This window comes from Antennarius striatus, chromosome 8 (genome assembly GCF_040054535.1).
Source record: "Antennarius striatus isolate MH-2024 chromosome 8, ASM4005453v1, whole genome shotgun sequence".
Taxonomy (NCBI): domain Eukaryota; kingdom Metazoa; phylum Chordata; class Actinopteri; order Lophiiformes; family Antennariidae; genus Antennarius; species Antennarius striatus.
The window spans coordinates 768,786-837,396 of NC_090783.1; the positions used below are offsets into that span (position 1 = coordinate 768,786).

At 46.1% G+C, this 68,611-nt stretch overlaps 6 protein-coding genes and 1 pseudogene across 8 annotated transcripts in view; 2 read left to right on the plus strand and 5 right to left on the minus strand.

The window, feature by feature from the left end:
* Positions 1–6,395: 6,395 nt before the first annotated feature.
* LOC137600750 (zinc finger protein 135-like) lies at positions 6,396–15,600 on the minus strand. The gene is made up of 3 exons (XM_068322533.1): positions 13,895–15,600; positions 12,298–13,233; positions 6,396–9,385 (listed from the first exon to the last, which is right to left on the minus strand). The coding sequence occupies exons 1-3, from the start codon at positions 14,070–14,072 to the stop codon at positions 8,361–8,363; spliced, it is 2,139 nt and encodes a 712-aa protein (XP_068178634.1). The 5' UTR covers positions 14,073–15,600; the 3' UTR covers positions 6,396–8,360.
* A 117-nt stretch (positions 15,601–15,717) lies between these two features.
* LOC137600768 (dromaiocalcin-1-like) lies at positions 15,718–20,441 on the minus strand. 2 transcript variants are annotated; one of them, XM_068322569.1, is made up of 6 exons: positions 20,334–20,441; positions 19,803–19,886; positions 18,645–18,773; positions 17,845–18,002; positions 17,651–17,760; positions 15,718–17,576 (listed from the first exon to the last, which is right to left on the minus strand). In XM_068322569.1, the coding sequence occupies exons 1-6, from the start codon at positions 20,410–20,412 to the stop codon at positions 17,447–17,449; spliced, it is 690 nt and encodes a 229-aa protein (XP_068178670.1). In that variant the 5' UTR covers positions 20,413–20,441; the 3' UTR covers positions 15,718–17,446. The 2 variants fall into 2 exon arrangements, with proteins under 2 accessions (XP_068178670.1, XP_068178671.1); XM_068322570.1 differs by having other exon boundaries at positions 20,226–20,361.
* Positions 20,442–24,117: 3,676 nt separating this feature from the next.
* On the minus strand, positions 24,118–45,520 carry LOC137600746 (complement C3-like). The gene is made up of 43 exons (XM_068322525.1): positions 45,365–45,520; positions 44,059–44,260; positions 42,992–43,160; positions 42,463–42,557; positions 42,269–42,357; positions 42,088–42,170; positions 41,917–42,004; positions 41,678–41,780; positions 41,413–41,533; positions 41,016–41,131; positions 40,486–40,632; positions 38,712–38,811; positions 38,522–38,616; positions 37,414–37,605; positions 37,135–37,290; positions 36,002–36,131; positions 34,453–34,521; positions 33,940–34,137; positions 33,697–33,817; positions 33,523–33,611; positions 33,277–33,416; positions 32,930–33,142; positions 31,983–32,046; positions 31,809–31,898; positions 31,247–31,453; positions 31,048–31,123; positions 30,812–30,971; positions 30,617–30,712; positions 29,866–30,016; positions 29,432–29,517; positions 28,500–28,577; positions 28,246–28,401; positions 28,088–28,150; positions 27,887–27,968; positions 27,693–27,741; positions 27,440–27,530; positions 27,175–27,264; positions 26,006–26,108; positions 25,599–25,688; positions 25,014–25,106; positions 24,811–24,894; positions 24,518–24,662; positions 24,118–24,353 (listed from the first exon to the last, which is right to left on the minus strand). Exons 1-43 carry the CDS (start codon positions 45,439–45,441, stop codon positions 24,212–24,214), a joined length of 4,989 nt encoding a protein of 1,662 aa, XP_068178626.1. The 5' UTR covers positions 45,442–45,520; the 3' UTR covers positions 24,118–24,211.
* A 2,190-nt stretch (positions 45,521–47,710) lies between these two features.
* LOC137600856 (gastrula zinc finger protein XlCGF57.1-like) lies at positions 47,711–49,107 on the plus strand (annotated as a pseudogene).
* A 1,537-nt stretch (positions 49,108–50,644) lies between these two features.
* On the minus strand, positions 50,645–58,715 carry LOC137600756 (WAS/WASL-interacting protein family member 2-like). Of its 2 annotated transcripts, none has more exons than XM_068322550.1 (8): positions 58,138–58,715; positions 55,543–55,693; positions 55,280–55,412; positions 54,773–54,898; positions 53,942–54,589; positions 52,942–53,187; positions 52,705–52,806; positions 50,645–52,573 (listed from the first exon to the last, which is right to left on the minus strand). In XM_068322550.1, exons 2-8 carry the CDS (start codon positions 55,603–55,605, stop codon positions 52,530–52,532), a joined length of 1,362 nt encoding a protein of 453 aa, XP_068178651.1. In that variant the 5' UTR covers positions 55,606–55,693; positions 58,138–58,715; the 3' UTR covers positions 50,645–52,529. The 2 variants fall into 2 exon arrangements, with proteins under 2 accessions (XP_068178651.1, XP_068178650.1); XM_068322549.1 differs by having other exon boundaries at positions 50,647–52,573; positions 53,942–54,592.
* A 159-nt stretch (positions 58,716–58,874) lies between these two features.
* On the plus strand, positions 58,875–59,987 carry mrpl21 (mitochondrial ribosomal protein L21). Its single transcript, XM_068322574.1, has one exon. The coding sequence runs from the start codon at positions 59,014–59,016 to the stop codon at positions 59,581–59,583; it is 570 nt and encodes a 189-aa protein (XP_068178675.1). The 5' UTR covers positions 58,875–59,013; the 3' UTR covers positions 59,584–59,987.
* Positions 59,988–60,533: 546 nt separating this feature from the next.
* LOC137600776 (GTPase IMAP family member 4-like) overlaps positions 60,534–68,611 on the minus strand; it is an 8,166-nt gene continuing 88 nt past the window's right edge. Inside the window, exons 2-6 of the mRNA XM_068322581.1 lie at positions 67,428–67,510; positions 66,654–67,258; positions 66,463–66,474; positions 63,600–63,726; positions 60,534–61,956 (exon numbers count right to left, since the gene is read on the minus strand). Coding sequence (XP_068178682.1) covers positions 61,031–61,956; positions 63,600–63,726; positions 66,463–66,474; positions 66,654–67,258; positions 67,428–67,449 — 1,692 coding nt within the window. The 5' untranslated portion in view covers positions 67,450–67,510 and the 3' untranslated portion in view covers positions 60,534–61,030. The remainder of the gene's footprint in view (positions 61,957–63,599; positions 63,727–66,462; positions 66,475–66,653; positions 67,259–67,427; positions 67,511–68,611) is intronic.

Genomic DNA, 68,611 nt, shown 5'->3' on the forward strand with positions numbered 1-68,611 from the left:
GGCAGAGCAAGATGTACTTCCTGAGGAGGTTGGCCTCCTTCAACATCTGTCCTAAGCTCCTTCTCATGTTCTATCAGTCCGTAGTCTCCAGTGTGCTGTCATACACCATTGTGTGTTGGGGTGGGGGGGCCAGGAAAAGAGATATGGACCGTCTGAACAGACTCATCCACAGAGCGGGCTCAGTGGTCGGGCTGAGCCTGGACTCTGTGGAGACAGTTCTGGGGAGCAGGACCATGTCTAAAGTTAAGGCTATCATGAACAACACCAGCCCCCCCCCTACACACCACCTTCTCCCAGCAGAGAAGCACCTTCAGCGACAGACTGCTGTCACACAGCGCCTCCACAGAGAGGCTGAGGTCCTCCTTCGTGCCCCGTGCCATCAGGGGGTACAATGACTCTCCCCAGGAGCAGCGGGGGGGAGGTGGCGAGGTCAGCACGGGGTTGAATGGATTTAATTTTATACTGTTTATATTTTAATTTTATACTGTTTATATTTTAGTTATAGTTTAGTATATAAGTCCTGTTAGTGCTACATGTGTCTGTTAGTGTCGTGTATGTCTTGTGGTTTGTCCCGTTATGTCAGTGTTTGTTTTTCTCCTGGTGTTTATCCAGTATTTATTCATTATGTAATGCCTGAGCAGTGGATATGTCTGTCTATCTATCTATCTATCTATCTATCTATCTATCTATCTATCTATCTATCTATCTATCTATCTATCTATCTATCTATCTATCTATCTATCTATCTATCTATCTATCTATCTATCTATCTATCTATCTATCTAACTTCTGTTCCTGGACTCGGCGGTTCTTCTCACCTCTGGTCTTGGTTGGTTCCTTCTCTAGCGTCTGTCTCTGATCCAGAGCCGCCTCGGCCAATCAGCTGATGGGAAGACACCAGTGATCAGTGGACCAGCAGAACCTCCTGTGCTGCTCGATGGCCTGTCTGATGGTGATATGTTGAGCCAGGTTGGGGTGGAGCTTCGGTGACCCTTGGACCGGCAGAAAGAGCAACAGACCTGAAGTCCAGGTCGGGCTGGAATCCATCACCACTGATCACCTCTGTCAACACTTCCTATTGATCACCCAGATTTCATCTACTGATCATCTGGTATGAAGTAACTCTGCCCCCCCCCCCCGTTGTTTGGGGGTGGGCGGGTGACATAGCTGACCGTAATGATAACATCATCATCGATCGGTTCTGCTGATCGTCCTGACTTTAATTTTAACTTTTGTGTCAACAACAAAGTTCAACTAGAACCAAAAGTGGAGGAGGAGACGTCCGGGAACCAGACCTGCTGAAATCACCTGATGTGACCAACGCCAGTGAGGCGGAGTGGGACCAGGTCGGTCCTGGAACCGACCGGCACCTTCTTCAGGTCCACCGGGGCACACAGGGTTACGTGTTCCAGCAGCTGGTTACATCCGGCTCCAAATCTTCTTCTTCTTTCCTTTGGGCTTTTCCCTTCAGGGGTCTCCACAGCCAATCAGTGTCCTCCATCTAACCCTGTCTTCTGCATCCTCTTCTCTCACACCAACTACCTTCATGTCCTCTTTCACTACATCCATAAACCTCCTCTTTGGTCTTCCTCTAGGCCTCCTGCCTGGCAGTTCAAAACTCAGCATCCTTCTACCAATATATTCACTATCTCTCCTCTGGACATGTCCAAACCATCTCAGTCTGGCCTCTCTGACTTTATCTCCAGAACCTCTAACATGTGCTGTCCCTCTGATGTACTCATTCCTGATCCTATCCATCCTGGTCACTCCCAGAGAGAACCTCAGCATCTTCATCTCTGCTACCTCCAGCTCTGTCTCCTGTCTTTTCCTCAGGGACACTGTCTCTAGACCAAACAACATCGCTGGTCTCACCACAGTTTTGTACACCTTTCCTTTCATTTTAGCTGAAACTCTTCTATCACACATCACATCTGACACTTTCCTCCACCCGTTCCATCCTGCCTGGACACGCTTCTTCACCTCTTTTCCACACTCTCCATTGCTCTTCATATATTGTGTTAGAATTGTCAGCGTTTGTGTGTTCGTCGTTCGTTTGTCCACCAAATATCTTCACAACCGTTGCAGATAGAACACGTTACTCCGGCAGCAAAGGGGATGAAAATGAGATGATGACCTTGACCTTGTCCAAACTAGGTCTAGGTCAAATTTTAATTTTGTACACTCAGGAACCGGATAAGATAGATGACCAGTGTGAGTAAGACCCCAGATCAAAGCTACTGCTTTGATCTATGAAAGTGGGTCAGAGCACTAGCTTTGATCTTTGATCTATGCAAGTAGGTCAGGGTAAAATTTTTGATTCAGAGGTGTCGTGGGATGTTGCAGTCTGTGACTGCATTGGTTCTTGTTGTAGAAGTGGTTCAATTACAGCTACTGGTAACACCTACAGTCACACCTACAGTCACACCTACAGTCACCTACACTGACCTTCAGTCACACCTACAGTCACCTACACTGACCTTGTTGGCCATTCCGACTTGTTCAGGTCCTCACTGCTTCTGAATTGAGGGTCAGACGTATCATGAGACAACTTTCATCTAAACGTGTTCTACTCGGCCTGACGGCCCAAACGCAAACTGCAGTTCCTTTACTCACCTCATGGCGGCAGCGTCACACAACAAGTGCGTCAACTGCCACGAACCTTCAAAGAAGACGACTGAATAACGGACCAATCACAGCGCTTGCTGACGCAGGTGTTCTTGCTTGGGGAAGGGGGTCATCGCTCCAGAGAGCTCTCGTCCACAGCTGTCAGCAGGATGTTGGTTCTGATCCTTCAGCTGGAAAGTTGACCATGAAATTGCAGCTTCCAGGAAAAGTGGACGTTACCAACTGTTTACACTGAAATACACTGAGATACCTGATTTACCATGAGAGGGTTTCCTTGTTCATGCTGATGCTGTTAACAAGCAGAATTATAAGACCTACCTACCTACCTGTCAAGAAAGACTGTCTTACTCTACTCTCCTTTGTTGACCCGCCTTTTGCTTTGATCTAGTTCTTTGTTAGACGTACAAACTTACAGAACAAGCACAACTATAAAGTAGATAAAATACCATGTCATATTTATACAGCATGTGTGCGTACATGTTTGGATGTTCTCACGCGACCGTCACTCTCTGCCTCTTCCATTTTGTATTTCCTTTTCACCTCAACTGGTCCAGGCAGAAGATGGCCCACCAGCCAGGATGTACCCCTCCTTTCACGTTTAGAGAAAGCAAATGTTCCTCACTGTTGTGGTTGGGTTTATGTAGGTTATCGTCTCATTATTCCCTCCCCAATCAGGTGTGCACTCAGTCTGCTTCCAGTTTGGCGCCACCGTCTGGACAGACACTGAATCACAACGACTTGGAGAACTGGAGGAGTTGTGGATTCCATCCTCTTTGACATGAACCATCATCTGAACATAAGAAAAATGTTTAAACCCTCTTCATATTATTCCTCTTATTTCTGTCTGATAGATAGATAGATAGATAGATAGATAGATAGATAGATAGATAGATAGATAGACAGACAGTACACATACTAAAAAAAATTAAATAAAAATATAAACACTATAAAATTAAATTAAAATATAAACAGTATAAAATTAAATTAAATCCATTTAACCCCGTGCTGACCTCGCCACCTCCCCCCCGCTCCTCCTAAGAGAGTCATTGTACCCCCTGATGGCACGGGGCACGAGGAGGACTTCAGCCTCTCTGTGGAGGCGCTGTGTGACAGCAGTCTGTTGCTGAAGGTGCGTCTCTGCTGGGAGAAGGTGGTGTGTAGGGGGGGGGACTGGTGTTGTTCATGATAGCCCTGACTTTAGACATGGTCCTGCTCTCCAGAAGCGTCTCCACAGAGTCCAGGCTCAGCCCGACCACTGAGCCCGCTCTGTGGATGAGTCTGTTCAGACGGTCCATATCTCTTTTCCTGCCCCCCCACCCCCACCCCAACACACAATGGCGTATGACAGCACACTGGAGACTACGGACTGATAGAACATGAAAAGGAGCTTAGGACAGATGTTGAAGGAGACCAGCCTCCTCAGGAAGTACATCCTGCTCTGCCCCTTCTTGTACACACAGTTGGAGTTGAGTGACCAGTCCAGTCTGCTGTCTAGCTGCAGTCCCAGGTACTGATAGTTTCCTACCACCCCCACCCCACTGCCCTCCATGATCACTGGCTGTGGAGAGGGAGGTGCCCGCCGGAAATCCAGCACCATCTCCTTAGTCTTGGAGACGTTGAGCTGGAGCTGGTTCTGTTGGCACCACTCCACGAAGTCAGCCCCCAATGCCCTGTACCCCCCCTCATCACCCTCCCGGATACATGCCACTATCGCAGTGTCATCGGAGTACTTCTGTATGTGGCATGTATCCGAGTTGTGCTTGAAGTCCAATGTGTAGAGGGTTAAGAGAATGGGGGAGAGCACGGTCCCCTGTGGTGCCCCCATGCTGCTGGTCAGCATAGAAGACAAACAGTCCCCCATACGGACGTACTGGGGTCTGTCCGTTAGGTAGTCCGTGATCCAGCTCACGAGGTAGGGGTCCACAGCCATGGAGGTCAGTTTATCCTGCAGGAGCCGGGGCTGGATGGTGTTGAAGGCACTCGAAAAGTCGAAGAAGAGCACTCTGACGGCACAGCCCCCGGCGTCCAGGTAGGAGAGTGTGCGGTGGAGGAGGTACATGACAGCATCGTCAACCCCAACCTTGGCCTGATAGGTGAACTGGAGAGGGTCCATAGCACCCTGCACCTGTGGACACATGAGCTCCAGGACCAGTCGCTCTAGGGTCTTCATTACGTGGGAGGTAAGAGCGACTGGTCGGTGGTCGTTGAGCTCAGTAGGGCGTCCTTTCTTGGGTACAGGGACGATGCAGGAGGTCTTCCACAGTGACAGGACCCTCCCCAGCCGCAGACTGAGGTTGAACAATCGCTGCTGGGGGTCCCCTAGTTCTGAAGCACAGGCTCGGATGAGTCTTGGGGAGACCTTATCCGGTCCAGCCACCTTATAGGGACGGAGCCTCCTCAGCGTTGTCGTCACCAGGTCTACAGTGATGACGGTCTTGGTCATGGTGGGAGCAGGAGGTCGTGGCGAGGTTGGAAGTCCAGTGGTTGAGGTGGGGCCGTTGAGCTTTGCAGCTCTTGGAGTGGGCTCGGGAGAAGTGGCAGGGGTGGAAGGAGAGGAAGCACAGGAGGAGGGAGCATCAGTGGAGCGGTCTACAGGACCGGGAGAGGCCTGGGACGAGGAGCTGGGTGGTGGGGGAGCTGAACCGATTGAAGAAGCTGTTTTGTTCATTCGCTCGTTCACTGTTCCCTCCACAGTGCTGCGCCCTTTCCCGTTTCCGGTGATGGTTCTCATCCCATTCCAGACCTCCCTCACCTGGTTGCGCCCCAGTTGCTTTGCCAGCTTCCTCCTGTACGCCTCCTCGGCCTCCCTCAGGCAGAGTCTCACTTCCTGCTGGGCCTTCCTCATCTCCTCCTCGTTCTTGCTCCTGAACGCCCGCTTCTTCCTGTTCAGGACAGCCTTGACTTCCTTTGTTACCCATGGTTTGTTGTTGGGGTAACACCTGACTGCCCTGACAGGGGCCACGGTGTCCACACAGAAGTTCATGTAGTCTGTAAAACACTGAGCTGCCCCCTCAATGTCCTCCCCACGTGAGCCCACGATGACATCCCAGTTGGTGGTCTGGAAGCAGTCCCTCAGCGTTTCCTCTGCTTCTGGGCTGTAGGTGCACTAGGTTGTGGTCTGATTTACCTCGTGGAGGGAGGGGGTGGTGTATGCCTCCTTAGCATTAGTGTAGAACAGATCGATGGTTCTGTTCTTCCGTGTGGGACAGTCTACACACTGGACCATTGTGGGGAGAGATGAGTCCAAGGTGACGTAGAACTTGATCATTAGAACCCATGAACTTGTTCATCTTCTTGGACATCAGACGATAGTCTTCACGCGGTTTTCTATTCATTTACTTTATTTAGCTCCAATCCCGTGGGGGAGAAGAACAGATGGACGCAGCTGAGGATGAAACATAAAAACTTTGTTCAAACAGACTTCTGCAGCATCTCATGGGGGTTCCTCCTCGTTTCATCCTGTCTGACATTTCACAGTAAATATTAAGCAGCTGTTTGAGAAAGAAGACAATTAAGACCAACAGACTTTTTCTCAGCCAACAGGAAGAAGGCATACACCCATAAAACAGGGCGTGGCCCAGCACCTCTGCCTCTAACAGAGGGGTGGGCCTACATCAAAGTATAGGAAGGACATGACACAGGTAATGTCAGATGGCTCCGCCCACAGTCACTTTGTTTCCTTAATTTCTTGTACATTTTAATTTTGAATTTTTAAAGGTACGTGTTTGGACAAATACAAATACAATAAAATGATTTATTAAACATTAAGCATTTAAGAACTGATTGACAGAGATTCATAAGAACAAAGAACAAACCAAGAGAGAGGCGGATGGGAGCTGGGAAACTATCAGAATGTCTCAGTATAAATTTAAATGTCTACCTTTAAATCAAAAACAATAGAAACACAGTACTATCTTCACTAGACTTAACACAAAGACAGAATAACACCCCTGCACCCAATAAAACAGCAATCAGTAACATGCATCAAAGGAACACACAAAAGCTGTACAAATCTTCTCTAAATCAGAAAAGCCAACCCAGAGGAGAGCTGCCACACATTTACAAGCCGCCCAGAAACTGACAAAGAGCGGAGGGATCCCTGACGCTCCAATCAGGCTAACTGGCTGCAGCATAGGAGGTGTGGTCTGGAGTCCAGCGAATGACCAATCGGAGCTGAGAAACCGAGCACACCGGCCAGAGGAAGCGTAGGCAGAGAGAAAGAGGACATGAAACGGAGAACTTTATAGCCAGATACAGAGTGTGACATTTCACCTCCACTGAAGTGTTTACACATTCTCATCCTGCTGAACAGCCACTGCAGACTGACACAGTGAGATAGATGCTCAGCATGATCTGTAATCTTTATACACAGAATTTCTATGTGCAGCCAGTGGCCAGAGGGAGTCCAGTTTGGGACCAAAGGATTTCATCTCTGCTTTTTTGCCGATGATGTCCTGTTATTCTCATCAAGTCGCTACCTTCAGTGTGCACTGGGTTGGTTTGTAGCTGTGTGACGTGAGTGTGATGAAGATCAGCACCTCCAATTCCAAGGCCATTGGATTTGAAGGTGCAGGACAATGTCTGATAATGTGAGTGATTCATGCTGTATCTCCAAGAACAATGTTTGGATCATCCAGGGATCTGGTGTGAAGCCTCTGAGTCACTTGGTCAGTTCACATTCATTACTCGTTTTACCTCGGATGGACGTACACAAGATCAACCAACAAGTCGTTCGTATACCCCCCTCCCTCCGTCCTTTTGTCTAATATCTGATCCCATCGGAACAAAGCTGAGGTATTGCAGGCGCAGGTCAAACTCTTTCACAAATACAGGAATGCGTGCATCTTGGCAACCATGGAAACATTTTCAGATGAAGGGAATGGACAGGGAATTAAGGATTGATGGCTTTGGTATCCAACTAGATCGTGTCCCTGGGATTACATGACAAGGGCCAATCCCTGACCTTCAAATTGTGTGGCCCCTGTCCTCCCTCTCTTCCTGGCTCCTGGGTTGTGCCGTGACCTTCTGTCAGAAACAGTCATGGGACTATGATAGTCTTAAAATAATCCAGATTTGGCGGGTTAAAATCTACCGGAGAATCGTAGGATTTCTCCAGATGGAGAAGGAACTTTTCTGTACTGGATCTTTGTGGGGAGGTCCAACGATGGGAGAAGTCCTCTATACTCCAGACCAGGTGGCCACAACAGTAGCAGAGTGACGAGATCCATATCCAGTGAATCAAACTGAATAAAGCGTTCCTGTCTTTGTCACCACCTCTGGCACCTGGTTTGTTGTGGCAGCTTGTGCATCGACATACTTCAAACACGCTAACGTTTTGTTTGCAATTTGGGGATCGACGTTTACCCAGCTTTACTTTGGGGGAAGTCGTTGTTGCATCATGGACCAACTTGTTTGTGTGTCTTTGTGTGAAGCATGGATGAGCCACGCCCTAGGTAGGAACTCAGAGCCAGAGCAGAAGAGAGTCATTGTTCAGGAGAGGGACACACACACTGCGGAAAAAAACCCAGTTTAATTCTGGAAAGTCCACAAATTTGCATTTATTTTTAGGGAGACTGGTGATCAGTTTGGCCTCCAATCCAGATGATTGATCAGGGAATCACATCTATGAACAGTTTACACTAAAACAAACAGACATCTTCATTTAAATCCATTTCTGTTGGTAACACATGTTTGCTCAAATGAACAACCAGAGTTAAGCTTTTATTACAAACACTTTAACCAATGGGCGTCTCCCCACTGTGGGTTCTCATATGTGTCTTTAGAGTTCCACTCTGTCTATATCCTATACCGCACACTGAACAAATAAAGGGTTTGTCTCCAGTGTGGATTATTGCGTGCTGCCTGAGACTGCGACGTTGTGTGAATCCTTTCCCACACACTGAGCAAATGAAGGGTTTCTCTCCTGTGTGGACTCTCCTGTGCTCTGTTAGGTCTGAGCCACGTCTAAACTCTTTATTGCACACTAAACACTTGAAGGGTCTCTGTCCTGTATGGATACTCATGTGTTCTCTTAGATGTTGAGCTTGCCTGAATTCTTTATTGCAGACTGAACAATTAAAGGGTTTCTCTCCTGTGTGGATTCTTGTGTGCACCCAGAGATCTCGACTTTTTCTAAATCCTTTGCCACAGAACGAACAGCTGAAGGGCTTCTCACCTGTGTGGAGCTTCATGTGCCGATAATAATCTGACCTGAATCGAAAGGTTAATTCACAAAATGAACAACTGAATGTTTTCTCTCCTGTCTGAACTCCACTTTGTTCCTGCAGAAGTTTCTCATCACCAGAGCAGGAACCATCTTTAGAGAAGCTAACTGGTGGATTTCCACGACCACATTCAGGTTCTTGGTTGTTCCTCAACTGGTTGAAGTCTGGCTGAGGTTCACTGGTCTCCACAAGGTCCTCTGGTTCAGAGGAGTGTGACATCTGGTCTTCATCTGGTTCTAGGCCTTCGTAGTCATAGTAAACAGCCTCTGTTTTCATGTCTTCATCATGAAACCGTGAGGACTGAGGTATCTCTTCATCTTCTTCTTCACTCTTCACAAGGACTGAACAGAATGTTAACTCTGTGACATCCTCTTCCTCCATCCCTTGCAGCTGATCAATCTCCTGATTGGTCTGGACTTCCTCCGGTTCCTCTTTGATGTGTGGAGGTTCTGGAGGGACATCCTGGTCCATATCGGACCTTAAATCCTGCTGCTCAGGATCAACCTCTTGTTTAGTCACCAACATCTGCTGGACGTCTGAAAAACAAAGAAATTCATACATTTATATTTTGTAGTTATTGCTGTAACTTACCCATAAATGTTTGGGCAAATTTCCAATGGATGAATCTATTTTGAATTTACTTTGTGTAAAGAGTTTCAGAAAGATTGCGGCACACAACACCCAGACCAGACTAAGACCTGACATCATCTTGGTGTCAGAGGCCACAAAACAACTCGTCTTGTTGGAACTGACAGTTCCTTGGGAGGAGAGAAAGGATAAACCACAAGAAAGAGGGAGAAGTGTCAGGATCTGGTGGAGGCTTGTCAGAGGAGCGATGGAGGACCAGGCTCACACCGGTAGAGGTGGGCAGTCAGGGATTTTCCAGCCACTCCCTGAGCAAAGCATACAGTACCCTGAGCATAAAGGGCATTGAAGACAAGCCAAAGTAAAAGATGGAAGCAGCAAGAAAAGCCTCCAGATGGCTGTTGTTGAAGAGCAGTGGGCTCAGTAGAAAGTCACTTGGACACAGGCCAGGAACTGATCAACCTCGGTCCAGTCGCCTGGAGGAGAGTGTCTGTTGCGAGACCTGAAACACCCAATGATCCCAGGAAGGTCATGGTCACATTTTAACTTTGATACCTTTTAGGTACATATCTCTGAAACCTCGTTACAGATAGAATGCACGAGTTACATGATGGATCATGGGTCTTTTATTAAATGACCCTGACCTATGGAAGTAGGTCAGGGTAAAATTTTGAATTCAGGGGTATTGCGAGATGTTGTAGTATCTGATTGCCTTGGTTCTAGTTTTTCTGTTGTTATTGTGTAGCTCATTAGCGTGCGTCCTTCCATCTTTGATGAAAACTTCTTGACAGGGACGAATGATCATCACACAATGTGTGTCCTTGGGAAGCAAGCTTCAAATACTTACAATTAAATGATGCTACCTTTCTCCGCGATACAATTTTAGGAAAAAATGCACTTCCATTCAACAAATATTCACAATTTATTAATTTGTCCACTTAAATTTCTAAACTGGAAATCGCCATTATTAACCAGCAAAAATCCCAACATTTGTACTGCAATTGACGTGATTGTTTCCATGGGTGAGGCAGTTATTACGTTGTTATCAATGATATCATTAAAATTAAGTTTTAGTTTTTACATTGTACTATTGGCAAAACTCGATCCTTGCATATGGCTTCTACCGTATATTGTTATTAATTTGGGATGCATAGACGTCATAGTCAACTTTATTGTCAAATAAACCATATATACATGGCATACAGCACAGTGTTGGGATGCACACATTTTTTTGAAGCGCATCCCAGGGATGCACTACTTTCTTGAGGTAAAATGAACTCTGGCATTTATGTATTTATTGTGAGCAGATGATATACGGAATTTTTCCCGGCGTTGATAAAGTATCTACCTATCCATCCATGTTGAAAACAGTGGAGTCTGGGCTCCCTGGAAGATCCTAGGCCTCCATCTACCAGCACGGAAGTCTTCCAAGTATCCTCTGGCTTCTGCTCATATATGAGGTCACCATGACCGTGGTGGAAGGCTTGGAGCAAAGGGTAAGCAGCTACCGACGCAGATGTTTGTGGTTACCACCCAGCCTCAGCAGCATTGGCCTGTGCAGGATGCCTCCAGATGGCTCTGGTTGAAGGGGAGGGGGGGCAGTGGGTGCAGTAGCAAGCCACCTGGACCCAGGCCAAGAACTGATCAGCCTCGTCACCTGAGGAAGGCGTCTGTGGCAAGACCCAAAACACCCTAAGATCCGAGGAAGCAACGCTGATGGTGTGTCAAAGGTTGTGCATCAGTGGATGTCTTGTTAACTTTCCTTTATTCATTGTGTTGATTCACCTTCAAGTAACTAAACAGAAACTACATGATGGTCAGTCCTTGTTTTTTACTGTTGTCTTGTTAACTATTAGTCCCCTAAACCGTAAACCTATTTACATCACAAAGAAAACTAAAACGTGATGGACACTAGTTTATGTTTCATAAGCTGAAACGTTTGAACACTTCTGGGGCGCGACACGGCTGTGACACGAATCTGTCATCCTGTTTCTGTTTTGTTAGCTTGATTTGTGAAACGTTGGTTGTTTGTGGACCGTATGGACGCGTGGGAGACTGGTGTGTTGTTATATGGACTGGATGGACGTGTCTTTATTGTGTTCTACAGAAAGCTGGTTACGTCTTTGGTACCAGACAGACATCAGCTGATCTAGAGGCACCTAAATGAGGGATCTGCACCTAAATGATCGGTGGTGTCGTCAGAACACTGTGAACGGGGGGATCTGTTCCTGACTTTCAGACCCTTCTATTTGACCAGAAGGTTTGGATGCATCCTGGTTTTATTGTGTATCAGTGACAAAGCGACGCCAGCTACTGAAGCAGACTGGGTTCACATCCCCCAGCTGTTGTTCTCTGAGACAGGAAACATTGGAAACTGGATCCAACAGCCGGGATTTAATCAACTTGTTAAAGGACAAACAAGGAAGAGCAATCTGTGGAATTAACAGATTTGTTTAGGTCACGAACCCCAACAGCCAACTGAGATCATCATGTAGTTCATCTGGTACCAGCTTAATATATTAAAGATATGAGTTTGGTCATCTGACAGCAAAGAAAAAGTTAACTTTTTGTTCGGGCTGAGTGGGAGGAGTTTGTCAGGACTTCATAAAAGATCAACAGTAACAACAGAACACACAGACTAAGGAAATACAAACCCACCCAACTATCAGGTATCCTGAGAGTAATCCCTACAGTAATCCTGACAGTAATCCCTACAGTAGTCCCTACAGTAATCCCTACAGTAATCCCTACAGTAATCCCTACAGTAGTCCCTACAGTAATCCCTACAGTAATCCCTACAGTAATCCCTACAGTCAGTACCGCTGTGGGTTCCATCCCGCACACAGAACCAGACTGAACCCACCTGCTGTCTGGAGGTGGACCTGAGGACCGAAGACACCGTCCAGGAGCTTCTGTCGTCCACAAAGCTGCTCCTGGTTCTCGTGGTTTGCTAACGTTCCTTCAAACTGCTCAGTGATGTCTTCAGCAGTGTGGCTTTTCAGGTGTCGTCTCAGATTTCGGTCCTGTCTGAATCCTTTACCGCACACGGAACAAATGAAGGTTTTCTCCACCGTGTGGGTATTCATGTGTTCCCGTAGGTTTCCAGCATGCTTGAATCCTTTAGCGCACACCGGACACACGAAGGGTTTCTCACACGAATGGATCACGATGTGCTGACTCAGGTGTCCACGCTGTCTAAACGTTTTACCACAGACTGAACAGCTGAAGGGTTTCTCGTCTGTGTGGATTCTCATGTGTCGATAAAAATACGATCTGTACGGAAAAGTCAGTTCACAAAATGGACAACTGAATGTTTTCTTTCCAGTCTGGACTCCACTTTGTTCCTGCAGAAGTTTCTCGTCACCAGAGCAGGAACCACCTTCAGAGGAGCCAACTGGTGGATTTCCAGGACCACATTCAGGTTTGTTCCTCAACTGGTTGGAGTCTGGCTGAGGTTCACTGGTCTCCTCCAGGTCCTCTGGTTCAGAGGAGTGTGACATCTGGTAACCAGCCTCTGTTTTCATATCTTCATAGTGAAGCCGTGAGGACTGAGGTATCTCTTCATCTTTTTTGCTCTTCACAGGAACTGAAGAAACTGTTAATTCTGTGACATCCTCCTCCTCCTCTTGCTTCATCCCTTGCAGCCGATCGATCTCCTGATTGCTCTGGACTTCCTCCGATTCTGGTTGTGAGGAGGTTCTGTGTGGAGGTTCTGTTTGGATGTCCCGGTCCAGATTGGACCTTAAATCCTGCTGCTCAGGATGAACCTCGTCTTCTGTCACCAACATCAGCTGGACGTCTGTGAATCGTGAAATAAACACCTTTAAGACGCTGCTGACATTTAAACCACTGTTGTTACAACTTTCTAACAATCATTTAAAAAACTGTTGGAAGCTTTTTAGTGAATAAATCAGAATAAAATAATTTCACAAATAAACACCATGAAGGAAACAGAAGCAATGAAAACAAAATAAGACTGGAGCAGTAAGAACGCACTTAGATCATTGACAAGAACCAAGGCAGTGAGAGACTGCAACATCCTGTGACACCCCTGAATAGAAATTTTCAAAACACTAGCTTTGATCTACCCTGACCTACTTTCATAGGTCAGGGTAGATCAAAGCATAGCTAGATCAAAGCACTAGCTTTAATCTCCGGTCTCACTCACACTGGCCTCCTCCCTCGTCTTTCTATCTCATCCGGTTCCTGAGTGTACAAAAGTTGTAATTTGACCTTGACCTAGTTTTCTCAAGGTCAACGTCCTCATCTCATTCTCTCCCCTGTGCTGCCTGAGTCACGTGCTTTTGGTTCCATCTTCCAATCTGCAGCGGTTGTGGAGACATTTGGTGGACCAACGGACGGACACCGACATGACGATGACCCCCTCTCTGCGGGGCGTCAGAAGAACCCTCAGTGAATGGATGAACTTCAGACCGATGGCAGAACCAGACTGAACCCACCTGCTGTCTGGAGGTGGACCTGAGGACCGAAGACACCGTCCAGGAGCTTCTGTCGTCCACAAAGCTGCTCCTGGTTCTCGTGGTTTGCTAACGTTCTTTCAAACTGCTCCATGATGTCTTCAGCAGCAGCAGTTAGTCGCTGCAGGACAAAAGCTCTCAGCGTTTGGACGTCACACATTTTGACTCGTTCACAGCACAACTTTTCCTCCAGACACGATCCTTTACAATCTGTTCGCTGATGTGCTCCGAGTCCACAAGATGGTTTCCGGCTAGCAGGCTAAGCTAGCTGCGTTAGCTCGTCGGGGCGGAAGCAGAAAGTTTCCTTGTTGAGCGTCTTCCGGTCCAGAGAACAGAACAGAGTCTCTTCTGACAGCTGTTCACACAGAAAGACGCCAGAAAGCCTCTTTGGGATTTCTCCAAGCTTCACCGGCTGGCGAGGCCTGACAACTTCTACCGCTGCTGGGGCTGTTAGCAATAGCCGAGCGCTGCTTCTTCTTCTCCGTTTTCCTGCTCGCTCTGCTTCCGCTTTGGCGCCACCGTCTGGACAGACACTGAATCACAACCTCCCACTCAGTTCACAGAAGGAAGTAACAGAGACCGTTGAATATGTTAAGAAAATAATTGTGTCATAAATGAAAGTAAACACGTTAAATAAATCAACATTCTGCCATAAAAAATGTCATTTGTTCAAACAAAGGAAACTGGCACCCTCTATGAGGGGAACCAGTGAACAAGAAGGAGTGTAAATGACCAGACATGCAGCAAACATTAACAGAAACCAGTACATGAACACATCACAGCACTAAATTACTAACTTACTTTGGGTATTTTTCATAAAAGTGTCAAACATGTTTTCTTCAGCAATCATTGGGTCTCTCTTCCGGGTTAATCATTTCTGTCAGATGTTGTACTTCTGGTTCTAGAGGTTAGATCAATGTCTGTCTGAACAGGTCATTAATGTTCAGCTCCTTCAACCAACGGTCTATCTTTGTCTAATTCATCAGTTCCAGCTTCTTCTTCAAAGTCTTGGAACTCCCCTCGTGTCGCATTTTTAACGCCCCCCCAGACCTAAAATGTGTCCTAATGTGTTAATGAAGGAGGGGGTCCATGCTGCTCCCCCTTCCGGTGGTGATGGTAGTTTAGATAAGGTGTTGTGCATCAGAGTGAAGGTTCCTGTGTGTTGTTGGTTCTCGCCCGTCTCCAGCGGGGCGAAGCGACATCTTCTGGATTTCTCTGGTTTGGTTGGAGGTTGTTTGATGTAGTTTCATATTTTTGTCATCTATCAGCGTTTTTTTTGCTTTTGATGTTGCAGAAATTAATTTCCGATTTGACTTTTCTCTTTCTTCACCTTCCTCTTCACTATCTTGCTCATCAACATCAAGTTTTCATGACCGACCAACAGATGATGCTGATAAACCTTCACCCTCTCTATAACTTCCTGAAGCTTCACTTCTTGGTCTTTTTTAATTCAGCTAAAGTTTGACCTTCATCATCTGTTCTCCTCTTCCTCTTTTATGAGCCACAGGGCTTGTTGATTACCTGGAATAGACGGGAAACTTGTGGCTGATGACTCCATATGGTTGGGCATCAGGTCCAGGACTTCATGGGGCATTTTGAAATATTCACTTCCCTTTTTCTGGTTCTCTGTTCTTGAGAATTTGTGTTTCATGTTCCCGGTACACAAGGGACGGCCCTTCCCCCTCGACATCCACAGAAACAAAGCAGGACGTGATGTGTTTGTTTGTTTTCTACACAATTTCAAATAAATACAGTCTTGGGCCACAATCTGAGTGAACTTTAATCATCTTCTTTTTCCATGTTTTACAAATCTCTTTCTTTTCACCGTTTTTTCAAAAGATGTTTAAGACTTATTTTAAGTATTGTATATTTTTGTTCTTTTGCATTTATTACATTTATCATTTGTGAGTTCGTTGGTGTGTGATCAGAACATGGTCCCCTCACACCTTCAATCTGGTTTATTTTGCCTTTTTTATACTCGGAATTCTCTGTTCAATTAAATTTGTCACGAGAGGCCACAACTCAGTCACGGCTGGATCACAAATCCCAATTTTTGAGTTATTTGCTGTAGACTGATTGATGTTGTGTCCCATATGGGAATTTAAACCCAACATGGTTCTTTTGTACCGATGGTGGGGTCACACTATTATTTCTCTTTTACACTATTTCTATAGTGCTTGTTTCTCACGTCTCTTAGTTTATTGTCCCCCTCTTTGTTTATATTCCCCATCCTTTGGGAATATTATTTCCTCCTGATATGTTTGAGCCTCCAACGCCGCGTGGTCACTGGATTTTCAGCATTTTAGGTTCAGTACGCCAACGTGGCCCAGGGCGAAGTGGGACAGGGGTCAGTTGGGTATGGGTAAGGGACGGAGCAGACCGGCTGTTGGCGGATGGGATTCCTTACTTCAGGCACAGACAGGCAGGAGAGTCCTGTGGATCTGGAGAGTCCTTCTGTGCCTCTCTGACCACCAACTCAATTGCCCAGGTGGCCGTGCTGATCACATAGGAAGGGGGCAGAAACGTCTTGGGATCCTATAGTGGAGAAAGATCCTGGATAGAGAATCTGGCTTGACGATCCGGGTCCACGGTGGTAAGACAGTGTAAAACTAAACCTGATGAGGCATACGGAACCGGTTCATGGAACGAAAACGAAAACCAGAAACTTTTGGTATTTTGGCAGGAACGAAAACAAAAACAAATGTGTAGTAAATCCCTGAAGTCTCGTCTCCGGTCTGCATTGAATCTGTCGGTAGTTTCTCCACCGCTGACCGGCTGGTTTCCGGGGGTCTGTCCGGTAATGATGCGGCTTTAGAGAAACATCGGACAGAAGTCTGAGCAGACACGTTAGTCCAGGACCCACAATCCACCACCTGTTGGGGGGTGTAACTCCTCTGCACTGCCCCCAGTCCTGGTAAACCTGTGTTCACGTCTCTCATCCATCGCTGACGTCATCGTCGGGGGTCTTCAGCCAATCAGATGTGGTTACCAGCACACCTGCGGTCCAGTCCCGGTATCCCCCCCATACCGGTACCTACCGGAGGTGTGCCGGACGGAGCCTCGCGTCACGTCCTCTGATTGGTCCATCGCTGCCGGCGTACGTAGTGACGTAATACGTCCTCTGATTGGTCCATCGCTGCCGGCGTACGTAGTGACGTAATACGTCCTCTCGGTGGACAGTGGTCGGTCTGGAGGATCTCTGACTGACGTCACAGAAACATTTCTACAGATTGGTGAACTCAGTGAACACAGAAGACGCTTCATGTCAGAAGGAGCAGCGTTGGTTTTTGAGACATTTTAAGGCTTTTAAGCGTAAAATACGGCACCGACATATTTATGTTTACAAGGAACGTTATTAACTAGTTCAGGAACTTTATTTTTTTGTTCTAACCGGTTCAGGACCATCAGTTTATGGGTGGAACACAAAACCGGAAAAGTTATAATTCCGTTTCTGTTCGGAACGAAACGATTGGCAAAAAGTTCTGGTTCAAAGCCCTGAGAAGAAGAGAAGGTCGTTTCCATGAGCCGCTGCTGTTAACGTGGATCTTTCTCACACATCCACTGCAACCTTTGTCCACAGGGGGCAGCCTTTGAAATGGCCGACAGTTTATCAAGAGAGATGGTAATTTTCACACAGTCCAGTCCAGTGATGTCCAACCAGGACCTGAACACAGAACAGGCGTTTGGTTGGACTCAACCTGTCCTACAGAATAATTTGACTTGACTCTGAATTCTTACATGGAATCTGGGATCGATCCATCCACCCACTGGAAGGTCCCTGTTGTGTTCCTCAGACCGATCCAGACCTCCAGACCAGCAAACCGAATCAGATACCTAAAGACACCCAGCTGATTGAGAAGACAGAGAAGAGACTTTAAAGTTCTCCTTCAGCTCCCAGAAGGAGGTCCAGGAACTCCTCCAGTCCTCCTTACCTGCTCCTCCAGGCTGTTGAACACCACCAGATCAGCTCCGTCTGCCTGACAGGACCTCCTGCTCTCCTGCCAGGATGTTGTATCACGGGACAGGAAGTAACATCGGCCACGGATCACCACCCATCCATCAGGACACGACTGAGACGAGGGGCCGAGCTCTGGACCATGACATGAACACACCCTCCATCAGATGAAATGACATGTGGACCATCATGTCCCTGAAACTCTCTTCATCAGCTGTTTGAAATCAACCAATCAAAAACGAGCGTTTTCCACCACTAAAGTCTCTAAATGATGGAACTCAGTCCAGAGCTTCATGGATCCACTTCAGCAGCAGAGTCCAAAGGGGTTTCTGTTCAGGACTGGGTCTCCATCAGCTCCCAGACCTCCACCACTGCTGAGCCAGAAGAACCAGAGAAGAACCAGCAGCTCAGAACCATCTGGATCAGACCCAGAAGGTCTGGATGCTGTTCTGTGGAGCCGTGGAACCAAAGCGGACCTTCTGGGTCCTCTGGATCAGCAGAACGTCTGGAGGAGGACTGAAGCAGGAACATTCCAGAACTGGAGGAACGCTGGAGTCTGGATCTGGATCAGGTTAAAGGGTTTCTAGAAGAACTGGACCTTCAGAGACTGCAGTCAGGAAAACACTGCTGCATTGATCTGATTGCAAACAGCTGATCAAAAGTAGATTTGATCAATAAATGAAACATTCAGAGGCTGTGGGAGAATTGTGCGTCCGTTCTTAGATGGAGTTTCATCAGTTCATGTTCAGACCAGCAGACAGGCAGATGTTTCCTCACCACCCAGGCTCTTCTCCAGGTTCCTGATGGTGTTCTGAAGGTCTGTGATTTGGTTTCTCTGCAGGTCCGTCTCTCTGCTCTGGTTGTTGAATCGTTCCTGCGTTGTGTTGCAGCTCAAACTGGTGGATTCTGTGTTTTGTGGCAAAGACAGTGTCAGAACTAAAGATTCGTTTAAATTTAATAAATATGGTTTAGTGCACATGTGCGAGCAGGCTGCAGAGTTCCTCTGCTGAGTGAGTGTTTTTGTGTGTTTTTTGTCTGTCATGTCCTCTTTCATGTCCCTTGGTTACCATGGGTACCATGAGTCACCAAGGAGGTCAAGACTGTCCTGAAGAGGAAGAAGGGGGTGTTGAGGAGTGGGAACAAGGAGGTGAGGAAGGCCCAGCAGGAAGTGGAGGCAAACAGGGGTAAACTGGACCATTGATTGGGGTGTAACTTGGTGCGAGAGGTCTGGCAGAGTTCAGAGACCACTGAACCACAGAGCAGGTTTAGAGGTTGGTCAGAGGCTGGACTCTATGGAGACAGTTCTAGTGAGGAGATCCAAAGCCAGGGCTATCATGAGGAACACCAGCCCCCCCCTGTAGACCACCTTCTCAAAGCACAGGAGCTCCTTCAGCGGCAGACTGCTGTCACGCAGCGCCTCAACAGAGAGGCTGAGGTCTTCCTTCGTACCATCAGGCTTGTGGCTTGTGCTACACTGTAGGGGACCAGGGTGTTGATGGTGCAGTTGGACAAAGACGTGTCTCACAGTGTCAGAGGGATGTACCTTGTCCACCTTGTGGGCCTCCTGCTATCTGGACCTTTATACTTTCTGTACTTTTCACTTGTTTAGTGAATCTTTCTTCAGACTGTCACACTGTGTGTGTGTGTGTGTGTGTGTGTGTGTGTGTGTGTGTGTGTGTGTGTGTGTGTGTGTGTGTGTGTGTGTGTGTGTGTGTGTGTGTGTGTGTGTGTGAATATATGAGCAGTAGATACAAACAATGTCCTCTGGGATTGATAAAGTATTTGTCTATCCATCTACAAAAATCTGAAAGTGTCTTGTCGTGTTTCTGTAGGATATTGTGAGACACATGATGCAAATAAACGTGTGTGTAACACGGATGTTGTGTGTTCTGTTTGGTCAAGCTGACAGTTACACAAAGCGTCGACTGAACTCACGAGAGAGACGTAGAGAAACGTTGAGAACAGCTTGGATGATGCACAACAGGCCGAAGCTGATGAAGATGAAGTCCAACATCTTCTCTGTGGAAGCAGCACAGAGTCAGAGGTGTTAGCATTCTGATGTTAGCATGCTAACTCATATTCTACAGTTATAAAACACACAAATTCATATTCCATCATTTGATCGCTGACCAGACACCAATGAGACGCCAAGTCGTCATTGGGCACAAATAACTAAACTTCTCTAAATAACTCATAACTCGTTTGAAAATTGTATGCAAAGCAACCCCCCACCCCCCAGCCCCCGGAGAAATGAGTTCAGAAATGAAGTGTCGTCTGAAGTCTGAACAAAGACCGTTGTAGGATCACATCCTGTCCTCTACTGGACTACAAGAACCCACAGAGGACTACACAACTTACTGGAGGTCACACAATCAGGTGACTTTAAAATCTGACCAACGGCCTGAGAACTCTAGAGTCTCTCTATCAGCTCGTGTGTCGTTAGAGTTCATCACATGGAGTTCTGACCCTTCTGAAGCAGTCTTCTGTCTATTCTTCTGGGTTCCTGCTCAGGCTGTGGTTCATTGATATAATCGATCGTCTCCATCCCTCTGGCTGCTGATCTGATCTGATCGCTGGACGCCGTCAGAAGTGAGCAGAGACGCTCTTCACCTCCTGGTTGATGGATTCAGAGGAGGAGGAGCCTGTGAGAGGAGGTTCTAACGTCTGTTCTTGATTCTAATCATGAGTTCCTGTAGATTAGATTCCAGGAACAAGACTATGTGACCCAAAATCCTGTTTAAAGTAAGTACAATCAATCAAACTTTATTTCTACAACAATTTTCATCCAGAGGGACAGATGTGAGGAAACAATCCCAGAACAATAAAAGAAATCCGACGGATGAAAGTGATTCTTCTGTAAAGTCATTCACTGCTCTGAGCTTTGAAAAAAGACTTTCCACAACATTCAGCAGGGTTGATGGGAGATTTAGACTTACCAACATTCCAACAACTGTATTGGAGTACTGTAGTTCCCCTTTCCTCCACCGAGCAGCGTAACATGAACACCCCATAGATTCAGATTTCACGTGTCATGTTAACATGACTCTGCAGATCTCAGACTAAATGAGCAGTTTGCTCTGATGCCACTTCCTGTGGGCTTTTGGTCTTTTCTGTTGGCGTCATCTGCAGCGTTCCCTCCTTTTCTCCACATCTCTGTTAACTTCCAAGCGGGAAACGAACCCACAATGCATTTCTGTTCATGGAGACGTTCACCAACATGGAGACTGAAGACAATTCAGGTCAGGTTGAAAGTTAGAGCAGCGATGTAGACGATAGACTACCTGTAGGAGACTCTGTCACCACCTGCTGTTAGTTCACGTTTATTCATACCTGACGGGGTCGTCCTCCAGTAGGAACTAAATGATGTAGGAACCAATGTTGTCCTCCTGTAGGAACTAAATGATGTAGGAACCAATGTTGTCCGCCTGTAGGAACTAAATGATGTAGGAACCAATGTTGTCCTCCAGTAGGAACTAAATGATGTAGGAACCAATGTTGTCCTCCTGTAGGAACTAAATGATGTAGGAACCAATGTTGTCCTCCAGTAGGAACTAAGTGATGTAGGAACCAATGTTGTCCTCCTGTAGGAACTAAATGATGTAGGAACCAATGTTGTCCTCCTGTAGGAACTAAATGATGGAGGAACCAATGTTGTCCTCCTGTAGGAACTAAATGATGTAGGAACCAATGTTGTCCTCCTGTAGGAACTAAATGATGTAGGAACCAATGTTGTCCTCCAGTAGGAACTAAATGATGTAGGAACCAATGTTGTCCTCCTGTAGGAACTAAATGATGTAGGAACCAATGTTGTCCGCCTGTAGGAACTAAATGATGTAGGAACCAATGTTGTCCTCCTGTAGGAACTAAATGATGGAGGAACCAATGTTGTCCTCCTGTAGGAACTAAATGATGTAGGAACCAATGTTGTCCTCCAGTAGGAACTAAATGATGTAGGAACCAATGTTGTCCGCCTGTAGGAACTAAATGATGTAGGAACCAATGTTGTCCTCCTGTAGGAACTAAATGATGTAGGAACCAATGTTGTCCTCCTGTAGGAACTAAATGATGTAGGAACCAATGTTGTCCTCCAGTAGGAACTAAATGATGTAGGAACCAATGTTGTCCTCCAGTAGGAACTAAGTGATGTAGGAACCAATGTTGTCCTCCAGTAGGAACTACATGATGTAGGAACCAATGTTGTCCTCCTGTAGGAACTAAATGATGTAGGAACCAATGTTGTCCTCCTGTAGGAACTAAATGATGTAGGAACCAATGTTGTCCTCCTGTAGGAACTAAATGATGTAGGAACCAATGTTGTCCTCCTGTAGGAACTAAATGATGTAGGAACCAATGTTGTCCTCCTGTAGGAACTAAATGATGTAGGAACCAATGTTGTCCTCCTGTAGGAACTAAATGATGTAGGAACCAATGTTGTCCTCCTGTAGGAACTAAATGATGTAGGAACCAATGTTGTCCTCCTGTAGGAACTAAATGATGTAGGAACCAATGTTGTCCTCCTGTAGGAACTAAATGATGTAGGAACCAATGTTGTCCTCCTGTAGGAACTAAATGATGTAGGAACCAATGTTGTCCTCCTGTAGGAACTAAATGATGTAGGAACCAATGTTGTCCTCCTGTAGGAACTAAATGATGTAGGAACCAATGTTGTCCTCCTGTAGGTACTAAATGATGTAGGAACCAATGTTGTCCTCCTGTAGGAACTAAATGATGTAGGAACCAATGTTGTCCTCCAGTAGGAACTAAATGATGTAGGAACCAATGTTGTCCTGTAGGAACTAAATGATGTAGGAACCAATGTTGTCCTCCAGTAGGAACTAAATGATGTAGGAACCAATGTTGTCCTCCAGTAGGAACTACATGATGTAGGAACCAATGTTGTCCTCCTGTAGGAACTAAATGATGTAGGAACCAATGTTGTCCTCCTGTAGGAACTAAATGATGTAGGAACCAATGTTGTCCTCCTGTAGGAACTAAATGATGTAGGAACCAATGTTGTCCTCCTGTAGGAACTAAATGATGTAGGAACCAATGTTGTCCTCCTGTAGGAACTAAATGATGTAGGAACCAATGTTGTCCTCCTGTAGGAACTAAATGATGTAGGAACCAATGTTGTCCTCCTGTAGGAACTAAATGATGTAGGAACCAATGTTGTCCTCCTGTAGGAACTAAATGATGTAGGAACCAATGTTGTCCTCCTGTAGGAACTAAATGATGTAGGAACCAATGTTGTCCTCCTGTAGGAACTAAATGATGTAGGAACCAATGTTGTCCTCCTGTAGGAACTAAATGATGTAGGAACCAATGTTGTCCTCCTGTAGGAACTAAATGATGTAGGAACCAATGTTGTCCTCCTGTAGGAACTAAATGATGTAGGAACCAATGTTGTCCTCCAGTAGGAACTACATGATGTAGGAACATAAAGGGGTGGATCCTTGTCTCCTCTGTCTCTTTAAATCCATTTGGACCAGTTCTGGAATTGATCAGCTGGACTCTCAACTGAATTGATAAAATCATCTCAACAAGGAATGCTGGTCCGGGGGACCCTCTTACCTGACGGGACACTCATTTGAAGCTACTTGAGGGACTCTTGGCAGATGTAGAGAGTCGTGTGCTTGGCGGTTCTTTCTGTGGAGGATGTTGAAGATCTTTTATCTGTTTGGATTCATGATAGCAGGGCTTCTGCTTCTGGAAAGATGGCAGCAAATCAAGGAGTCCAGAGGCTCAACGCCAAGGTGGTCCCAGGTCAGCTGAGACGTCTTCTTATGGTTCTGTTTAGGGTGTTCTTGAATCCTGATCCTGTCTCTTCTCCTCTTCTTATCAGTAGGGGTAACGGGTCACACCCAGTGGTGATCAGGTGGGTATTGGAGCCAGCCTCACGCCGTTCCCGGTGCCAGAAGAACCTTTCACTTCCTGCAAGTTCATCTCCAGTTTCCAGGACTTCTAGTTCTTCCCTTCAAGGTTCTTTTTTTGTTTGTTACTTTGCTCCTTGCTGTGATTTTTAGTTAGTTTGTGTGCGAGAGAAAGATGCGCTGGTGATGTATCTGGGGTGTACCCCACCTCTCAACTGTAGCTAGCTTGGCTAGGCTCCACAAACACTCTAGACCCGCGAGCTAAAGAATCGGACAAGACGATTATGGTGGTTGTGTTTTATATTTGAATTAGCGACAGCGGCTACGCTACAGTGAAAATACTAAACTGTAGTAAAGAATAAGGAGACAAGGAGATTAGGACACTTTAGTTTCCTCAGATCTTCCAGTTCTTTAATTTCATCCCAGTCCACATTTTACAACAGAGTAGAGCAAAGTGAGATCAGAAGATTTCCACTAATTCGGACATCCAAGGAGTAAAAGATGCAGGACCAGTTCCTCCATTCCCAGACAAACGGATCTGTTCTCGTCTTTCTGACACTCGGCGCGGTTGGGCCAGTACTCGATCCAGGTGGACTCACCAAGTATGTACTGATACCTGAGGAACAAGATTCATTAGTACAGGTGTGTGGAAAACAAGTTCCTCGAAGACGTGTTTATCTAATTTAATCAATTGTTAGCAAAAGCTGCTAGTAAACCTGAGAACAAGACAGGTTAAATTAGTTATGGAACCAGTTAAAGTCAAGATGTGAACACACTTACGTTTGCTGTTTGTCGTCTCTGTGAATATCTTTCGATGAGCCCATGATTAGGTAGGTTTTGCCCGTTTGCAAATCTAAAGACTCCCGGCAGTGTGGATAACTGAGAAACACTCGTAGTTTTCCCCGGGGGTCCACATCGTAACTTCCTGTCATCAAAAGAACGGAAACAGGCCTGAACGATTATGCGGTTATCTCAGCACGCATTGCAAATTTTGTGTATGTGTTAAATCATCATTACTGATGCTCAAGCTAAAGTCACCTGGAATTGTACGCAGTGCACAGAAATGTACCCACCTTCCTTGATGACCTCCTGTATTCGCATTGTGTAAAGGTCCGTTGATATCTTCTCTTCTGGGTATTCCAGCCTCACTTTGTAGACTGAGGACAGACAGACACAAAGGTGGTCGACGGTTACGTTTCCTGCTCTAGAACCAACACCCACATCAACACTTCCTCTTCTGGAGGACAGCAATGCATCGACCCACTGGGACTCTTACCATAGTCTATTTTGTTGTTTGGAGTCTCCTCACACGCCTTCTCCATTCGGACATCATCGCTGACCTTTTCTTTCTTCTGCATACTGCAGTTCTCTGAAGGTGAACAATACAGCTGATGAACAGGTACTGTAGATCTTCATGACTACACTCAATCAATCAATCAATCAACCTTTCTTTATATGGCGTTTAATCACATCAGCAGACATTTCAAATGCTTTAACAGGCAGAGAAACCCAACAGAACCCTCCAGAGCAAGCATAAGTGAGAGCGGTGGGGAAAAACTCCCTCATTGAGGAAGAAACTCCGGGCAGGACCCAGACTCTGAAGGGCAGTCATCCACCTTGATCTAGTAGATATAGTCAGATATATTATAGTACATCTGACACAAAATGTGCTTAATGTAGTAGACTGCAACCTTGAACAGCAAATTTCAAAGGACTTTAAAATAATATATGTTCATAATAGATTTATTAGACAACATCTAGAGGCAGACGTTTACCTGTGGGGTTGTTCAGCCTTGCTGTTCAGGTTTGTCTACAGATCTACATTCACGACATTCAGTACATGCAGACGACGTGACTATACCTTCAGCACAGATGCATTCATCGTTCATACAAAGCCTCATCAAATGTCCGGCTCTTCTCTGTGGATGGTAGAATTTCATGCAATGTGTTTCTGCAAGAACAAACAATGGTATACAGTATAATATATACAACATATACAGTATACACACACACACACACACACATTATATATATATATATATATATATATATATATATAATTTCTTTAAAGGTTCCATATTATGATTTCTTTAATTCATGTCATTCAGCTGCCAGATGTCCAACTACACTGTATTTGAAATGTCTTGCCTCAAAGTGATCCGTGGTCCTCAGTATCTTTCATTGAATATTGATAAATCCTCTCTGATGGACTGTGACTACAGTCCATCAGAGAACGTCCATGTGAAGAACATAGTGATGGAGACTCACGGTCGTAGTATTCATAGACAGACACAGCCGCTGGTTGATAGACGCCCACTTTCAGCTGCTGATGGATCCTGAATGAGATTTCTTCCTTACGAGTGTGAGACACCTGTCAAGAGATGTAAAATATGTTGTAGGGTTGAGAACAGAACCGGTTTCTAATCAGAACCAGTCCCAAAACTGAGATTCCTAAGAATATTTTAAGAATGTTCTTTTGGTTGTGCTCATTGGATAGACTCTAGACCAGTGGTTCTTAACCCGGGTTCAATCGAACCCCAGGGGTTCGGTGAGTCGGTCTCAGGGGTTCAGCGGAGACGGGGGTCAAGACAAAACACCCGACACGATGTGTCGGGTGTTTTTCCCGAACATACACGAATCACTGTGTACGTTTGACACATCGTGTCAATTGGTGATGACACGCCCCCTTAATCATCACTGGCTGCAGGTGATCACGTGACGCTACATCATTAGCCTACCTGTGCTACATGGGATTTTTCACACTCAGTAGTCGATTTATGCCTGTCATGATGGTACGTCATCTGATTGCTTTCTTAATATTTTAATTCATAGTAACTATGTTGAGCAAAAAAAGAAAGTGGTCAGACGAACATGTGTAACCTGAATGTACCTGTACTGTATAACAGAACGTGATGGGAGTCAGGGTTCTGTAGGATCTGAATGTCAGGTTGAACAACTCTAGTCTGGTGCTGGTAAAAATAAAGGAACACTTCCTGAAGCTGATGGAAAACAACAGAAACAGACTTTGGTGTAAAATGACATCAGAGTAACACCTGTCAAGGTGAAGCCACGCATATCTGAACTGGTCTCTATGACAACAGCAGAAGTCACACTGATTTACAGGTAGGTCATTTCATGTCAGTTCATGCACTGTCCTGGTTTAGTTCTTTGAAAAAGGTGACATTAATGCACAATTCATTAAATACACCAGTAAAACATATACGGTACTAATGTCTGAAATTTGAAAACATTTTTTAATTTTTTTTTACTAAAGAAGGGTTCGGTGAGTGAGCATATGAAACCGGCAGGGTTCAGTACCTCCAACAAGGTTAAGAACCACTGGTCTAGACACAGAATGGCTGACAGAGCCGTAGTAAAGAACGGTCCAGAATCAGAACCGACCCAAGAGAGTGAAAAGAGAGACGGTGGAGTCTCACCTTGTCCAGGTAGATGATGAGGGAACCCCTCTCTGACAGCGCCGTGTTCATCTCATACTTAGAAATGGTGCGGGCGTGGCCTTTGGAGAGCTACACACACAAGAATAAGACATGTTACCAGACGGTTAGGAACACGTGTTCACCAGACGGTCAGGAACACGTGTTCACCAGACGGTCAGGAACACGTGTTCACCAGACGGTCAGGAACACGTGTTCACCAGATGAATCATACATGCTTTATGTGTCAGTCTCTACACTGACTTACTGAGTCCAGGTCGTTTGTGTTCACACTGAAGCCAGTTAATAAACCGATATCCAACACGGACATGGTCGCGTCCCGCTCCTTGTCTTTATACCTGGATAGAGGGATGGAGGTCAATACAGACAGACAGACGGACGGACGGACGGACGGACGGACGGACAGACAGACAGACAGACAGACAGACAGACAGACAGACAGACAGACAGACAGACAGACAGACAGACAGACAGACAGACAGACAGACAGACGCACTTACAAAATCTCTATTTTCAGCATGTATGTTATCTCGTTTGTGTCAATTTTATCTGTAAGAGACATGTGATTGATTAGTGATCAGTCAATGTTATTCTGTGCGTTTGATAAATGTTGAACGATGAACGGTAGACAAACAGGAAGTGGACGCCGACAGGAAGCAGGCCAGCCCCTGAACGTCCAGTGACGATGGCTCACCTGGGAGAAGCTCCACCGTCAGGTTGAATTTATCACAGTCGCTCTGTTTCTCCTCGGGTATGGCGTAATACAGCGACACCATCTGTCACACGGAGAGAACACCTGAATGAGATGATCCAAGACAAGTCTTCACCGTGTTCTACACACAGAAGTTCTAAGGACCTCGTTTGGCATCGAAAACTTCAGCATGTCTTTACTTACGGTCAGGGTTGCTTCTCCTGTGCCTTTGGCAACGACTCTGACGTCCTGGTTGATTTCATTCATCTATCAGAGGTAAAATGCCCAAAGCTTAGCAGGAGACACACCGTCACTGGTGCCGGCACTGACCCTACTTGTGTTTCGTCAGATCGTGTTCTTACTTTAGACGTTCTGGTGGCGTAGTGGTTCTGTCTGTTGAAGTTGAACCTATCAGGTTTTGCCCTGCCCGGCACCACGATGTCCACATCCAGATTATATTCTGGTTCTTTGGCACTAGCCCAGTATTCAGCTACAGCCTGATATACGATTATCGTTGCCTGCAGAGAACAAAATGAGCACCATGAGAAAACAAGGGTTTGTTTTGGGTGTCATCAACCCAGATTAAAAATGGAGGTGTTTTAAAGAGGATTGATACCTGGGTTGATCCGTACCCTCCGCCCACCTTCTGCTGCTGGTTGAACCATCGGACCACAGGTCTGGCATCTTCAAACATCTTCATCAGCAGATAACAACAGGTATTTAGACTTTATATCACAACCCACAAGCTCCGCAAGCCTACCGAAGAGCTCCTACCGTAAATCACTTTGTGCTGAGAATTGAAACTTAACCATTATAAACATTTTCATGTCATTGTGTCGTCGACATCAATGGGGTTTCAACCAATGACTGGCATTGACGTCAATGTGTTTCTTAGGTGGGGGGTCTGGCAGAGCTCCTACATCAATTCTATGTAAACACTTTGTAAACAATTAAAAGCGTTAACGATTGTATATACTTGTACTTAATTATTGCACTGCAAGGAGTTGCCCAAAATCTCATTGTACTATGTATGGTGACAATAAAGGCTTTCTACTCTATTCTACGTCAGACTTCTACACTCGTGCAGTGACAACTGATCCCCTGTAGGTGGCAGTGGTGCAGAGAGAGGATAGCGATAGAAGACAAAGAACAGAAAATATATCACAGTTATTGAGGAACCCATGAGCCCTGATTTCTGCCCACTAGATTCATTATATCGGCTACCACAAAAAATAAAAAATCTTTTATCAACACAAACTCTTTCTCAGATGTTTGAGGCGTCACTGACGCAAAAAAACATTAGCCTCAAAATCACCGTCCTGCTGGAATCATCATTTCACAAAAATATTTTATTCTAAGTTTTGTGGTCTAAATCTGGTGTTTTTGAAAAAATAAACCACTTCTACTGCCGATTACTGAAGAACAGACAAAAATAGATGCGACCTGACAGACGTGACGACTTTTGTCTCAAACCCCTTCAGGGAGCCAGCATGAACCATAACAACTGTTAGCACTGAATCCAGTAACATCCAGGTGGGTGATGCTCACCTCGGCCCTGACCAGAGCAAGAAGAGCATAAGCTGTGGCTTCCAGTGTGTAGACACGTCCCTTAGGTACTGGCCAGTGAGTCAACTCTAGAAACAAACGTAAATGTCATTTCATGTCCCTAAAAAAAACCTTAGACTTTGTTGTTCTTAAATTGTTAAAGTAATCAGCAGAAATTGAAGGTTGAAATATAAGCTTAACAAGTCAGTTCTGATTACCAGACTATGTCAAAGAGACCGTTTTTACCTTAAGCATAAAGTATGTTACATGTCTGGTGTGTTTGGTCACTAATGAGTAAAAATGATCAGATCATACTGAACATATCCAGCTCTCTAAAAATCATAATTAATCCACAATGTGTAATGTTATAAACTGAAAGGCGAAGAAAAACAAGAACAAGAACAGGTATACTTTAATGGTAATAAATGATTTTTCACCTGGGGAGGCAAACCTGTAGAGGATTTCACGATTCAGTTTGTTCTGATTGGCCAGGGCGTAAGACGTCAGGGCGACAGAGTACGGGTTGGTGAGGGTCGGCAAATTCCTCTTCAAAAATTTAACTGATTTGTCTATACTGCTGGGAAGACTCTGTAAATATAAGAAGGTAGGACGAAGAACAAAGAACCAGAACTAGAATCAGAACCAGAACCAGAATCAGAACCAGAAAACAATAATAATGCCACCAAAACTTTTGTTTATTTATGTACTTCAAATAATACACCTGCTTCATTTTGACTTTCCTGTTCCTTTAATACACTGAGGTGTGCTGCGTTCCATGAGTCTCAGAACGCAGCACACTTCCGGATGCTGTCAGCCAATAGCATGCGTGTACAGTATCACATGACTACATAGTAAAAAATCTGCGATGTAGTGGAGCTGTGCTTCGTGAAGCACAAATTCACGAGAGATTACTGTATATGTAACGTATATATTAGAGTACTCTTCCCAATTTAATTTTTAACTTTACTCTCCTCCAAATTTTCTTCATCTTAACTATCTATTCATCCATCCATCTATCCATCAATCGATCTGTTTATCTGCCTATCTATGTTTACATGTTGTTTAAATCATACATTTCATTTGTCTCTGGAAACAGTTTTCAGTAATCACAGGTTCATTTTTTGCTCAGGATCAAAACTGACCCAGATCTGAACCAGAACTGAACTGGACTGAGTGACCGGTACTCACGTTAACGGTGGCGCCACAAATGGGACGTGACTCTTGCATGGCGACCAGGCAGAAGGCCGTCATGGAGACTTCTTTATCTGTCCCGGCCACATCCCCCTGCAGAGGACATGACATCAAGCCAAGTCATGTGACGGATTAGCATCAGTTAGCCACTTTATAGAACAAGGAACTGATGCTGATGAAACCAGTACACACAGTCATTTCTCCATGGTAGACACTTCCAACTTCTTTAAACATCCCATCAGGCAGCTGTGCATTCAGAATCAGGTACTTGACCGCGTCACAGATGACGTCACGATCAACTGCCACCAGATTGGTTGCCATGGAGAACACCTTGATGACATATGCCGTCAGCCTGTGAAGGGAGAGGAACTCCAGTTAGTGGACGTTGTGTAAAAAGTCCTGAGCTGACGGACCTCCAGGTGCCTCACCAGGAGCTGCTTTGGTGGTGGGCCCAGACAGCAAAAGACCCATCCTTTTTACGATAGGCCAGCTGGTTCTGATAACCTAGACGCAAACGAAAGCCACAGTGTCGGTACTGACAGGTGATCAAGTCTGCACTGACTAGTTTCCATTGAAAGCCAGTTTGAGGAGTCACTATAACGACCGTTACAGTCCAACAAAACCTACCAGTCTTGATATGTTGGAGGCCTTCGCCACGTTTCTCAAACCCAATGGTTTCCCACTGGTTGGTTTTATCTAAATACATGGTTGCGATGACAGGCAGAGACATTTTGATCATGTTGTGCTCTCCATATCCGTCGGGCTGCTGGATCAAACTACCCATTGAATTCCCACTGATTGCGTTCTCCACCAAAGCAGATACCTGTTCTCGCCCTGCGTGCAAACAGAAGAACAGAAACAACATTATGAAGAAGAAGGTTCATAAGTCTGCTGGGATTGGCTCCAGCAACCCCCGTGACCCACGAACACAGAGGAAACAGTATGGAGGATGAATGAATGACTGAAAACAACTATTGCTGGGTAAACTCAAGTGGTGAGTTCCTCAGACTGTTCTTCTCTGAATCTGCTGTTGCTCTTACACTCGTTGAAGGCGGATCACGTCCGGGGTGCTGGAAATTATTATTGATTCCAGCTTCTGTTCCAACCCGAAACATTGCTAGATAACGTGATTGGATGAGATGACGGGCGAAGTTTGTTCTGTTGACTCATACCAATGTTTATAACTAACCTGTCACAGAGATCTGGGTGCTAGTTGGTGTGTTTGGTACCAAACTGGACTTTTGGATTCCACTGTTGATAGTTTCTTCTTGTTTGCCACCTTGATGAATAAACAGTGGGGGTTAATATGTTGTACACACAACCCTACTAAACATTACTGATACACATTTCATGGTGAACTCACCTACACCTTTCTTAGTTGGGTCCAGAACTACAATCTGGGGAGATTTTACCAGCACACCTTCAGGCTGGAAAAAAAATTAAAAAAATTTTGAACATAGATGAAAATTCAAAATTGCTTTTTAACAATCTTAACATTCTGGAGTGCCAAATGTTTGCTGAATGTGATTGGTGGAGTATTTGTTCGATTACCAACAATCTTTCTGTCATTTCATCAAAGCTGTTCCGTTTCAATGACTCCTTCATTCCAAGAGTCTTCTCTGGGGTTTTTATTAATGCAACAGTTTTACCGATGTAAAAGCTTTAAAAGCTTCACTAATGGTGTTTTACATCCCGCTTCAAAATGCTGTATTGTGATTGTCAGTGTTCGTGTGTTCGTCCGTTAGTGAATCCACCAAATATCTCTGCAACCGCTGCAGATAGAAAGATGAAACAAAACGCAAATTACTCTGGCGGCAAAGGGGAAGAAAACGAGACGATGACCTTGATCTTGAGAAAAGTAGGCCAGGGTCAAATTTCAACTTTCGTACTCTCAGGAATCGTAGATCAAAGTTAGTGCTTTGATCAATTAAAGTTGGTCAGAGAGTAGAACTAGAGAGAGTACAGTAGAACTTTATTGATCCCTTAAGGAGGTTCCATCATGGAAATTAACTAGGTCAGAGCACAAGCTTTGATCTTTGACCTATGAAAGTAGGCCAGGGTAAAATTTTGAATTCAGGGGTTTTGCAGGATGTTGCAATCTGTGTGGTTCTAGTTTATTTCTACATCAAGCTACTCATTAACTAATCAACTGACTGCCAGGTCTGGACGTTGGCAACCGGTGCTTCATGACGCCAGAGTGTGGACAGGAAGTGTTGTCCTAACCTGTCTTCATTCAATGGTATTCATGTATTCTTAGCAGAACACAAAGACCACATGCTAGACCCACTGCAGGGAGTCAGGTCCTCTTACCACCACCCGCAGCATCTTCATGATTCCATCACTGAGGGACGAGTCTTTAACAGCTGCTTTGACTTCAACACGATATTGTCCTATTCTCATGGGGATAATGATAAAGGACACAAAATGGGTAGATTCAGGCGCCATTTTGACTTCCTGTCGATATTTCCCACGTTTTGTGGCGGAACTGCACAAATGTGTTTCCTCGATCAGATCCACAAGCACCTTCAAAAACAGACAAAGAGACAGACTCAGATCGCCTTGGGTCACCTCACGGTAGCGTTTCCCTTTAGACACAATTCAGAACTTCTAACAACAAGTTTGGGCAAAAATAACGGATGTGGGCGACCCTGACTTACAGTAGCCTCGTCAGGGCGGATATTATGGAGGATTGCCTTAATTTCAAGCTGTTCTCCACGGACAGCAGAGTAGGGTACTCGTAGGTCAATGAAGAAGTCCTTTCGGACAATCACTTCCAATGGTTTAGAAACACAGATTCCTTTAAGATAAGAGGAACACAAAAAACAGGCATGTAAATAGAATTTTTTTAACTTTATAAAAGGTGGGATTAACACTACAAATGATTTCCATCACCTAATCCTCACCGTGAGTTCTTGACAGACTAATTCCAGTGAACTGCCAGGATGTCATTGAGTTTTGTAAAAATAGTTTTTTCGAATATGATGTGGTATCACTGAAACAAAGAAATGCATTTTTATTTATTTGCGCATTAAGAGAGCAAAATTAGCTTGACATCTTCCTGGTTTAAATGGATTCACCAGTTGGGCGTCGCTGCAGGGCAAGCAGGCAGTTCGATATCGAACCACAGCCAACTCTCAGGGAACTGTGTGCGAGTCGTTATAACATTTCTGTCCATGTAACTGTCGTCATCGTCTTCACCTAACATGTCATTGAAAGGTGATTAATTTTTCATTGCAGACAGAAATTATTTTCTAATCCGTTTTATGACCACCGATAGAACCCACTCAGGGCTACCCTGAACCCCTTTTCTTGTCTCTTACTGCGAGCCAGCTGGAGGTTGTCCTCTTTCATCTGAGCTCTCTGGCTTTCCATTTCTTTGCAGCAATACAAGAAGGCCTTTACACAGTCTGGACCATCAGTAATGTACTCGCTGCGAATGTCACACGTGTATTTGACAGGAATAGTTTTCATTCCGTCATGACAACAGGAACGCTGCAATTTGTCATCATAATGACTCACTGAAAAGAAAAAGGTCAACAGAGGAGCAAGTCAGTGGTGGACATGTCCAAAACCAGGTGTTACACAAGGTTCTCTATCAACAAATTTAAAACAGGGAATATTAAAAGTGCAAGTTATTCTTCAAGTTATTGTCATAATTTAAATTCTTAGACCATATCCACAAGATCTGTCTGTCTCAACTGCAGAGTAAGTATCGGAATGAGGAAAGAGGTTGAAATAACGGATGGCCAATGGCATGAAACATCAAGTAATGAGAATTTTGGTGAACAAAAGTGTGTCTTTAGCATCATTAGTTACATAGCAGCATTACTTACATAAGGTGGTCGTGACATTCATGATTGTATTGGCTCGTTTCTTTCTGCTTACAGTCCGACATTTCTGTTCTGAAACCAAGAGCACAAAATGTTATGAGACAAACACATTGTCTCACTTACATTACAGTAGAACCTACAGCAGAACCTACAGTAGAACCTACAGTAGAACCTACAATAGAACCTCAAGATATAAGATAAGAATGAAGCACGACTCGAAACTCAGGTTTTTTCTGAGTTAAGAATCCAACCAATGGCTCAAATCTCGAAAACACGTATGTCGAGTCGCTCGTATGTTAAGGTACTACTGTACTGGTACTTGGCAGATCAGTCATCCTTCCTGATACCACTACTACTACTTCTACTACAACTAAAAACAACAATAACAACAATAACAAGTACCAAGGCAGTCATAGACTGCAACATCCCGCGACTTAGGTCAGGGTAACCGGAAAGTAGTACCTGGCAAGTGCATAGCTTTGACCTCTCAGGGTAGGTCAAAGCTACGCACTAGCTTTGACCATAGATCAAAGCCAGTGCATAGGTAGATCAAAGCACTGGCTTTGATCTATGGACTTATTCACACTGGCCTTCTCCCTCATCTTCCCTCAGTTCATCATTGTGCAAAAGTTGAAATTTGACCTTGACCTAGTTTTCTCAAGGTCAAGGTCATCACCTAATTTTCATCCCCTTTGCCTCCTGAGTAATGTGCTTTTTGTTTCATCTTTCCATCTGCACTGGTTGTGAAGATATTTGGTGGACTAACGTACGTACGTACGGACGAACACACAAACACTGACAATTACAATACATCCCCTTCGCGGGCTGCGATTATCCCCTCTTTGATGCTAGTAGCTCAGTGGCAACTTCCATTTGAGAACTTCCCCTTGAAGCCTTGCAGTGGTGAGGTTCTGTCGGTTGATTGTTAGGTCTTGTCTCTGTCTCATGAGTTTATGACTGCTTACATACCAATTGTGATTGGACCAGTAAATTGTGCGAAAAGCACTGAAACCCTGAAGAGTTGGATATATGCATTCAAAAATTCAGAGGAAGGTTAGGGTAAGTTTACCTATAAAGGTTATAAAGCATTTTAGGTCCATCCAGAACTTTCACCCAAAACTTTTCGTGATTAGTATACAGTCACCCTCGTTCCTCGCGGTTAATGCGTTCCAGGAACCACACGCGAATAATGAATTCCGTGATAGAGCGACAAACTATTTATCTTATTTACGGTAATTTAAACATTTATGAACCCCCCCATACTGATATTAAACCACCTTCTATCTGTATTACCTTTTCCCACACTCTGATAGACTGTTTACAGCACTTTTGTGTCTCATGGAAGTCGAGACTCATGGAATGGAGCGCATTTCCGGATGCCGTCAGCCAAAAGAATGCTTGTATGGTATCACGTGACTGCCTACCAAAAATCCGCAATGAGGTGAAGTCGCGAGCATTAATGCACAAATGCGCGAGTGTGCACTGTAAATACAGCAAATAGATAGCAGCAGCCTGTTCAGAACAGGCATGAGAGAAGAGAAAGAGTTCTTACCAAGTCTGTAGGGAGTCGTAGAAGCTGTGTTGGATTCAAACAACAGCCCGGCATCATAGAACACACCCATCCCATCCTTCCCTCCACCTGGTGTGCAGCCGGTGTCATACTTCTCCACTACATCCCACACCTGGGCAAAGTGAAAGTTAGGCAAACACAGAAACAGAGAAAGGTGAGGTATTTTAGGCATGCAGTAAATACAGGGAGGCCGAGTGACAGGCAGCCCCATCTTTGGAGCGCCCCGAACGAGCAGCTTGTGGAGGGGACGGTGCCTTGCACAAGGGCACCTCGGCAGTGCTCGGGAAGTGTGCTGGCACCTCCTACTGCCAGCTAACACTCCAAGAGTGAATGGTCGGGAGCGGGAATCAAATCAATCAAACCGCCTATCTTGGATCATTGGACGACCAGCTCTACCGACGGAGCTACTGCCACGACGAAACATGCTGGAATCACCTGGATGATAAAGTCAGGCTCACGGTTAGCTAACGTAAGGAGAGTCAAACCCAACACTACAAAGACATGGTCAGGACTCCTCTGCAGACGTTGGTTGATGAGTCCAGTGTTGGATCCTCATCGGCTTCGTAAACTGCTGAACTTCTTCAGTAAAGTTGTTCGTACCACAACTTGTCTCATCATTGAAGATACGCGTCTCAACAAAGACCACAGACCCCAAGAGGGTTTTTTCTCAGAGATAAACCCTAACAAACCTGAATATCGGAGCCCCTTACAGCCCTGTAGATTCAGCTCCCACCCCCCATCGAACACATGACATCACACAGGACCGATTTGTGAAATGAACATTAATTTTCCAATAAACTGGTTATTTGTTTTCAGGTTGGTGCTTCATTTTTATTGTTACTTTAATAGTAATGGAAAATAGTTCCATCAATAATGATTAAACGATTAATTATCATTTCATAGCAACCAAATTTGTCCTACTTTAACACAGTGTCAAACAATCCTATTTATTTCATTGTTATAAATAATCCTTAATCATGATTTTATCACAATCGCTTACAATTGCCCGACTGAATTAACCCTTTAAGACAGACTGAAATGTGACTTTGAGACATAGGACCAAAGCGCTTTAAGTGAATGGATGTAAATCACGGTGAAGTAAAGTGAAGACTTGCCTTCTTCTGGGTGAGGCGGTGCTTGTTGTTCAGGACGTAGACGCCCTTGTCCACCGCCACCAGGCCCACCGTGGCTCCTGGATCTCCAGTGACCCGTAAACCAAACATACTACGAGGTTCATACGCTGCTGCAGGTCTGGATGACGTCAGTGTCAGCTGAAGTGTGTGTGTGTGTGTGTGTGTGTGTGTGTATGGGGAGAAACGAACAGCATTTTCCATTACTCCTGTCTCCATGATCCTGCTGTCACACACTCGTCCACCTCGGTGTGTGTGTCTTACCGAACCCATGCAGCTGTCTTTGACGTCCACCCAGACAGAGTCGGACACCACCTCGTTGTCGTTGGTGTGGTAGTACGCCACGATCCGGAACGACGGAAGCATTTCTTTGGTGATGAGAACTATCAGAGAAATCAGGGTTTGACCTCTGGTTCTGTGACGACCCTTGTTCACCAGCTGACCTCTGCTCAGGATCTGAGGAAACACACACACATTGTGTCTGTGTGCAAACTCCACACAGAGCAGGACTCGAACCCAGACCCGCCGTGTTGTGCGGCGACAGCGCTACCCACTGTGCCACCCATATATATTCATATTATTTCTATAATTATATATAATATATACAATACCACAGTTCCTCTCTGGACACCCTGTCATCAGCTTTCTCCAGATCTACAAAAACACAATGCAGCTCCCTCTGGCCTTCTCTGTACTTCTCTATCAACATCCTCAAAGCAAATACTGCATCTGTAGTACTCTGTTTTGGCATGAAACCATACTGCTGCTCACAAATGTTCACTTCTGCCCTTAGTCTAGCTTCCACTACTCTCTCCCATAACTTCATTGTATGGCTCATCAGCTTTATTCCTCTGTAGTTGCCACAACTCTGCACATCTCCCTTGTTCTTAAAAATGGGCACCAGCACACTTCTCCTCCATTCCTCAGGCATCTTCTCACTATCTAAGATCCTGTTGAACAACCCAGTCAGAAACTCTACTGCCACCTCTCCTAGACACTTCCATACCTCTACAGGTATATCATCAGGACCGACTGCCTTTCCACTCTTCATCCTCTTCAATGCCCTCCTCACTTCATCCTGACTAATCTTTGCTACTTCCTGGTCCACAACAGTCACCTCTTCTAGTCTTTGTTCTCTCTCATTTTCCACGTTCATCAACTCTTCAAAGTACTCTTTCCATCTTCCCATCACACTACTGGCACCTGTCAATAGACTTCCATCCCTATCCTTAATCACCCTAACCTGCTGCACGTCCTTCCCATCTCTGTCTCTCTGTCTTGCCAACCTGTATAGATCAGTGGAGTCGCAATAGTTGATGCGAGAATGTACGAGGGCGCACTGTATATAGAGTATATTCACACACACACACACCAGGTATGTAATGTCTCTGTCTCCATCGGGCTGCCTGTTCAGGTTTAGGCTGATATTCAGGTTGTCTCCCAGCGCCAGCTGAGCTGTATCCACACCTGTGTGAAGGAAACGTAAAGCTGGGTGTTACACACTGGAGCTCTTCAGCGGTTGGACCAGCACCGTCACCTGATGGCGTTCTCACGTTGCTCACCAATGTGGATGTAGTTGTTGTTCTTTGTTTTATATGGGTGGGCTACCATGTTGGCTGATGCTTGCTCTTCACGTGAAAGCTGAGGGTCGTCGGTCGTTGCCTGCAATGAAAGACGAGGAAAGACCATCAAATACACACAGTTAACACAAAACCACCTCAGATCAAACACACGTCCAGGACTTCTCTGGTAACTAACAGTAATAATGAATTCGTTGGAATAAACCAACAGAAGACGTTTCACCATTAGTGGGCGGTCAGGGCCAGCAAGGCCTTCTCTGCTGGTCTAACATAACCCGAAATCATGATAATATTTATTATAAAAGTTAATTATACTTTAATGCATTTCCTCAAATAAATATAATCAAATATATGTATAAATATGTAATTAAACATTGGAATATATGTAATATGACATCAACCAACACTGGGTCAGTATTTTATTTGTATGTTAGAGAGTTTTTATCCAATCAGAATTCAGCTAGCCTGTGTTGCCAGGTTGAATGAAATCTGCCCAGGACCTTCAGAATCTAGAACGCAGGTCTCCCTGCACTGAGAGTGAACGGGAACATACAGTCAATAGACGCGATAGCCAATCAGATCGCGAGTTGGCCTTCAAGGACCTGCTAGCTAGCCCACGTTGTCCTGACATGTACGTGTCCTGTGACTGGATACTCACTCTGAGAAGGCGGGGCTAGCAGACGCACATTTGAAGAGAACACGAAAGTCGGATCCTTGAACAAGCTAACCTTTTCTAGCTAACATGTTCGAGCTAACCTGAACTAGCTAACCTGTTCTAGCTAACCTGTTCGATCAAATCTGTTCTAGCTAACCTGTTGTAGCTAACCTGTTCTAGCTAACCTGTTCTAGCTAACCTGTTCGATCTAATCTGTTCTAGCTAACCTGAAATAGTTAACCAGTTCTAGCTAACAGTTTTTGGCGAAGCAAAGGAGAATGGATTTTGTGTTTAAATCAGCCGTTTGAACAGCTGCTTCGGTGAGAACCAGCATTTCATTTAGCTAAGTTGTCATATTTAATGTTCTAATTCAATTTCATTTATATCCAATCAATTATAACAAAATAAAATGACAAATATACTAAAAATGAAAAAAAAAAATCTTGCTCTTCTGCAATGTGTGTAATTGTGATTTTTTTCATACCTGATAGAGGTGATGCAACATCTAGTAGTGTGTTAGTGTGTGTCTGTGTTTGGTTTCTCTAGCTGTGGTGTCATAAATGATGGTCATTTCAGTGGTTTGTTGTGACGTAGGTGTGTGACGTCTATAAAGGTGTGGCCACAGGTTCTTCTGTACCAGCGACAATAAAAGGAGTTGAGCTGACGCCGGTTTTTGAACCTTTTTGAGAGAAGTTATAAACGTCTCAGTCCTGATTGCTACATTGGTGGCAGCGGGGGGAGCCGCTTACAGATTTATGGTATGTATTTATTCACATTTGACTAAGGAGAAGATCACTCAAGGCCTAGGTGTGAAATGCCTGGCCCACCGCTGCGTTTCACACAAAGTGACACAGGACAGCTGGTCACCACCGTCAGATTCACTATTAAATATCTGGTGATGTGTGAGTTTCAGTCTCTTCAACATTGATCAATGCTCCCTAACAGGCAGGAAGGACTTTAGTCCTCAGCAGCTGACATGAACCTGTGTTGACTCAGACAAATAAAGCTGCATTAAATATCTTTTTTTAAAAATCAATCTATAAAGTTTGTTGAGGCTCAAAGGTCGTAAACACAAAAGGTCATGTAGGGTCATTTCTGCACCGTGACTCTCAGACTGTCGGTCCTCGCTTCTGTGTTGACGGTCAGCCTCGCCATGCCGTTCTCTCCAGTCTGGCCACGGACCTGGCCTGGACCAATCACCACGGCAACGCCTTGTGCAGGTGTGCCATCTGGGTTGGAAACTTCAACCTGATGATGGAAACAGATGGAAGGAGAAGTATAAAGTGTGTCGTGATGGTTCTACCGCCTTTAAACATCTGGAATGATTGTAAAAATAAAGCTTATTGCAGGATATTTTAGGTGGTAACTCCGGTGGTAAACGAGGAACCAATTAAATTAATTAGAGTTACTACAGAAGACTTATAGAATATGTTTTATGTTGGTTATATGTTGAGGTTATATCATCTTTTTACTTAAAGATTGACGGACCTGGTTACATTTATTGGATATTCTCAGAAATTTCTGATTTATTCGTTTTTAAAATGTATGAAAATGTCGCTTCTCGGCCTTTTGGCTAAGTTCTAGTGTAGTATTGAAAACAAGGACTTAAAGTAAATGTAAATATACTTTACCATGACATCAAAGGACATTCCTGGTTTGTAATATTTGGGTGTTTTCCTGAAGTGGATGCTGTACGGTGAAGTCACAATCGGGATACTTCTCAACTCCGTCTCAACCATTTCACCACCTGGGAGTCGAATAAATTCAGCTCATGTTTCAGATCACAACAAAAACATCATGTCCAGGTGTGTTTCAGGTGGAGCGGAGGAAGAGCTGCTGCCATAGAACCCAACTAGACCCACAGGAGAAAGTTAAGTGGGCACGGTGGAAAGGAAAGGCTCCCATTTATTAGCAGGAAGAAACCTTGAGCGGAACCCAAGTCAGCAGACGGCCATCTGACCGGTTGGGTGTAGATTTTAGGTTGATCAAACACGCCGACTAAGCAGAAAAAGCGTTGGTATTTCTCACCACTCTCAGTCAGAACACTGACGGCTACAAAGATGGAGCTCCCCACCAATTCCTGAACGTTTTTGAAGGTCTGAGTGATGTGTTCCCTCTTCAGAGTGGCCGCTCCAATGCCATTGTCAACCTAGTGGGACATCGTTAGAGTAGGTGTGTTACATTGACAGATAAATAAATGTTATATAGACAGATTAACACAATACTGAAGTAACTGTGGATGTCTACTTAACAGTTTTAAAATAATCAAACGATTAAATGAAGTAAGGCTGACCGGAACTCTCTGTAGAGAACCTGGTAAGCTCCGTTTCTGGTCGTCTTTTAAAACCCCAAAGACCACATGGGCCGTCCCAGCCACCTTCTGCCCAAACAGATACCTGGAATGGACAGAGAAAGACATTTAAGATCACACTGAAGCAAACCAGTGGAGTTCAAATCAGAACAGTGAAACCCATGAAGAGCAAACGCCTCCATTAGAACCAACAGCATCTAAAAAAAAACATCTTCACGTACGTAGCTTCGATGTTTATGATAAAGTTCTGACGGTCCACGTAGAAAAAGGGTTTCTCCGGTGTTAGTTCCACCTCGAAACTGGGCAACACTGAAAATTGTTTAGAATTCTAATTAGTAAACTCAAATAACTGAGGACTGGAACAGCTTCATGTCAGTCGGTGATGGGCTCACCGTATTCTTTGACTTCGAACTCAGCAAAGTAGCTCTCCTTCGGGTTGCTGCTGAACTTTGCCACCACCTTCCACACCCCAGGGCTTCCCAAAGACGAATGCAAAAACAGACATTTATAATCCAATTTAAATATTCATAAGACTCAAAGATTTACATTCACACAGCAGCTATTTAGTCTCACCTGACAATTTCGCCCAGCTTGTGGTCTCCAGTGTAGATCCCTGATGTCAGAGACACAGGATCATGAGGTAAAACGATGCCTTCAGGGGTCTGAATTTTAAAAAATAAAACCATTTCATCAGCGATCTTCTGCAGGTTACAACTCTTCACATAATATACAATTAATTGTATGCTTTGAAAAGATTAAATAAATACCACAATTTCAATGGCAATGGAAGCATCTATCTTTTTTTTCTCATCCAGTTCCACAGGCTCCATTTGGGGCGTCACTGCAAACATCCTGTAAAGAACTGATATAGAGACAAAATGAGAGGTTGGAATAAAGTGAATCTGTTTGACTAACGCTCTACAAATCAAGGGTCTGTCCTGGAGTTTAACCATTTTAAAGGCTGGTTATTGGATGGAACTGCCAGGGTGGGTGGGGTGGGTTGGTGTGCCTTTTGGTGATCTGGGTTTACCTGTGGTATCTGGGCTCACCTGTGGTATCTGGGCTCACCTGTGTTATCTGGGCTCACCTGTGGTATCTGGGCTCACCTGTGGTATCTGGGCTCACCTGTGTTATCTGGGCTCACCTGTGTTATCTGGGCTCACCTGTGTTATCTGGGCTCACCTGTGGTATCTGGGCTCACCTGTGTTATCTGGGCTCACCTGTGTTATCTGGGCTCACCTGTGTTATCTGGGCTCACCTGTGGTATCTGGGCTCACCTGTGGTATCTGGGCTCACCTGTGCTTTGGGGTGTGTAGATGGTCTTGTCAGTCTGGATGAAGATGTAGCCAGACTGGAAGGACACCAGTACAACTTTCTCCAGCAGCTGGTCAGGATTGTGGAAGTGAGCCTGCAGGTGGACGTACTGCTTGACGTTGGGGTCCTTACTGAAGTCGCCGGGAGGGATCTGAAAGAAGGAGGTGGAGGCAGGGAGGTCGCTTTAGAAGCAAGGGACATGGAGGGGCTCTAGATTCCGTGTTTGCTCATCTGATCCAGTAGACTGAGTTCTTACAGTTTCTTTTACCTCCAGAAAGTAGTGCATCCCTGGGATGCACGTCAAAAAAATGTGTGCATCCCAACGTGACGTTTATGCATCCCAAAAGTAATAACAGAATATACGATAGAAGCTGTAAGAAAGGATTGAGTTTTGCCAATAGTACAATATAAAAACTAAACAAACTGTTAATTTTAATGATTTTAATAACAACAATGTCATAACTGTTTAAGTAAAAAAAAAGAGAGTAAAATTTCATATTTTTTTCAAAATGTTTCAGCCTGATAGTCATTCTTTAAAAAAAAGTTATTGAGATAAAGATGAAATACGGTTTTTTTCCATTTTTGCTTTTTGCTTTTCACTCAATAGTTTTCTTTGCCTTTAATTTATATATTCTCCTGTGGACACTGAACCGAGCTGAGAGAACCTTCTCCACACACAGATTTTTTTGGGTGCACCCTCATTATTTTGTCTTGAGTGCTGACATTAAGCCATGCCTCACCCATGGAAACAATCGCATCCATTGCGGTACAAATGTTTGGATTTCTGCTGGTTCTCGCTTGGCTTCTTCTGCGTCTTTATCCGTACTGTTCGTAGTAATATCTGTCTCTCTTTCTTCATTAACCTTTGATTGTTTTTTATTCAATGAAGCACTCATTGTCACTTGGTTTTTCTCTAACTTTTGCATCTTTTTCGGAGCCATGGTGATTATGGGGGACTAACTCGCCGCTCTCTATCTGCAGCGTGCAAAACGAGCATCCGTTTGGTCGATTTTAATCGGGGTGACCAAAAGAGGAAGTGTTTTACTCACGGTTATTTTTGCGAACGCCTGGAACTTGTTTGCTGAGGTGAGGGTCACAGATGCCGTTTCTAGCCTGGTGGCTTTGGTTGGATGGTTCCTCACACGGATGTCGACGTTGATGTCATGATGAGCATCAGGACAGTCTTGACACTCCACAAAGACGTTTTCTGCTGTTGCAACCCGCAGTAAGTTGGGGGCCAACATTAACTTCCTGCAGACCAGAGGCAAGACACAAATGTGTGAGGGTTGTAAATGGGACATGAGTGCGCAAGAGTCCTGTAGCTCTTCGTGCAGTGGGGAATTGTGGATGCAAGTTGGGTACTAGTATGGAACTAGTAGTCCATACTGGGTACAGGTGTTCCTGTATGCTATCCCAGCTACTTGGCTGGGCCTGTCCATGTACACTGATCCAGCTAGCATCCTACACCCCGCTACTACTGTATGCGCTGGACTGTCTCAAGGGCATCTTTGGCCCCTTAGGGAACCCAGAACATAACTACTCTTACAATAGGGCCTGATCTTCTGCTGTCATGATTAGCGCCTCAGTCCTACGTCAGTCCATGGAATCGTTTCCATCAGATCCCCACATCACACATTACAATCATCTGGGGACACCTTCGGAGACCCAGAGCTCTGTGTTCAGAACAACTGTCCAAAGAGTTACAAAAGGATTACTGTCAAAGATCCAGCATTGAATTGATAACTCACTTATAACACCTGTCGTCTGTTTGCCATCTGGTAAAACACATCACTATGTAAACTGTGAAAGAAAAGGGGGTCACCTTACCGGACTAAAAAAAACGCATTACCCTGACTCACAGACAAGAAACCCCTAACAGGACAAATTATGAATGATCGTAAAATATAACCGACTCGTATTTGTGTCCATAAACTCGATTAAAATAGAACCTGTTAATGTTGTTGTTGATTATTATGAAGCTGGACAAACAAAAAAGTATATTTCAGGTTTGCTTCGGTAATAATAATTTTGTTAAAAAATGGTAAAATATAATTTGTAACATTATTTTTACATTTAGAAATAATTTGAAAATAATTAATTTATTAAAAATAATTAATTTATACAATTTACAAATAATTTGCTTTGCAAAAAATAATTTCCCCAAGAGAGATTAATAAAGTACATTTCTTCTTCTTGGGGTACACTCCGGGTACACCAGCAGTGTGCCTGGAGTGTACCCCGGCTCTTGCCCGTAAATCAGCTGGGATAGGCTCCAGTAATCCCCGTGATCCGAAAAAGCGAACACAGTATTTAAGACGGTGAATGGATGAATGCTGGCTCCACTGGTGAACTTACAGTGGAGTTCCGTCAGCCGGACGAGTGAACGAGGCCCAGGCCAACGAGGCCACCAGCACCAGTAGTGTCTTCCTCATCCTCCTACCCGATACTGATCGGCTGTCCCTCTGCAGAACCTTCCATTTATCCAGAATCCTCCCTCACTCCACTGCTCCAAAGTACTTGGCGAACATGCTGAAGCACAAACAGACAAACACATGATTTCCCAGCAGCTGTTGAGAAATTCCCTGCTATCTCTGCTCGGACGAAAAAGATAAACGGGGAAAATCGATGAGGGTTTAAAACATTTGACTAACCAGCTTCAGCTTTTGGTCAAACAGAAGAGTCAGATCTCAGCTTGCTCTGAACTTCCTGTATTAATCTTCCTGTATTGATATTTAAAAGACAACAACGCGGCTAACAGGAGTGTAACACTGTTGAAAGTTCATAGATAAACAGAATTTAAGTTAAAAAGAAACGGTACCAGGACAGGCCATGTTTTTACTAATAGAGCAATGCATGTTGGGAAATGTTAATATATTATTGAACATTGCACTGAATATTTTTTATGTAATATTAAATGTGAAAAATGCCTTAAATAATAGAAAGAAAGAGTTAAGCAAAAATTTTGTTGATTTATTTTTCCCCCCTGAACTTTTGTGAATGAGTCAATCACATCCGGGTTCAAAGGAAGTGAGATGGAGAAAGAGAGACCGGAAGTCCAAGTTAGCCGCTGAATCAGTAGCTAATACCTTTGCCAACAAGCTAGCGGAGCCGTGACGTCACGACTAGAGATCGTTGTTGATGAATTTAACGTTAAACCGCTTCTTCCACTGGTTTAAGTAAATCTTTATACTATTTTTATAAAACAGTTGAGCTCACGGTCGTCTATGTTTATACTTTAAGTAAGACGAGGAGTAACTTTGTTTAAGCTTTAGAAAATATTCAAAGGTTTTTGGTGTATTAAGAAGAAAAGTAATTCCGGTATGAAATCCCAGATAAATTATCGTCGATGCTAACTGATGCTTAGATCGTGCTTTAGGTGAAAGACAATTACATGAATGCTTTAAATTAATAATTCCTGCATTGGTTGAAAGTAAAAGAGCAGAAATAATTGATGATTGAATAAGATAATAAACACATTAGCCAGTACATGCTAGAGAAGAGCTATTTTGGAGGATGGACCAAGGCATTTAGCCCCGCCTTCCCACAGGTGAGGGAAGTTGAAGAAGACGAGTCTGGAGCAGGAAGACGTCACTTAGCGGTTCTAGCTTCGAAAAAGACCGAGTTGCACTTTTCATAGATAGATAGATAGATAGATAGATACTTTATTAATCCCGGAGGAAATTGCATGGCGATATATTTTCTAAATGTTGAGTTGGAGCCATCTGCTTTTAAATCTTTAATACATGAATTATCGCATCCCGCGATGCTAAGAAAGCTAGCTTAGCCTGCTAGCGCTGTAAGGTACAGGTCGGTTCATGAAGCGGGGTTGTTTCCCTCTGATATCATGCAGGTGAATTCTCCCGTAGGTAGAAACCTGAGATGTTCATGGTTGGATAATTGTCCCATAAAGTATGACGGTCTCAAACAACATAGTTGAGTGTTGATTTGCTTTAACTATCATTCATGTGTGAGCAGGTTTTTATCTCCAAGTTTCCGTCTGTTGGAGGTAGGAACTAGATGTCACTGGAGGCCTTGAGGTGTTACCAGCTGAGATGGTTCTAGGATGAGTTGTCCACCACCACCATCAGTTCTTCTGGGAAGGAGTCCCCAAGGGGCATCCTGACCAGTTGCCTGACATCAAGAGATTATAAGAAAAACTGAAGTTAATCTGGAAAGCTTCTATTTGCAAAGAGACAGGTCACATGATTACTGGTACCACCTGTCAGCAGTGACCTGTCCAGTTTTCTAAACAGGTGATTTGGGTTTATTTATCAACTTTCCCAGGATTCTGTTGCCCTTATTCCAAACTTTTCTAACAGGAAGTAGAATGAAGACTGGCAAAGAAAAACCCCTTCTGCTACAAACATTTGCACAGACAACAATCACATGACCCGGAGAGGGCAGACCACCTTTTTCCGGTTGAGAACCATGGCCTCAGACATTGAGGTGCTGATCCTCCTTCCACTCGTGTCACACTCAGCTGCAAACCACCCCAGTGCACGCTGAAGGTCCAGGTTTGATGAGGCCAACAGGACGACATCGTCTGTGAAAGGCAGAGATTACATCTTTTGGTCCCCAAACCGGACTCCCCTGGCTGCACCGACAAATTCTGTCCAGCTGAGCCACTGTGCTGCCCTCATTTAGAACAATGACTGCCAAATATAAATGCATGTATTTCTTTGTTTTTCAGATGTCCAGTTGATGTTGGCGACAAAGCAAGAGGTTGACCCTGAGCAGGAGGATTTAAGGTTCAATCTGGACCAGGATGTCCCTCCAGAACCTCCACAAATCGAAGAGGAACCAGTTGAAGTTCAGACTTATCAGGAGATCGATCAGCTGCAAGGGATGAAGGAGGAGAAGGATGTCACAGAGTTCAGATTCTCTTCAGTCCCTGTGAAGAGTGAAGAAGATGATGAAGAGATGCCTCAGTCCTCACTGCTTCATGATGAAGACATTAAAACAGAACACAACGGAGAAGAGTGTGGAGAACCAGAACCAGATGAGACCAGGTGTCACACTCCACTGAACCAGAGGACCTGGAGGAGACCAGTGAACCTCAGTTAGACTTCAACTACATCCTGGAAATCCACCAGTGAGCTTCTCTGAAGGTGGTTCAAGTTCTGGTGACAAAAGACATCTGCAGGAACACAGTGGAGTTCAGACTGGAAAGAAAACATTCAGTTGTTCAATTTGTAAAAAAAAGTTTTCCAACAAGATATTATCTTGATAGGCACATGGTCGTCCATACGGATGAGAAGGCCTTTTCTTGTTCAGTCTGCGGTAAAAGATTTAGACAAAGTAACACCGTAAGGCAACACATGAGAATCCACACCGGAGAGAAACCCTTCACTTGTTCAGTGTGTGGTAAAGGATTTAGATGTCATCGAAATCTTGGTAACCACACAAGTACCCACACAGGAGAGAAACCCTTCAAGTGTCCAGTTTGCGGTACAGGATTTAGTCAGGGTGGAGGTCTAAAAGAGCACATGGGTACCCATACAGGTGAGGCATTCATCCTTTGTTCAATCTGTGGTAAGGGATTTGGATATGGAGGGGCGTTAAAAAGACACATGAGAATACACACAGGAGAGAAACCCTTTGGTTGTCCAGTCTGTGATAAAAGATTTAGTCGTAGTAGTGATCTCAAGATGCACACAAGAAGCCACACAGGAGAGAAACCCTTCAGTTGTTCTGTGTGCGGTAAGGTGTTTAGAGATGGTGGACATCTGAGACGACACATGAGGATCCACACAGGAGAGAAATATTTTAGTTGTTCTGTGTGCAGTAAAGGATTTAAATGTGATGGAGAGCTCCGACAGCACGTGAGAACCCACACAGGTGAGAAGCCCTTCCTTTGTTCCGTCTGTGGTGAAGGATTCAGACAAATTGGACATCTCAGTAAGCACATGAGAATCCACACCTGAGAGAAACCCTTCAGTTGTTCAGTCTGCAGCAAAAGATTTAGACATAGTAGTGGTCTCAAGGTGCACGCCAGAATCCACACCAGAGAGACACCCTTTAGTTGTTCGGTCTGTGGTAAAGGATCCAAACAAAGTGCTGGTGTCAGGGTGCACACAAGAATCCACACAGTGCAGTAAGGTGTTCAGACAGGTAGTAAAAACACAGTTCAGGGCAGTTGTGGACAACTTTATGTGGAGTGAGGAAAACCACCTCCAACTCAGCGTGGCTATGGCAAAGGAACTGGTGGTGGAATGGGGGGAGGACGAAGGGACACGTAAACCAGGTCTACATTCAGGGGGTCAGTGTGGCTATTGTGGAGGATTACAAGTCCTCCGTAAATAAACAAACTGATGATTTTGCCATGAGTTTGACACGTGGTAGAAAGATGAAGGTAAATTACAAACCAATCAGAAAGATGACTTTCTCAACAATCTGCACAAATAAACACCATGGAGGAAACGCAGAAACTATCAAATGCATGACTTCCTCCCACTGACATCAAAGCTACAAATACACTGCTGGGGTCCAACAGGAAGGGATGTGTTCCAAGTTTCAGTATCAAACGTTTGATGTCCCTGAACGCTATCTGTAGTTCTTCAGAGGACACCAACAGGTAACATGAACCAGGTACAGACTGAACCCACCTGCTGTCTGGAGGTGGACCTGAGGACCGAAGACACCGTCCAGGAGCTTCTGTCGTCCACAAAGCTGCTCCTGGTTCTCGTGGTTTGCTAACGTTCTTTCAAACTGCTCCATGATGTCTTCAGCAGCAGCAGTTAGTCGCTGCAGGACAAAAGCTCTCAGCGTTTGGACGTCACACATTTTGACTCGTTCACAGCACAACTTTTCCTCCAGACACGATCCTTTACAATCTGTTCGCTGATGTGCTCCGAGTCCACAAGATGGTTTCCGGCTAGCAGGCTAAGCTAGCTGCGTTAGCTCGTCGGGGCGGAAGCAGAAAGTTTCCTTGTTGAGCGTCTTCCGGTCCAGAGAACAGAACAGAGTCTCTTCTGACAGCTGTTCACACAGAAAGACGCCAGAAAGCCTCTTTGGGATTTCTCCAAGCTTCACCGGCTGGCGAGGCCTGACAACTTCTACCGCTGCTGGGGCTGTTAGCAATAGCCGAGCGCTGCTTCTTCTTCTCCGTTTTCCTGCTCGCTCTGCCGGCTGTCAAAGGGCTCTTCAGCTCGTTGGCGCCACCGTCTGGACTCCAGTGGAAGTGTTGATTTCTAGTAGCTCATCTCTGGTTCTACCCGACAGCCGTCATGTTCGTTAGTGGCAGCTGCCGCCCCCTGGTGGGCGGGAGGGTAAACAGCAACCTGACGGCGTCACAGTTAAGGCGAATATAGCGATAAATTACTGAAAACGATGAAATAGACGCATAAAAACAAAAATTTTCAAAAATAAATAATCCCGGATAATAATAAAAATTACTGAAATACTAAATTGAAGATATGGTTCTTCTGTTTGCTTTTGAAAATGTTTAAAAAAATTTATATGGAATCGGCGGACTTTTATCCTGGGGAGCTGCTGTTTGGTACAGAAGTTTTGTATTTTCTTAGTCGGTTTAAAATCCTCCACGTTTTCCTCAGTCTACGAACAAAACTGTCTGAACTTTTATTAAACCACCTGTTTTAACAGCATGAATGCATCCGTCAGCGCCCAGGTTGGAGAGAGCAATGCATGCTGGGACCTCAACCACAATCAGACGCATTAGAAGACAGACTTTTGACGCAGGAAACACACCAACACGACGCGTCAGCTTCCCTTTTCCCCGTATTTATTTGAAATTACTCCACGATAAAAACACGGTTGATTAACATGATGTGGCTGCAGGGTGTCGGTTCTCACGGTGGACCGGGGGGGGGGGGGGGGGGTGAGACCGGTCTGCTGTGCGACAGGTGAGCGTACATCCTGACAGGAAGTGCAGTTCAGTTTGTGTTTGGTTGGTCGCTGCGGCGGCTGATGGTTCGGTAAAACCTCACCCCCCCCCCAATCCAGCTCCTTCACCCTTCAGGCCAAACATCCAGAGACGACCTACCACCAGCTCTACGATCACTTCTCTCTATATTACAAGTTTTTTTACAACATAAAAATAGATCATTAACCATGATTATTACTCCTTAATGGAAATAAACAATATTTATTGCATTTTCAAATAAACGCGTTTCTTATTTACTGTGTTGTCATCGACGCCGCGCTGAGAAACAAACGATCACTGGCACCCAATGAGACAACGGCTGGATGTAAGGCAGGGTCCAGCAGGGGGCGCCGCGGCGCCGCGCCGATAGCTTAGCTTGGAATTAGTGTTTTAAAGTCAGGCTTATAGAAAAAAGTGTCTAAAACGGTTTTCTGGCACTTAGTGTTCCTTTTTTTTTTTTTTTGGTTAGCTGCTACCGATGCTAATCTGAACAATCTGCTCCTTGCATAGCAATTCAACAATTCAACACCCGGCGGGTTCCGGACCGACTCCCCTCCGGAGATGTGTTCCCGTCGGTGACGAGCGAGCCAACCGGACGAGACGTCGTCACGTCAACAGGAAGAAGAGTGGAGGAATCGTGCAAAGTGTGTTGGCGCCGTGCAACATCGCCCCCCCCGAGGTGAAAAGATAAAGTAGGAAAGTCAGGATGGGGGGGGGGGCAATTTAAAGCAGCGAAATGGTCCCACAGAAAAATGAGAAACGACCCGGCGAGACGTCGTTCCGGTCGCCCGCGGCGACTGAAAAGGATTTGGCACGCTGGGCCGGACTAAGCCCCGCCCCCCACCTGGCACTGTTGGAATGGCTACGAATCAAAACCATCCGTCCTGCTGCGGGTCGAGGTCCAATGAAGCTCCACCCCTCCTCGTAGGGGTGGGGCTTCACCCGACGCCATCGGGCGAGCAGACGGATGTTTCCGGGTGCAAATAAACGAAAACAACCTAAAGAATTCACGAGCAGTTTTTTTTGTTTCCAAGCAGAAAGCGTGCGTTCACGCCCGTTTCCACACCTCCTGTCGATTCTCACCCCCACATTTAAATCCGACACCAAAATCATTAAAAAAAAAATCAAACAAAAATCAGAGAAATCAGCACAATCATGAGAAAACGCTGGAATGTGTGGGCGTGGCCCCGACGTGTCAGCGTCCAATCGGCGGAGGAGGAGGAGCCTTGTGCAAAGACGGGGGGCGGGGCCCCCCGAGTGATGGGTGAGTGTGGGAGGGGGCGGGGTTCCCAGCTGGTGATAGGGGGTGTGTTTCCTGGTGTGTTGGTGATTCGAGCGCCTTCGCCGCCGCCGACATCCGTCATCCATCCATCATCCATCCGTCATCCATCCGTCATCCATCCATCATCCATCCGTCATCCATCCGTCATCCATCCATCATCCGTCCGTCATCCATCCGTCATCCATCCGTCATCCATCCGTCATCCATCCATCATCCGTCCGTCATCCATCCGTCATCCATCCGTCATCCATCCGTCATCCATCATCCATCATCCATCCCTCCATCATCCATCTATCATCCATCTATCATCCATCCGTCCGTCCGCCTGAGAGTCCGAGTCCTGAGCTGAGGGCCGTTCACCTCCCCACCGGGGGCGCCGGGGGGGCTCCCCTGATCATGGCTGAGGGCAGAAGGAGGGGCGGGGTCACTATGGGTCAACAGTTTGTGTTGTTTTGGTGCAAAAAGAAATAACTAATAAACACTTTTAGTCAATAAAAAACAAACAAGTGCGTCGGGGGCGGGGCCTCCTACCCTTGTTGCTCCTGCTGGGGTAGATCTTGCTGAAGTGCCTGTACTCCTCTGGGGGGGGCAGGTCCTCGATGGGGTGGAAGTTAAACTTGGATTCGAAATCATCTGCAGGAAGACAGACAGGAAGCAGCAGGTTGAAGGGGGGGGGTCCGTTTGGGGTGACAGGGGCCCAGATCCCAAACCGGACCCCACCCGCTGTGGACTAGAACCCCCCCCCTGCCAGACACGGCGGTGACTCACCAATGATGGACTTGGAGGTGGAGAAGGAGTTGTGTCCGTTCCGGATGGGTGGGGGCGGCGGGGGGGGTCCAGCAGGGGTTCTGGAGTTGGATGATGATGATAAGGAGGAAGAGGAGGGAGGAGGGGGCGGTTTGCCCCCTCGGCTGTGGGGCTCAGAGGCGGCCGAACTGTGGCCGCGGTACGGGGGAGGGGGAGGAGGGGCGTCACGACCGCCGTTCCGAGACCCAAGGGACGGCACCTGGGGGGCTGGACGACAAACGACAGGAAGGTCTGCAATCAGCGCCGAGCGGGGGGGTCAGCTGTAACTAATACATGTAACTAAATGTAATGTAACATGAATACATGTAACTCCTTAATGTTAAACACGTAATAAATTCAGTTATTCAAGTTACAAACATAGTTTGTAACTTGAATAACTAATGTTTGTTTCTCTGTTCTAACATAAATCCTTTTCATTTGTCAGGTTATTAAACCCACAGAACTCCATCAATCAAGGATCAAACTATCAATCAATAAAGAAAAATAACATCAGACACAAGTTAGGACATTAACTTTGTTCACTACGTTCAAAGTTAAACCAGGTTGAATTAGTGCATTGTGGGAAATGTAGTTTCTGGTCAAAGATACTTTATTTATCCCGGAGGAAATTGTACACACTGTTGACCTATTAATTTTTAGATGCTGACACACAGAATGATGTGGAGGGCCACATTTGGCCCCCGGGCCTTGAGTTTGACAGACAGGAGGAATGCAGGAAGCTTCAGGAATGTAGAGCGACCAGGACGCCTCCTGACCAATCACAACACAGCTCTGGTGACATGTGACTTCCTGTTTAGTGTTCTGATAATTCGTGTGTTTCCTCTGAGTCTGGACCTAAAAGGGGTGTGACTGAGTGCTATTATGGGATGTTTCCTCCCCAGGAAGATCCACTTCTGATTGACTGCCGATGATCAATCATCTGCAGCGTGTGTGTGTGTGTGTGTGTGTGTGCACGCGGTACCTGTTCGTCTTCCCGGCGGCTCCCTGGCGGGGGGCGGGGGCCTCCCCCCCATCTGGTTGGATGGCGATGATGACGGCGGTGGGGGCGGGGCGTGGCTGCGCCCCTGGCCACCGACCCCAGACGAGTTTTTCTTGTGCAGGGAGTTGCGCCTCTGGGGGAGCTCCGGAGCCCCGCCCCCGTCGCCGTGGGACGGCCCATTGGAGGCGTTACCCGACGGCCTGTACGGCGGAGGGGGGGGCGGAGCAGAGGAGCCGCCGGTGGGCGGTCTGCTGGAGGAGGGAGGCGGCTTCACCGAGCTGGGAGGGGTGGGGCCTCTGTTGGGTGTGGGTGGGAGGGGCTTCTCTCTGCTGTGGGAGGAGGAGGATGAAGGGGCTTTCTGATTGGATGGCGGAGCGTTGCTACGACCGCCTCTGCTGAATGGCGGCGGTGGGGGCGGGGCCGAGGTGCTGTGCTTCATCCCGCCCCCGGAGGAGGCGGAGCTGCTGCTGCTGGAGGGGCGGGAGATGTCGGGGAGCGACGGGCGCTGGGAGCGCGGCTCCAGCGACGAGGGCTTAGTCGGGGGGGAGGGGGAGCTGGAGCGGCCCGACGGGGGCCGGGGGGCCGCCGGCCGGGACCCCGGGGGCCGCAGGGCAGATCTGCCTACCGAGCCTTCTGGGGGGGAGGGGAGAGGGGTGCAATACGGAAAACACATTAAAGTTATTAAAGTCAGTCGGGTCAAAGGTCACAAATGAGTCTTTTTGCTGACTCGTCAGTGATGTCATCAGTGATGTCATCAGTGACATCACACCAGACTTACTCAGGATAAAACGACCACATGACGCGGCCCCTTACCTCCGATTGGGCGTAGCTTCGGCACGCCTCCTTGGAAAAGCCCGCCCATTCCCATTGGGGCTCCGCCTCCAAATCCTCCTCCTCCTCCTCCTCCTCCTCCTCCTCCTCCCCCGCCTCCTCCTGACTCTGGTGAACAGATTGACGTCAGATTAGACGGACATGGAGGAACACACACGCGTGTCCCGTCATGTTGAATAACTCCATTCCTTGCCCTGTGTGTGTGTGTGTGTGTGTGTGTGTGTGTGTGTGTGTGTGCGTGTGTGTGCGTGTGTGTGCGTGTGTGTGCGTGCGTGCGTGTGCGTGTGTGTGTGTGTGTGTGTTAGACGTGTTGAGACATGATTAGCTGTGACCGCCCGCAAATCAGAGAAACAACAGAAAACATCTCAGGTTTAGAATCTAATCTATAATCTATGATCTATAATCTCATCCAATCCCACCGCCTGTGTGTGTGTGTGTGTGTGTGTGTGTGTGTGTGTGTGTGTGTGTGTGTGTGTGTGTGTGACTCACTCTCCAGCACCGGGGCGCTGCGGTCGTTGATCCCGTTGGTCTTCTTTAGCCGCGTTCCTTTGCAGATTTCTGACAGCAGCGCTCCGCGGTCTTTGGACTCAGACGAGCTCAGTTTGGGGGGGGTCGTATTCGCCTGCGGAGACAGAGCACAGAAGGTTCACACCCCCACCACACCCCACCCCCCCACACACACACCCACGTGGCCCCACCTGAGCTACACGTACCCCACGCGTCACTTCATGTGACGCATTCTGGACACTCACCTGACCCAAGGTGGGGGGAGGAGGGGGTCCTGGGGGCGGCGGGGGCGGGGGAGGGATGGGCATCTTGTCCCGTTGGCACCTCTCTGCTGGGGGGGTGAGGATGAGGGGGGGGCGACTTCACCGTCCGAACTCGGCCGACGCGCTTTGACTCCTACAAAACAGAAAGACACAACTGAGCGTGGCTATGGTGACCTTTGAACCCTGGAGCTAGTGAACACACACACATACACACACACACACACACACACACTTGGCTGGCCCCGCCCCGCCTGGGGCTACACACTTCCAGTGCCGAGCAGGTTTTCACAGAGGGAAGCAGAAGGAATCTCACCCAGCGAGCCAATCAGCCGCTGACGCAGAGGCAACAGTGTGTGTGTGTGTGTGTGTGTGTGTGTGTGTGTGTGTATGTGTGTGTGTGTGTGTGTGTGAGGGGGGGGGTGTCCTCTTGGACTACAACCAAACGATCAGAAGAGAGTTTGAAACAGACTGAAACGCTCTTGTTAATCTGGCAGAGGAATAAAAACACGCTAACACGCTAGCTCTGCCGGTGTCACATGACCACACGCGTGTGGCGACCTCTGACCTGTGCAGTTAAAACAACACACAACATCAACAAGTATGACGACGTTGATCTGGACTCTGGAAAGGCCTGATGGGAATTTTCCACGTCCTGACAAACTGCCGACCGAAGCGATTCTCCTGATGGGGGGGGCATCAACAACCTGGAGGACGTCTGTGGAAACGACCAGAGATGGTGATGATGTCATCAAACAGGAAGCGTGACTGAATCTACACCAAACGCTGACGAAACAAAGACCAGAGCCGCCGGTTTGGACGCATCAACGGCCACCGTGTCCACTGGGGCGGTGCAGCGAAGGAAAGGTAGTGCAAGATGATAATGGACCCGTCTACTGCCTGGATAACACCCAATGGACCCGTCTACTGCCTGGATAACACCTAATGGCCCCGTCTACTGTCTGGATAACACCCAATGGACCCGTCTACTGCCTGGATAACACCCAATGGACCCGTCTACTGCCTGGGTAACACCCAATGGACCCGTCTACTGCCTGGATAACACCTAATGGACCCGTCTACTGCCTGGATAACACCCAATGGACCCGTCTACTGCCTGGGTAACACTTAATGGACCCGTCTACTGTCTGTATAACACCCAATGGAGCCGTCTACTGCCTGGGTAACACCCAATGGACCCGTCTACTGCCTGGATAACACCCAATGGACCCCTCTACTGCCTGGATAACACCCAATGGACCCGTCTACTGCCTGGGTAACACTTAATGGACCCGTCTACTGCCTGGATAACACCTGATGGACCCGTCTAGTACCTGGATCCCCTAACCAGAGACCCCTCCAGTCTCTGGTTCCTCTCAGCTCAGTCTGTTTATTTCTGGTGGACCAATGATTCCATTTTCACTCAACCAGAAGTCAAGCTGAAGGCGAACAAACTGGATGGTGACTCAAGGCGATCCGACCCAACGGGACTCAAGAGGGTTTGGATCTGCTTGATCAGACCTCTGGTGGTCGGGTCTGACGTTCAACACATCAGAAGCAGCTTTGAGGGAGCAGAAACGGTCCTGATCCTCCTGACGCCCAACCTGAGATCCACCGATAGCGGTGATACAGTAATCCCTCGCTTATTCACTCTTGAAGATGAGCGGCTTCACTACATTGCATATTTTTAGTAGGTAGTCACGTGATACCGTACGCACATGCTATTGGCTGACAGCATCCGTTGTGTTCCGACTCACGGTTCCTTTTGCGACTTTTCTTGAATCCAAAAGTGCTTTAAACAGTCTGTCGGAGTGTGTGAAAAGGTAATACAGATAGAGGGTGGTTTAATATAAACGTTTAAAATAACCGTAAATGATAAAATAGTTTGTCGCTTTTTTGCAGAATTTGTTTTTCACAGGTGGTCCTGGAACGCATTAACCACGAGGAACGAGAGATTACTGTATATTTTTTATTCATATTTTTATATAAACTGTCTCCCAATCTATAAAAACAGGAAACCGTTTAAAAAACAAACTAAATAAACTTTAAAAACCTTAACGGTGTTAATATGTTAACTGTTAAGTGTCCCTGTTTGACGTTACCAACAAAAGAACTTTCAGAAAAGTAGAATAAAAAGTCTTTCTTGTTCTTTAATGATTTGTTCAGACCAACAGGCCGTGACCTCTGACCCCTGTCACGTGACTAATCCTTCCCATTCTCCGTCAGCGGGAGGTGAGGTCTGGAAGTAGGTCACGGCCGTTGACGTCCGTTGACCCAAACGCATCACCTGTGTGTGAGGCCGCGCCGACAAATACACCCGGAAGTTGGACACCTGTGGGGGTTTTCAGTGACGTCACCAAACCGATCGCCTCCAGGAACTCAGAATCAGTCACAAAAGTTAACTCAAACGGAAACTTCAGCAAAATCAGGACAAAAACAAACAACATTCAAACCGAGTGACATGAAGTTCCACCTGAAACCGGAGCTCCGGCCCCCCCCCGGCCGCTCCCAGGTGAACCTCCGGTGGAAAACACACCTGGGTGGGATTAGTTAGCCTCAGCCTGCCGGCGGCTCACTCACCCTGGCTCGGTGGACACGTCTGGCGGCCCGGGACTCCCCAACAACATGGACCTGACGAGCAGTGGGACACCTGGGGTGGGACACCTGGGGTGGGGGGGTGGTGCTGACAAGTCCCGGTGATGCGACCGAAAGTCACCCGAAACACCGACGGGTTAGCCGGCTAACGCTAGCGGCTAGCTTCGGTTAGCTGGTTAGCATGGAGCTGTTTACCTCCAGCTGTCAGTCAGCGCGGTCCGGCTGGCTTTAACTTCTGTCGGAAGGATTTTCTCTACGGGAAAGAAGTGCGAAATTCACTCCCGACGGCGTTCGAGAGTCGTTTCAGGCGGCAACGGAAACTTTAGCCGCACTCCTGCCCGGCGAGCGGAGCCATACTCGCCGTTAACAGACTTTTATCGGACCGTCTCAGAAACCCGGAAACGGGCCGACCGACACAAAATGGAGGCGACGTGTGTTGCGTTCAGGTGCTGCTCGGAACTTCTACGACTTGACTCGAGTTTCCGTCGTGGGCACAAGGAGTTTTCTTTTAGTTGAAAGAAAAATGCTTTCATTTCTTTCCATTAAACAACGCATATTAGCTGATTCCGCTTGTGACTCAAATGATTTGCTCAAAAATAAACACATGGACCCGTAAAGCTGAACTCCCTCCTGCCATAATGCTATTGCTTACATGTTAACTAATAGATAACAACCTAATAATACATGTATTCAAGTAAATAGTGGGAGATTCTCTACGTATTACCGCTTGTAAAATACATTTATGTGAGTGTTATTAACCATTTAATCCTTCTAATTCTCTTTCGCCACGACAGGATTCCTAAAAATCTCACGCAACTATAAATCCCTCACGCATGCGCAGTACGCTCATTTCCTGTAAAGATGGCGCTGATCAGGACAGCGGAGCTGTGGAGGGCGTGCGGCAGGTTGTTGCCCCTGTTCCCCTCCGCTATCAGAACCCAGAGCTCCGTGACCGTGGGCCCGGTGCCCCGAACCTCCCTGTCCAGCCCCCCGTGGCCGGAACCAGCGATCCACGACCCGGAGGAGGAGCGCAGCCGCCATGCGGCGGTGGTCCGCACCGTGAACGAGAAGCTCCGGCGGCGGGACTTCGGCCGGCTGTTCGCCGTGGTCCACTTCGCGGGTCACCAGTGGAAGGTGACGAGCGAAGACCTGATCCTGGTGGAGAACCACATCGAGGCGGAGTGCGGGGACCGGATCCGGATGGAGAAGGTGCTGCTGGTGGGCGCGGAGGACTTCACCCTGCTGGGGAGGCCCCTGCTGGGGGGCGAGCTGGTCCGGGTGGAGGCCACGGTGGTCGAGAAGACCGAGTCGTGGCCCCGGATCCACATGCGCTTCTGGAAGAGACACCGGCACCAGCGCAAGAAGGTCGTCATCCAGCCGCAGACGGTGCTGCGGATCAACGGCATCGAGCTGGCCCCCACGCTGACGTGATGCTGAGGCTGGGGGGCCTCACACACGGTAACATGCTAAAAGCATGTTTAAAAACATGTTTAAAAACATACGAGAACACGTGAGGGGCAGGACAACACTCGGGACTGTGGGTTACATTACACCTGTGAATAAAAACCACCTGCTGACCTCCAGCTCCTGTCTGACGTCACTGTTGATGATGATGATGATGAAGATTGAAACACCTGATGAGTAATAGTTGTTTATTCTGGAGAACATTCAAGTGTTCAGGGTTGAATGTTAGTTTTATAGTCATCTGAAGACTGTTTGGCTGACCTCTACATGACCTCTACATCAGTGGTCCCCCACCCCCGGTCCGCGGACCGGAACCGGTCCGTGGGTCATTTGGTACCGGGCCGTACAGAAAGAATAAATAACTTACATTACTTCTGTTTCATTTGTTTCAGAGTCTGAAAGATCTTTTATTTTGAAAATGTTACTCGATTCTGTTACATCCGTCTGTCAGTGGACCCCGAGGGACATCGGGTACCGGGCGACACACAAACTTTTGACTTTTTTTTTAAATTGATTACCAGACTAAAGATTTTATTTTGAAAAGTGACGCACAGACGAATGCGCGCGTCTGTCTCGCTTGACAGGTCTGGGTCACGTGACAGGTTACCAGCCGTTACCCCTAAATTAAGCGCCCACAACCGCCCCAGTGTTCTGGATTAAAGTCAAGGTAGATAATCCTGAGATCGCCCAAAAAGTATCTTACTTGTTTCCATTCCCAACCTCCTGTCTCTGTGAAGTGGGATTTTCTGCAGTGACCGTAAAGAAAACCAAACTGGAGTAAACCGGTTAACGATTATCGAGCAAATGAAGGCTGGACTAAAACGGTTGGGGGCCGCTGGTTTACATGACCTCTACATGATCTCCTCCTGACCTTTCATGCGTGTTCTTACCATGATGGAGGAATGAAGAAGCCAGAATCACTTCATCAAAGTCATTTATTGATTAATGGTTAACAGTCATCACATGATTTCCATGCTAACACTGGTATCGGTAATGTAACTCAACTAGTTATTGATCTAATTATTAACTAGGATATTGTGGAGGACTACAAGTACTTGGGGGTCCACACTGACAATAAACTAAACAGGGGGAGGCACACTGATGCCCCTACAGGAAAGGCCAAAGCTGACTTTTCTGAGGAGGCTGAGGTCTTTCAACATCTGCAGCACCTTGATGAGGATGTTCTACCAGTCTGGGGGGGTCAGTGCTGGGGCAGTGGTTGTTTTTTACTTTGTTCTACTGTGGAGTTACTGTAACAAAAAGCACTTTTCCCCTCAGGGATTATTAAAGCATTCTGATTCTGATTATTAATGTAACCGTTAACAACTAGTTATTTAAACAGATTAGATCTATTTCCCAACGCCGGCGCCCAACGGGAATGAATGGGTCATGAACTTGTATAACTCCACACCCGTTAACGGAACCACTTCCTTATTGCCCTCCCCACCTTTCTCACCCCTTCTACAACCGCCTCTCCGATGGTGATGAGGGAGTAAAACGGGTTGCTGCTCTCAGCTGTGTCTCTGGCCTCGCCCGCGTGGCGGGCGAACAAAAGCTTCTTCTGCTCCTCCAGCTCCCGGTGGTGCTGCTCCCTCATCTGCTGCATCATGTTCTCCATCTGTCTCTCTTTGTCCTCTCTGTCTTTCTTCCTCTCCTCCTCTCTCTCAGCTCTCTCCTTCTGTCTCTCCTGGTTCATCACCATCATCTCCTCCTCCCTCTCTTTCTTCTCCTTCTCTCTCTCTTTCATGATCTGCTCTTGAATCTTGTTCATCTCCTTCTCATATTTCTCCTGAATCTTCCTCTCCAGCTCCTCCCTCTCTTTCTGGATCTTTTCTTCCTTCTCCTTCAGGATGCGTTGTTTCTCCTCCTCGATGGCCCTCTCGGCCTCTTGGAACATCTCGTTGGTGTAGTGGCTTCCTCCATTCTCCTCCACCATACATCTGATCTTCTGGAGCAGCTTGGTGATCTGAGAGCGATCCTTGGTCTTGTTGTTGAAGACGTGGTAGCGACCGTTACATCTGTCCACCAGCTGCTGCAGGTCTGGACTGTCAGCCAAGAACTTCTCTATGGTGTCCTCCAGAAGGTCTCCGCCGGTGAAGAGCACCATGCTGTATCTGTCTGCCGCCTGGCCGAAGATCTCCTGGATCTTCTGCACCGTCTGCTTTTCCTCGTCGGTGTATCTGCCCAGCCGGACGACCACCAGGAACACGTGGGGTCCAGGAGAGGCGAAGGAGATGCACTGGCAGATATCTTTGGAGGTTTTGTCGTAGCCGAACCTGGTGTCGAACAGGCCCGGGGTGTCGATGACGGCCACCTTCTGCCCGTCCACCGTACCTTTACCTTTGAGACAAGATACAATTCACTGGTATTGACCCCCGTTGGGGGAAATACCGTCTGAGGGGACCATCAACATACGACAACACAACAAAACAATGTGTTACAGAACAACATGAATGAACAATTTTGGTTACTCAGAAAGTTGTGTCAATGACATGAGCTTCATGACATGGCCTCTGAACTTCTTCTGATTGATTCATCAGGTACAAACGCTGGGAAAATCGAAGGAGCTGAGAACGGATCTGAAAAAGCCAATTGCTCAACAAGTCAGGAAAGTCACTTGGAGCCATTTCAAAGCAGCTGCAGGACCCAAGAGCAACAGAAAAAACGCAAGTTAGCACCTGCTGCTGAGAGAAAACTGGGCAGGAGGGTGAAGAGTCAACTGAGAACCACCAACAAGCAACGGCTAAGTCAGGCTACAATTAAGGTTTTAGAATGGCCTTCCCAAAGTCCTGACTTCACCCAAATGAGAACATGTGGATAAAGCTAAAGAAACAAGTCCACATCAGAAACCCTGAACTGCATCATTTCTGTGAAGAGGAGTGGTCAAAGACTCAACCAAAAGCTAACTATGGCTACCAAAAGGACCTGATTGAAAGAACGTGTATTTTTGATCCAGTAGATTTGGTTTCATTTTTGTTTGAGCCTCAATAAAGTCATAAAAGAACCCAACTTCTTGAATGTTTTTGTGATAAAGGAGTGTCTGTTCCAATCCCTTCATCAGAGACATCAGAGTCGTAGAAATACAGCAGTCCCTCGCTATAACGCAGTTCATGTCACAGTTTCAAGGATTGTTTTAGTGCAGTTTTAAAGCTTTTTCTTTCATAGCACATTGTGTTCTGCGTCCTGATTGGCTGTAGACCATTGTCAATCCATGTTCTACGTGTGGCGTCTCCAGCTCACCCAATGGATATGAATCGCCCAACAAACTTGGGCGATCCATAGACGACAATGTAATGCTTGACGCGATTAACTCTATAAATATCATGGTTACCTGCGAGGTGAACGGTTGTGTCAACAGACCACCAAGAAAACACAAAGACAAGGACCTACACTTTAGAATACCCTCTGGGAAGCTAGGAAGGAGATAGAGAACACGGATAAACCGAGTCAGTATGACCCAGGATCCGAGGGTCTGTCATGAACACTTTACCTCGGAGGATTTCCAAAGAGAATTGAAGGTAAGATCATTTTCGGAAAACCCATAGTATTAATTCTGAATTCCCAAGGTTTAGTGGATAATTAATGAAGGTCTGGAGCTACTGGAGGTGTTGTATAAATGTTGTTATGACCAGAAGGTATTCTGGCGTTAAGTTCTTTACCTGTGTGTGAACTTTGGACCACTTGTAACATGTCCACATTACAATGAGCTGAGTCGGCACGTTCTAATAGAGTTCAAATGTCCACACGCCGCACCTACACGGGTTTTTGAACACGCAAACACCCAGAAGTGTCATGTTGTTGAACGTCTACACACTCCCCGCGCCAACGAGTTTGAACGTTGTCCTGAAGCTAATCAGACCGTCGTCCACACAGAAAATTAAACATCGCATCTCTTTTTCAGTTCCTGTGTCTAAACATGAACATCCAACTGCTGACTGGTTATTTTTCATAATTAATAAAGAACACCCCCCCTCTGCATTTACCTTTCTCAGAGTCCACAGTCAGAGAGTTCGCACCGAATCTGGACTCGAAGCACCGTCGCCCCAGGATGGTGTTTCCAGCAGCGCTCTTCCCACTGCCCGTCTTCCCCACCATCACCATCCTCACCTCCTCATTGTTGGTAATGATGAAGCCTGTGAAGGAGAGAATCCATCCATCCATCCATCCATCCATCCATCCATCCATCCAATAAGCCACCATTTACAAGAAGCAGCTGCGGTTCTTTTTTAAAAAATTTTAATTAAAAACCCTCGTTCAGAACTCACCCGGGTTTTGGGGCCCGTTCATGTTGGGACGGTCGTTCATGTCTGGGTTCCTGTCTGACGGAGATTCTGAGCTGGTCTGGAGTCTGGAGTGCTTTATAGGCAACAGGCCACGCCCACAAGCTTCTACCGAAAGTGAAACTAAAACGAATGGCTTTAAAAACACTGTGTGTGTGTGTGTGTGTGTGTGTGTGTGTGTGTGTGTGTGTGTGTGTGTGTGTGTGTGTGTGTGTGTGTGTGTGTGAAACCTTTTTATGTTTGGTGATGAACTGTTTACAAGAAACCATGTGACATCTGGAAACCCCCTCCGCCACCCCCACCCAGCAATGTTATTCTGTTGGGTGATTTGTGTGTCTTCCGTGTGTGTGTGTGTGTGTGTGTGTGTGTGTGTGTGTGTGTGTGTTTCTACAAGTATCACCTGACTTCTTGAAAACCCAACATCTTGACTTCCTGCCCCTCCAGCTCTGCTTGCTGTCTTCTTTTACCCCCACTGTCTCTGATCTGATTCTCTGCGTCGCCCGACAGAGAGGACAACCGGTGTGTGAAGGACTTCACTCAACAATTCCACTCATGTTTGTTTTATTATATATAGTCAAAAGCAGCAGGAAGAGTAGCAGCTGAAATAGTGGGGCTAGCAGCAGTAGTAATAATATAGTGGAACTAAAGGCAGATGGAGATGATAGACAGGAATTATCAGCAGCAGCTAATAAACCTGAAAGTTTGAGAAATGCTACGTTTCACTTTTATGAAAACCAGGAGGCCTAGAGGAAGACCAAAGAGGAGGTTTATGGATGTAGTGAAAGAGGACATGAAGGTAGTTGGTGTGAGAGAAGAGGATGAGAAGACAGGGTTAGATGGAGGACACTGATTGGCTGTGGAGACCCTGAAGGGAAAAGCCTGAAGGAGAAGAAGACTCTGGGGGAGGGGTACTTCACAAGCTTATTGGCTTCTACCCGTCAGCCCTTTTTTTTCATATATATATTTATATATATATATATATACTGTATATATTCATTCATTCATTCATCTTCCAACCCGCTTAATCCGCTAACGCAGGTCGCGGGGGAGCCGGTGCCTATCCCGGCAGTCTGATATATATGACTGTCCTCACCACTGTCTCTATGATATATACTGTATATATGACATAGATATGATAGATATACACATCCATTTATATATACATATATATATACACAGTATATATAGCCACGCCCACAAGCTTTTGCCAAAAATGAAACTAAAACAAATGCCTTTAAAAACACTATAATAACATTGAGGTGTGACCTCCAGCTTTGATTTATTTTATCCATCACCATGACAACCTTCATCAGCCAGTGTGACCACACTGTACAATGATTAAGATTAAAGATTACAGATTGAAGATCATCTTATTAGCTGATATGAACCGTTTACAAGTAAACACGTGACCTCTGTTAAGCTGCCGTCCATCACGTCACCATCAGGGCAGTAGTGAAGTCCAGTTTTTATCATTAGAGGCGGCTGGGCAAAATAAAACCAATTCTCTCGAGGTAACAGTTTGAAGTAGTCATCCACGCCTTTGTCACCACTAGGCTGGACTAGATCAATTCCCTTCATGCGGGGGTCAGTGCTTCCTCCATCTCCCGTCTCCAGACGGTCCAAAACGCTGCTGCACATCTGCTGACCAGCACCCGTAAACATGAGCACATTACCCCCATTTTAGCCCCACTCCACTGGCTGCCCATACATTTTAGGATCCATTTTAAATTTATTTTATTTACTTTTAAATCCCTGAATGCCCTTGCCCCGCCTTACCTCTCTGAGCTTCTACACCCCTATGTACCTGCTCGCTCTCTCAGGTCAGCTGATCAGCTGCTCCTGAGATCCTAAAACCAGACAGAAGCCCAGAGGGGACCGTGTCTTTACTGTTGTGGCTCCTAAATTATGGAATAATCTGCCTCAGCAGATCAGAAAGACCTCTTCTGTCTGTTTTTAAATCTGTGTGAAGACCTACCTCTTCTCCTTGGCTTTTAACACCTAGATAGACACCAGATTTTATTTTATCTTATTTTTTTTATTGCTGATTGTATGCTTTTGCTTTCATCCATATTTTATGTTTTTAATTGATTAATTTTACTTATAATATTTGAGCCATTTTGTCTTTTATCTATAATGTTTGTTCTTTTTTACGTATTCACCTGTACAGCACTTTGGTGGACTGTGGTTGTGGTAAAGTGCCCAACAAATAAAGATTGTATTGGACTGGTCTGTCCTCACCACTGTCTCTATGATCTCGTTCACATTTAAATGTTCGACACACTACAGTTTAGCTGTGATCACTTTGACTTTATTGGAGACATCAGGAGTGACGTTGCTGGAACTCAGGTCTACCTCAGAAACGTCTCAGAAGATCGTACATCCGTCGTCATGAATAGTACGTATCTCTGCTAGCATTCGCACCCGCTGTCGTTCCTCCTCCATTTCCTGTCTGTGCTTCTCCTCTTCACGTCTTCTCATGGATTCAAGCCTCTCCTTTCTTTCCTGCTCCTCTCTCCTCCTTTCTGCTTCTCTCTCTTCCTTCTCCCTCCTCCTCTCCCTCTCCCACCTCTCTCTTTCCCTTCTCCGTTCCTCCTCTCTCTGTCTCCTCTCTTCCTCTCTCTCAGCCTGGAGCTTCTCATTCATTCTTCTAAACTCTTCTTGTTTCTTTTCCTGAATCTTCCTCTCCAGCTCCTCCCTCTCTTTCTGGATCTTTTCTTCCTTCTCCTTCTGGATGCGTTGTTTCTCCTCCTCGATGGCTCTCTCGGCCTCTTGGAACATCTCGTTGGTGTAGTGGTTTCCTTCGTTCTCCTCCACCATACATCTGATCTTCTGGAGCAGCTCGGTGATCTGAGAGCGATCCTTGGTCTTGTTGTTGAAGACGTGGTAGCGACCGTTACATCTGTCCACCAGCTGCTGCAGGTCTGGACTATCAGCCAAGAACTTCTCTATGGTGTCCTCCAGAAGGTCTCCGCCGGTGAAGAGCACCATGCTGTATCTGTCTGCCGCCTGGCCGAAGATCTCCTGGATCTTCTGCACCGTCTGCTTTTCCTCGTCGGTGTATCTGCCCAGCCGGACGACCACCAGGAACACGTGGGGTCCAGGAGAAGCGAAGGAGATGCACTGGCAGAGATCTTTGGAGGTTTTGTCGTAGCCGAACCTGGTGTCGAACAGGCCCGGGGTGTCGATGACGGCCACCTTCAGCCCGTCCACCACGGCGACGTCCTGAGCGCAGCCCACCGTCGCCGACTGAGGACCGAACACCGACTCGAAGCAGGGCCGACCCAGGATGCTGTTCCCAGTGGCGCTCTTCCCGTTTCCGGTCTTTCCCACCATGACCAGCCTGAGATCGGCGTCGCTTCGTTCTGCATCGGAGAGGAAAAAGCGTGAAAGGTAACGATGACCATTTTCCTATTTTAATTTAAAGCTGAATTTTCTTAATTTCTTTCTATATTCAGATAAAAAACCACTGAGAATTTGAAAAGCTCCGTCCCCATGTGACACTAACATGAGAACATGAGGATCCCACCTTACCGTAACGGAATCTGCTTTCCATGTCAGGACTGATGAAGGTCCTTCTGCTGTCTGAGTCGTCTGAAGGCTTCAGCCAACGTCTCCTGGAAGTGGTGGAGTCACACAGGAGTGAAAGTGAAACTGATGGTTCACCAATGACTCAGTGGAGTTTAGAACGTACTAAAAACACACCCACTCAAATGACTGCAGGTCAGTTTAAAGGAATAGAGAAGTCTATCGGGGGGGGGGGGGGGGGCTGAGATGAAAACCGGTTATTTTCTGACATGTCACAGCTCTTGTCAAAGACGCGCTGTTGCTTGACATTTGGATATTTGTTTGTCTGTTTCTTTCTTCATGAGTCATAAAGTTCATTCATTCATTCATTCATTCATTCACATTCTACGTCTAACACGCTGACGCCAGTTCTGGGTCAGACCGGGTCGTGCTGCCCCCTGGTGGAGACCTCTGTGAAGTTATTTTCGGTTTAACGTCACCAATTTTAGGTTATTTTTACTCTAAATCGCTGAATTTTCACATTTACCTCTGAAATCCTGATCAGAGACCTGTGGTGAGTCATTGATCACCCTGGATCGATCAATGACTCCACTAGCTGTGCTGGTAGCTAAACAGTGAGACCGTAATGCTATCAATCTGTATGTCGCTATTAAAATGTTCAGACACGTTTGATCTATGAAGTAAATTTCCGCAATATAGATAATGTATATAATGTAGTGTTTTTGTCAACAACTGAATGTGTGTAACGTCTTTCTGGAGTTGAGCGGTCCTGAAACCGCTGGGAAAAGGCATGAAGTGATGCACGCAGTTGTCCTGCCTCATGGTAGGGGGCGCTGGTGATCCCAGAAGAAACAGTAAACTATAATATATAGTCAGCAAGTCAACTACAGCCATTCATTTGTTTCCCGCTCGCCTCGTCTTACTACAAACATAGAGGATTACGTATCCCAACTCAAAATTTGTTCGCTGCTTTTCAGAAGGAGCGACCCCTGGACTTCATTTATAAGTAACATATAAACAAACATGTAGGAAACAGCATAAGGTTTATTTAATCAAATGTTCTTATATTTGTGTTATTTTGTACGTGTAAATAATTCTGCTCTGAGACTTTAAAGTAAACCTTCCATGTCTGTCCTCACCACTGTCTCTGATCTCGCTCACATTTAAATGTTAGACACACTATCTATTCG

Bases quoted from the DNA above. Each gene is read 5' to 3' on its own strand.
- LOC137600750 (XM_068322533.1), bottom strand. From the start codon at position 14,072: ATGTGTGACGTCCAAACGCTGAGAGCTTTTGTCCTGCAGCGACTAACT. The intron at 13,234-13,894 runs GTGGGTTCAGTC...CACGATTCACAG, and splicing joins GGTCCACCTCCAGACAGCAG to ACGTCCAGCTGATGTTGGTG. The intron at 9,386-12,297 runs GTGGGTTCAGTC...TTTGTTTTTCAG, and splicing joins GGTCCACCTCCAGACAGCAG to ACGTCCAGCAGATGTTGGTG.
- LOC137600768 (XM_068322569.1), bottom strand. From the start codon at position 20,412: ATGGAGACGATCGATTATATCAATGAACCACAGCCTGAGCAGGAACCC. The intron at 18,774-19,802 runs GTGAGTTCAGTC...CACAAAACACAG, and splicing joins CGTTTCTCTACGTCTCTCTC to AATCCACCAGTTTGAGCTGC. The intron at 18,003-18,644 runs GTGAGGAAACAT...GTCATGGTCCAG, and splicing joins CCTGGAGAAGAGCCTGGGTG to AGCTCGGCCCCTCGTCTCAG.
- LOC137600746 (XM_068322525.1), bottom strand. From the start codon at position 45,441: ATGAGGAAGACACTACTGGTGCTGGTGGCCTCGTTGGCCTGGGCCTCG. The intron at 41,781-41,916 runs GTACGTGAAGAT...TGTCCATTCCAG, and splicing joins ATCATAAACATCGAAGCTAC to GTATCTGTTTGGGCAGAAGG. The intron at 37,291-37,413 runs GTAAGACACACA...CACACACTTCAG, and splicing joins AAGACAGCTGCATGGGTTCG to CTGACACTGACGTCATCCAG.
- LOC137600756 (XM_068322549.1), bottom strand. From the start codon at position 55,605: ATGCCCATCCCTCCCCCGCCCCCGCCGCCCCCAGGACCCCCTCCTCCC. The intron at 53,188-53,941 runs GTACCGCGTGCA...TTTGTCGTCCAG, and splicing joins GCCGCCGGGAAGACGAACAG to CCCCCCAGGTGCCGTCCCTT. The intron at 52,807-52,941 runs GTGAGTCACCGC...GTCTTCCTGCAG, and splicing joins CACCTCCAAGTCCATCATTG to ATGATTTCGAATCCAAGTTT.
- mrpl21 (XM_068322574.1), top strand. From the start codon at position 59,014: ATGGCGCTGATCAGGACAGCGGAGCTGTGGAGGGCGTGCGGCAGGTTG.